This window comes from Lactuca virosa, chromosome 8 (genome assembly GCF_052849685.1).
Source record: "Lactuca virosa cultivar CGN04683 chromosome 8, Lactuca_virosa_CGN04683_v6, whole genome shotgun sequence".
NCBI classification, from domain to species: Eukaryota; Viridiplantae; Streptophyta; class Magnoliopsida; order Asterales; family Asteraceae; genus Lactuca; species Lactuca virosa.
The window spans coordinates 353,339,522-353,411,610 of NC_136433.1; positions in this window are offsets into that span (position 1 = coordinate 353,339,522).

Here is a 72,089-nt window from a genome sequence, read left to right on the forward strand (position 1 = left end):
AATTGACACCTTAGTTCATTTGTTTGGCTAAGGAGATGAATCATGAATTGTTGAAATGGTTAAATCAAAAGATAAATCATACTTCATTCCAAAAAATCAAGTCTTAGAATCATACTCTAAGATTGTAACTTGAGTGACATAATCTTTAGAAAGTTTATAACACTTGTCAAATGTAGAGTAAGATGTTTTCTATTCTTGTACATTTGAAGTTGGTTAGTTGTGATGTTTTGGATAAAACAAAGACCAACTTAGACTAATTGTATGAAGTTTTTAACTTTATAAGAATCTGCACTAACTCTTGAATATTTGTTTTGTCAAGGAATGGTTCTTGACAAGAGAATCTTATATGTCAAGAGGTTAGTGGGAGTCTTAAAAGATCTTAAGAAAGTTTTAAGAACTAATCAAGAGTATTGTTAATCACTAGCCTACAACTTGAGGTTTGTAACCCATTGTGTTGACATATTTCTGTTTCTGTGTCCATTCCAGTTTAAGTTGACTATGCTTGTGAGTTCTGTAAGTTCTCAATTGTTTGCATAACAACCTGGAAGCGATGGTAGGCCCTTGTGCTGCCGAATGGCAAGAAAAATGAGATTAGGTAAGTTCAGTCCATATGGGTTTGGATTTGTCACTAACCTTGTCTTGTGATTATGGCTATGACAAATTCACATAGATAGGAACACATACACCATAAAAATCTAAGTGTAATAAGGTTTCTCCCCGATTCATCAAAATGATGGTGAGGAAACGCTTTCACTAAGTAGATTTTAAGTAGATAGCAATTGTGATATTTGCATTCTCAAAGTCATTAGTGGAGCGCGTGTGGTTAACCGACACACTAACATGGACTTGTAAGAATGGAAAAAGGTCTAAACATTATGATTACGGCATCCCTCTTCATAATTGTTTAGACACACATGTGAGCTATTTAAGGAAAGGTGTATGATTTTGATAAAACCTTATCAAAGCATCTTGTATCAAGAATCTGAACTTTGGTAAAGAAAGTCAATAAAATATTGATTTCTAAAAGTCCAGCTGATTCCTGGATACATGTCAAAGCTAGTGGGAGCATAAGTGTTATGCTAGTAAGATAATAATAATTATGCTAGTAGGAGCATGATTATTATATTGCTAGTTAGCAATGTTAATTATAGAAAACAAAAGTTTCAATTCGTTTCGAAAAGTTGTTTGCTATAAGTAAGGGAGAGGATTTATACTTCATTCTAATTCTACAAGCTTAGATTGAGATTTTAATCAACTTTAGTCAAGGATATATATGAATGTTATGTTTGATTTGTTCAACATAAGTAAATTCTATGTATCTTGCGTTCTCAAAATTTGATTATGATTACGGCATACCTCTTCATAGTTCGAATTTTGAGAATATGGCAAATAAAAAATATTGTAGCAAAAGACTGGTCAAGTATCATGTCTTTATGTAAGTCGTGTCCCATATGCTTCGGGTATAGGATCGATTACATGTGCTATAATATTCATCCATTCTTTTCAAATGCCTGGGTCATTAAGAGGGAAAAGGATTAGAAGTGGATATGACTAAAATGATTAAGCAATTGTCGAGGATAATCTAAAGTTTACCAAAGATTGGTTGCTCAGGGTAGTTGGAAGTATAGTGTTAAACTTTGGAAATGACCATATTGACATACTCTGAAAAGAGGCAACTCTTGTTCACAGGTGATAGTCAAAATGGGCATATGGAAATGTTTCCATGGGTGGAAGTTATTCTTTAAATCTGTGTAAGATTAGAAAAATTAATGCAAGAAGGATATTCAAAGGAATGTACTTTGAATGTGAGACTTCGTTTCCATGGAATTGATCTCCATTAGAATACTTTTTATGTTTGTTGCCAAGTCTTTGTGACATGGGCATAGTCATTACAAGGGGCTCATTGCATATAAGTTTACAATCTAACAGATTACAGTAAATGGCAAGAATTTAGTATTCTTACATTTACAATAAGGATTGGGATTGTGAAATGAGCATCATTGAAATATTGTCAATCGATATGTTTCACAAAGTAAGGATCATTAGGCAAACATAGTGTGCACACTTGGAGTATGGCATAACTATTGTTTGGACAAACATAGTGTGCATGCTTGGAGCATGGCATGACTATTGTTTTAATTCAAGTATTAAGGTGATGATTCGAAACATTATACAATGAATAATGAGTAATCAATATGGTGCTTAGATAAAAAGTGTTTTATTTACACTTAAAGTGTTGGGGCCATATAGGATTAGTATTATTCTTGTGTTTCACTTTGCATGTTTTGACTTCCAGAATAACAAGGTAATTCTTCCCGAATGACTAAGTTATTCAAACCATCCACAGTCGGTCATATGTTGGAAGTAGATATGAATCAAGACTGTCATGAAACTGCTTTGTAGATGTCCAAGGTAATGGACATAGCAAGAGTTGCTGCAACATTCACGGGTGCTCATAAGTTCTTAGTATTGGATTAGACCCACGCTCATTTGACTCACTTCATGGATTTTTATCACGAGTGAATCATGAGACGATAATATCTTATATTCTTCAAACCTAGAGATATGAGTTGTTGACTATGAGTTGGTTATACATTGATTGCACGAAAACGCATTGGTAACTCGATGTTATAAAACGTGCCTTTTGTGTATTATTCAACAAGTAGTTAGTACAAGCATATGAGTCAAAGTTTATCCATTCCTTTTACTCTTAAAGGGATAAAAGCGATATTTGTGGGCCCCTCGATGATTTAGTGATGACACCCTAAGTGCTTGGCCAAGCCTGGACTGATTTGATTTGTTTAATTAGTCGGTTGTCATAAATCAAAAATCGGGAAAGAACAAATGGACAGAGAGAATGATTATAATCCATGTCTCAGTCCATATGATATCTAGAATGGAGAAATATATGATCACTTATCCAATGGACGCATCATTGATTTGTTCAGAGTTCGGCAGCAGCTTTTAAGAGCTACGATTGCTGGTCAGGTTGGAGTTGTACTTGCAATAATAGTTATTAGACTTATCCAAGTGGGAGACTGTTGGATTAGTGTCTAAGTCCATAACTATAACTGGTATATACTTGACCCGACCCGGCATGGTCCATTTGGGTTGCATGGCATCGGAACATTTGGATAGACCTTTTGTGAGAAGAGGATATTTTTGATATATTAATATATTATAAGTTCTAATATATTAATTTGAAATCATATTATTTAATTAGTATTGATCAAGAATTAATTTGGAATTAATTTAGTGATCAAAAAAGACTAATTACATATATGGGGATTGATTGTGTAAATCATTCATTCTTATATATATGGGCTTATGATCCATGATTCCTTATGTTGGGTTTAACCCATGTGGTGACCCATGGATACTCCATTGTGACAACCCGAAATTTCAATCTTGTACAAACCATTCAATCCAATCAAAGTTAGACATGTTCCTGCTAACTTCTAGCACTATTTTGAGTCTATTTGAGCATTCCGAGCCTAGTATATCCAAGGAATAAGTGAATGGAAGTGCCAATTGAAGTTGAAACCCATCAAACATGCCATAAACCCTCAAAATAGGAGTTTACGGCCAAGGGTCATGGGTTTACGGCCGTAAACACATGGTGGCCGTAAACTCCATGGTATATATATGGCCCTTAGTCATTTTTCAGCCACTTTTCACTTTTCCAAGCCTAGAACTCGAATTCTCTGCCAAGGATCTTGAGACTTTTGCTTCCAAACTTAAAAAATGTAAGTGATTCCTTCCCTCTATGTGTTCATACATCTCTTCTCCTTGATTCACTCTTGATTTCATCCATGAAATCTCTTCTTTTGGGTAGATTATCAAGTGTTCTTCATTTCACCAAGAACACCAAGAACACACACTAGTGTTTTTGGACTCTAACTACCCTTTCAAGCTTCCACTACGTAAGTACGCTATCCTTAGCTTTTTGGATACTAGAATCACTTGTTAAACATCTAGAAATCGTGACCAGAAGGGTATTTACGGCCAAGGCAATCACCCTTGGCCGTAAAATCTGTTTAAGTGGTGCAAAGTTGCCACAACACCCTCCTAAGCCTTGAAACTAAGTCTAGAACACCTCAAGGAAGAACATAGGACCTTAAAACACACAAAATGGAACATGATACCATGAGTTTACGGCCGTAAACCCATTGGGCCGTAAACCCATGGGCAGTAAAACCCTTGGGCCGTAAACCCATGGGTCGTAAACTCATGGGGGGTTTACTCTTGGGCCGTAAACTCCAATGTGAGGCCCTACAACCCTTAGGTGCAACCCTTTGTACTTCTAGCACTTGAATCAAAGTGTTTCCCACGTCCTAGGGTGTTTATACTTGCTTAACTAGTTGTTTAATCACTAATTACATACATATATGTGTCATTATATGTTAAATAGGATTCGTGTGTGCTCAAGTCCTCACTGGACACTTAGCATCCTATCCAACACTTCCATCCAAACTACTCACTACAAGTGAGTTCATACCCCTTAATCAACCTTTAAAATGATATTAAATGCTTTTATGTCGGGGGGATACAAGTTGAAACATTCTAGTTATTATATTAATCACATGTGATTAATAACTAGAACAAACATAAAGATTTTCTATTACTTTCAAATTGTTATCAAACTTATGGATTTCAAACACTTCAAAACATTTTAAACTCTTTTATATGCTAAATCCTTTATAAAACTCTTTTAACTTATATTATTGTCAAACTCATGTCTATACAGATATATTTATATAAGTAAGATTTGAAGGGCTTAGGACTGATAGCTCACTTTATTTCTTATTCCTTGTTTGGTTGTGGACTTAGGGTATCAGGTTATTTGTCCGAATGTCGTTGAAACCTTAGTTATATATCATGTATATGTGTTTAGATATAAAGGCTTTTATTTCAGTTCAGTACCCTTGGGTAACAAAGGCATACAAACAACATTACTAGTAAACTATAATAGGTATAGTTTAAGAGATTACTACTCACTTGTGACAGTCGTCAAAATTCGAGTCGGTTTTAGATTTGACTAAACTTAGTTGCACATATAGGCACTACACATACTAGACTTAGTAACTAGAAGCTAAGTTATAACCTACTAGAAACTTGGAAACAATTAGAATCAATGGATAGTGTGCATAGATTTCACATTGATATGTGAATTCTATAACTACTTAACTGTAGAGACTATCCATATTCGGGTCATTCTTTGACTCGAACACCTTTTCATGAATCATATACACGTATCATGCACTTGACCTAGTGGTAGAAATGAGGTCCTAGTCTTGTTGGAACTTAAGTTAGAGTTGAAAACTAGGACTAGTATACTTGATTCCTCAATTTCGCTTGAATCTCGGAATCACTACATAGAGTGCCAATAAACCGGTAAAAATAAATTAGAAGCATTATTTCTAACTTGAATAAAAGTTAGAAAATCCAAAAATAATTTGAAGTCTCAAAAATTTAATTAATTTTGATATCCAAAGATTTACAAACTCTCAAAAACCCTAAATGCCCTAAAAACTCACATTTATAAACTTTGACCTTAAAAATTCTATAAAAATAATCATGAACCTTATAATATGATCTTATAACAATTAAAATTATGAAAATGCATTCAAGGAAAATGAAATTTAACTCATTAACATTTACCCTTAATTTATAAACCAAAAATCAAGAGTTTTATGCATAAAAACTAGGTTAAGGTGCACATTTTATAAAAAGTTGGATATTTTTATAAAAGATTTGAATTTTTATAAAAGAAACAAGAGAGAGGGAGCCTCTCCTCCCCTAAAATCGGATCCCTCTCTCCCCATATCTCTCTCTCACACTCTCATTCTCCAACACACACATCTCTCTTCTTTCTCTCTCTAGAAAACTCTCTCTACCTTCTCTCTACTTTTTCTCTCCAAACACCACTCCATTCTCTCTTCCTCCCTCTAAAGAACCAAGAAATATTCCAGAAAACAAACCCAAGAACACTCCTCAAACTCGAAATCTTCATCATCTTGTGGTATTCTTGAAGGTAAAATTGATTTCTACTTCACTTTTCCTTCAAATTTTGCTCTTTTCTTACACTTTCTCCTTCTTCATCTTCTTCAAACTTGTTTTCTTTTTGTTAAAATGGTTTTTAGAACATGATGGATGTGTTTTAACACCATGCATGTATGATAAACAAGGTTGCATGTTCATGATCTTAGTGCAAAAATCGATTTTAAGGATTAAAACATCAAACTCAAGTTAAGAGTTTTTGAGAAACAAAATTTTCTTCATAAATGCATGTATATATTTTGATAAGTTTTAATCTTTTGATCTATGGAAACATGACCAAAATATGAGGTTATCATGATATATTTAAAATACTTCAAAAGGTTTACTCAAGGAAATGATGAAAACCCACTTTTCTAACCAATCATCATGCATGCAATCTGCCAGATTTCTTTACCTGACTTTAAACTGTCATATCTCACTCATTTCTTAGCCAAAATTCGTGATTCTTTTTCTGAAATATAATATTTTGAGTTAGCTTTCAAACCCATCTGACCTCACTGAAAAATTCCAAAAGTTCGATTTTTACCAATTTTTACAAAACTGTTGCTCAAACAGCACTTTCCTTATGAACATTTGTTTTGTGTTGCATGTTCAAAGGACTTATTCATCACTAAAAATCATTCAAAAATTATTTTGAACTCTTAATATCATGTATTAATAGGTACAAAAAGATCTTGATTCAAAAGTCTTTGTAACATGTTGCAAAAATTGTCAAAGTAACATCACTAATCTTTACATAAATCACAAGAACCAAGTTTTCTCTATAATTTATTGAGCCTTTAGGCATGGTGTTCAACATCAAAAATAAGAATACAAATTGTCATTGTTATCAAATTGTATGAAGATGCATTCTGGAAATTTTCAGCTCAATATATATTTTCTTTATTTTTATATGAAAATAATAAGAAAATAAAGTGGTAAATCATATAAAGTACTTAAGCTAGTAAATAAATTATGGAAAAATTCTTGGACGATCCTTTAAGTTAATAAACATCTCCCATTAAGTTTCATCCATTTTTGATACTGTTTAATATGGTTTTTAATTTTCTTTTTGTTTAGCTCTAATAAATCATAAAACCACATTAGGGAATATAAAAATGGTATCTAATAATTTTCGCAGCTTATACTCTCTGTGGAACACTTAGAAAAATATTTTCAGAATTTTTCAAAGTGTATTCCTATTTTTCTCCGATTTTTGTATTTATAATGGACTAAAAACAAGAAAAATAGTTTTACTCATCCAAACATTATGAAAATTTACCAGAACACCTTTTAGTACATTAGGATGCTACATAAAATTTTTGATGATATTTCTCTTCTGTATACTATTTTTCTTCTATTTTCCCAAGATTAAATACACTTAAACCCAATTTTTATTAGAATACATACACGAAAATCATAAAATTGGGATAAACAGTTTAGAAATTCATTTTTATATTTTTCCTAGCTTAATAATGACTAATAACAGCGTTACAAAAATTTTGGACAATTTTGGAAACTATTTTCTATTTATTTCAATTTTTATTAGAATAAATGCTCAAAAATCATAAAATTGGGTTAAATTGTCTGAAAATCTATTTTTATATTTTTCGCAGGTTAAGTACGTGTAATGACATTACTATAAAAAGTTTGGGGCATTTTCTTAACCGATTTCTATTTTTCATGAATTTTTATATATTTAGAGAATTAAATATATGAAAAATGGTTATGCATATCCATAATCCATGAAAATTTATCTAGAAGTCTTTTAACATATTTAGAACCAAAATCTGAAGTTTGGTAATTTTTATTAATTATTTAGTATTTTTCATGATTTTATGGTTATTCAAGAAACTAAAATGTGAAAAATAGTTAGACAAATCAAAAATTCAAGTAAATTTATCTTGAGGTCTTTGACTTCAATTAAAACTGAAATGCAAAGTTTGGGAACTTTTAGAACTAAATTGATTTAGTTTTGAATATTTAATCATTGGAACACCTCTAAAATGTTAAATATTAACATTTCAATAATGGAAATTTTCCACTTAAATTGTTATATAACAATTGATTCTTTGAAACTTAATTTCCACAGAAAAATGTTTGTAACTTATCAATATTAAATTTTGACACATTATTGGCATAATTCTATTGTAGTAGTAAGTATACTAGTGTTAGATTTCGATTAGAGACTCACTAGCGAATACCATTATTGTAGGAATCGGTAGTGGTACACGTGGAACGTAGTTCAAGGCACCATTTGCATCATCTAAATGTATTGTGAGTATTCACGCACTCCCCTATTTTCAGTTTTTATGTTTTGGGGTGGAAAAGCATGTCCCGAAAAACTATTATTTGAATGTTGTATTTAAATTGATTTGTATCAAACATGATTGCTATTTTATTGCTATGTCTCTCTATGTATGTCTATGCAACACGGAACATGAGAACTTATCGTACTAAGGCCCTTCCCTTATCTCTAACCATTAACTCTTTGAGCCAATGGTCATTATGGATAGCGCTATTAGGAATTGACAACTCCTCACTCGCCCTATTGCTGGAGTGCATGATACCATATTCATCTATGGAACGATAAGCATAGATCTTGATAGGGCTTCAGTCATAGGTTTGGTTGAGACTCATTGTTTGCTCATACATATACAAACTCGTTACTTATTATAGCACTAAACTTGTTTATTAATTATAGCAATGAACTTTGTTTCTCATTACAACAACGAACTGTTATTACTGAAAACTTATATACATGTTTTAGCAATGAAATTGTTTGCTCCTTGTAGCAACGAAATTGATTGCTCATTTTAGCAATGAAACTTGTTTACTCGTTTGAGTAACGAACTTTATCTTCCATGAGAATATGAATGTTGCATCTTATTTGGGCAACATACCTTATCTCTCATGATGACAAAGAACTTTGTTTTTACAAACTTATTTACTCATCTTAACAATATACTTTTATTATTGGAAACTTTTATCAAAACTTTGATTTCAATTCACGGAACCAGTATTATTTTGTTTATCTGTGAGTACTCACCAACTATTTTTATAGTTGACGCTCGTTTTACATGCTTTTTCAGGAATCATCGAGTAAGTGGCACTTAGGGACACTTCACTTTTAGGAGCATTCGCATGTGTTGTATTTCAATTTACATTGTAATTTCTTTTAAAAGTTGTTCAAACCCATTGTAAAATTGTAATGATTTTTAATACTATGGTTGGTGTTGTCTTTTAACTTTTGCTATGAAACCCTTTATACTGCCATGCCTCGTGTTTCCGCTTTAGCGGGGTGTGACATCACTATTACTAGTACAACGAAGCATACAAGAGTTAGTACGTTTACAAGTCATCACAAACATACTATACACTATATAAGAGAGCATACTATACACTAGTACATAGAGAACATTACTACACTATGATATACTATACAAACATACGAATACGATAACTAGAATGTGACATACTATTTTCGGATACAACAAGACCGTGTTGTATCATTTTTGTAAGCAGAGTCTCCTGGAGGGAGAGCGGGCATTATGTGTATAGATCTATACGTGACAGACACTCCCACACCCCGACTGCTAGCTACAGTCCCAGCCGATAAGGCCAATGGGTGACAAAATGTCACCTCACTACATATGACACCGGAGGGTCATCATTTATTCAGTCGTCGATACTTTGTGATCTTCTAACATATTCATAAATGTTTAAACTATATTTCGTTAATGATAGACATACTTGGGAAAATACACACTTTTACGCAGAACAAACATACAGAACATTGGTGCCTTGGTAGAAGGCCACTTGTAGTAGAAAATATAGGATTTTCTAGGAGATACTATTACTCACTACAAATATTTACATTGAGAGCTTGCAAACATTTTCTTCAAACTTACAAGCATCTCATACAAACAATGACACTAAATACTTATGAACTCACCAGCTTTAATGCTGATAAACTCTTTCAAAATAACTTGTATTCTCAGGTCATCAGTAGACATGTACCGATGAAGCTTTTGAGAAGATGGAGTACATTCAAGACTCATCTCTTATTTTGATTCATATTTTTGGTGTCTTATAAACTATACAGAACACGCTTGTATTAAAATTATTTTATTAATGCAATGGATGTTGTTGTTTGTTTACTATTATGCATTGTTATGATACTGTACATGACGTCCTCCACCCCAGAACGTTTCCGCCGTTCCGGTTTTGGGGTGTGACAGATTGGTATCAGAGCATTGTTTATAGTGAATCGAGTATATCAACCCATAAAAGATATACAAACTATAACCGCAATGGGATTAATATACTCTGACCAAGAGTTTATACTTTTAAATAATAAAATATTGAACTAAGTATACATACCTCATTCATCCTAAAATCAGCGTCATTAGGACAGAACAAAAGTGTTACGATTGTTGAACAACACGATTTGGCTTAGAGACATATAGTCAAACCTGGGACGATATAGCCTGATCAACTATATTTTCTGAGGAGTGACTAGCATGTGCCTAAGAATGGTTGTGGTGTTGCAACAAGTCTAAAAACTTACCAACACTACTACAACAAGGACATTAGAACAGAACATAAACCTAAAATACTATAGGAGTATTTTGTGTTACTATAATTACTTATTTGAGAACTAAAAAGGTCTTTACTAGTAGGTCAATAGTCGCTAAGTGGATATGCTAAAGTTATATGTGACTAAGGTGTTATAGACTTAGAATCTGGGACTTTTGCTTTACTTCCTGTTCCTTGTTTGGTTGTGGACTTAGAGTTAGGGTCACTTATTCGAAGGTCTATCCTGCCTTGGTTACATATAACTAGTATGCACTACGCAAATGTTGAAGTAACTAGTAAAGGCCATCTTATAATTATCTTAGATTAGTACGTCTATTATTATAAGATTCTTATACCCCCTTTTCTCGCGTAGATAGTATGGCTGGCTTCCATCTCCCCGGCGATCCGTATTTTCCCAACCAAGGCAATGGTGGGTGGCTCGATGATGAGCCAGAAGAGGATCATCCAATCCCTTTGGATGATCACCTCGCAGAAGGTTTTTCGGATGGTTCTGACTCCGAACCAGAAGTCAACAACCTGCCTCAAGAGGCTCAAATCCCAAACCTTACTCTTGTGTTTCGCTACTCTATGGTCATGTCTCTATCTGATGTTTGGACTATGGCGATTTAGTCCATGAATCACTCTCATTATGCTTACAATTGATTCTTACTACTATCATCATCTCTATCAACTTTCAGTAAAAGATGTCGCCTCGCAAGTGTCCGACCAGAGGTAGGCCTATAAATCAAACTCCACCACCACCACCCCCTCCGCAGTTCGATGCGGTGATGTTTCAGGCAGCTGTGACCGCAGCTGTGACTGCAGCCATGGCCCAAGTAAATTCTGGTGGTGCTAGTGGGACTAGAACAGGCACCAACTCTAGCCATGGTGAGATCCAACCACGTACACGGGAGTGTACCTATAAAGACTTCATTAGCTGCAAACCAACGTACTTCAACGGAACCAGAGGGATTACTGCGCTGTCCCAATAGATCGAGAGAACAGAAGCAATCTTTGATATGTGCTCTTGCCCCGAAGGAAGCAAGATAAAGTTCGCTGCTTGCACCTTCACAGAAAGGGACCTGACATGGTGGAATGGCCATGTCAAATCACTCTCACTGGTAGCAGCTAACGCCATGGGCTGGGAGACATTGAAGGACCTAATGGCGAAGGAGTACTGCCCGAGGGGCGAAGTTCAAAAACTTGAAGAGGAACTGTGGAACCTCAAGATGATGGGTTCACACATAGTGGCTTATACGGCCAGATTCAGCGACCTGGTGACTCTATGTCCCAAAATGGTTCCCACCGAAAGCAAGAAAATCGAAAGATACATCTGGGGTTTGGTGCCCCCGTATCGAGGGAACGTTCTAGCATCGAACCCTGCGACCTTTGATAGTGCCAAGGAATTGGCCCAAAGACTTATCGATCACGAGGTTCCTTCTCCTCCAACAACAACTACAACTGCTGTCTAAGCACCAAACAAAGCGGCCGACAACAAGAGAAAGCGTTGGGACCGAAAGAAGGGAAAATCAACTCAACCCTCTTCTAAGAACCAACAGGTTGTGGCTGTCCATGCTGCCACAACTCCTGTTGCCCCTGTACCAGCAAAGCCATATGCAGGGAACCTACCCAAGCTCACTAAGTGCGATTTCCATCACAACGGCCCCTGCCGGGAAATGCACTGCACCAATTGCGACCGGAAGGGCCATACCGTCCGGTTTTGCAGAGCACCACCCAAACCCATCATCCAAGTCCCTGGTACAGGAGTGAGCCAGGCCTGCTACGGTTGTGGCGAGATAGGGCCCTTCAAAAGAAACTGCCCTAAAGCTGGGAATGCGGGAGGAGCAGGGAGACTACTTGCTATCGGCCACAATGAAGCAGTGGCAGACCCCACAGTAGTCACGGGTACGTTCCTCCTCAATAACTCATATGCATGTGTCTTATTTGATAGTGGGGCAGAAAGGAGCTTCGTGAACCAAATATTTAAACACTTACTTAATCAAGCACCGCAAGCACTAAAAGAAACCTTCGTCGTAGAAATGGCTAACAGAAAGACAGAGAGTTCTAACGAGATTTACATAGGTTGTACCCTCACACTAGATAATCGTTCATTCCCAATCGACCTCGTACCCATGGCTATCAAGAGTTTCGACGTCATTGTAGGCATGAACTGGTTGAGTCTTTATCGCGCCGATATCCTGTGTTTCGAGAAAGCAGTCCGTCTAAACCTACCGAATAACGAAACCTTGTCTATCTACGATGACAAACCCAATACAAACCTTCGTATTGTCTCGTGCATGCAAAGCCCATAAATACCTTCGAAAGGAATATCGTGCGTTCCTTGCTCATATAGTCGATGTGAACCAGAAAACAAAAGACCTAAAAGACCTCCCCGTAGTACGCGACCTCCCTGACATCTTTCCAGAAGAACTACCGGGTTTACCTCCCCAACGTCAAGTCGAATTCAGGATCGACTTAGTTTCAGGGACTACCCCCGTAGCCAAATCGCCCTATCGTCTAGCACCTGCAGAGATGCAAGAACTGTCCAGTCAACTTAACGAACTGCTCAACAAGGGCTTTATAAGACCAAGTTTCTCACCCTGGGGAGCACCGGTATTATTCGTGAAGAAGAAAGACGGATCGTTCTGTATGTGCATTGACTACAGGGAACTCAACAAGCTTACGGTCAAAAATCGTTACCCTCTTCCGCGCATAGACGATTTATTTGACCAACTGTAAGGGGCGAGCTACTTTTCTAAGATTGATCTGAGATCAGGGTATCACCCATTACGAGTGCTTGAGGAGGATGTTCCGAAGACAGCCTTCCGAACTCGTTACGGACACTACGAGTTTGTAGTGAAGCCCTTCGGATTGACTAATGCGCCCGCAGTATTCATGGACTTAATGAATATGGTATGCCGTCCTTACTTGGATCAGTTCGTCATCGTTTTCATCGATGACATACTTATCTACTCTCGAAGTAAGGAGGAACATAGTGATCATCTACGACAAGTCCTAGGAACCTTACGATCGGAGAAGCTCTATGCAAAGTTCTCTAAATGTGAATTTTGGATCCGCAGAGTCGAATTCTTAGGTCACGTGGTTAGCGAAGAAGGAATCCACGTGGACCCCTCCAAAATTAAAGCCATCGAGAATTGGTCAGTACCGAAGACGCCTACATAAATTCGTCAATTTCTAGGCCTCACTGGCTATTATCGCAGATTCATACAAAACTTCTCGCGAATTGCAAAACCTCTTACGACACTGACCCAGAAAGGTGTGGCCTTTGACTGGAAAGAGAAACAAGAGAAGACATTTCAAACGCTGAAGCGAGCCTTATGCACCGCACCGATACTATCCCTCCCCGAAGGGATAGAAGACTTCATAGTATATTGTGATGCCTCCAACCAGGGGCTCAGTTGTGTTCTGATGCAACGAGGTAAGGTCATCGCCTATGCCTCAAGGCAGCTGAAGACACACGAGGTCAACTACACCACGCATGATCTCGAATTAGGAGTAGATGTGTTCGCCCTGAAGATCTGGAGACACTACCTGTATGGTACAAAAAGCACTATCTTTACAGACCACAAAAGCCTACAACACATATTCAACCAGAAGGAGCTCAATATGAGACAACGACGGTGGGTCGAACTACTCAAGGACTACGAATGCGAAATTCGTTATCACCCGGGCAAAGCCAACGTAGTAGCAGTCGCCCTAAGTCGGAAAGAATATTCTGGTCGAAGAGTCAATTCATTAACCATGACTATACATTCACATCTGTCCACACAAATTAAGGAGGCGCAGCTCGAAGCCTTGAAACCTGAAAATGTGGCGGGTGAATCCCTGAGAGGGATGGATAAGAACTTAGAAGTCAATGGTGGCGGAGCTTTATACCTCATGGACCAGATCTGGACACTGAAACACGGTGGCTTCAGAGACTTCGTCATGACCGAGGCACACAACACTCGATATTCCGTCCATCCAGGTTCGGATAAGATGTATCTGGATCTTAAAAAGTTGTACTGGTGGCCTAACATGAAAGCAGAGATTGCTACCTTCGTGAGTAAATGCCTTACTTGTGCCAAGGTCAAGGTCGAATACCAGAAACCCTCAGGTCTACTACAGCAACCAGAGATACCAGAGTGGAAGTGGGAGCGGATCACAATGGACTTCATAACCAAGCTACCTAAGACAACGGGTGGACTTGATACCATTTGGGTCATCATTGACAGATTGACCAAGTCCGTGCACTTCCTACCCATCAAAGAGACCGACAAGATGGAGAAGCTCACAAGAACATACATTCGGGAGATAGTACGACTGCATGGTGTCCCTATATCCATTATCTCCGATAGAGATAGTAGATTCACTTCGAGGTTCTGGCAGTCGCTACAAAGCTCCTTAGGAATGAGGTTGGACATGAGTACAACCTACCATCCATAGACCGACGGACAAAGTGAGAGAACTATCCAAACCTTGGAGGACATGTTGCGAGCCTGTTTGATTGACTTTGGGAAGGCATAGGATACTCATTTACCCCTTGTCGAGTTTTCCAACAACAACAGTTATCACACGAGCATAAAGGCTGCTCCATTTGAAGCCCTCTATGGACGGAAGTGTAGATCCCCTCTGTGTTGGGCTGAGGTGGGTGACACTCAGTTTCGTGAACGATTGAAAGCCTCTAGAGACCGACAGAAAAGCTACGCAGACAAACGAAGGAAACCTTTGGAATTCAAGGTGGGAGACCGAGTCATTTTTAAATTCTCACCCTGGAAGGGCTTGGTACGCTTCGGAAAGCGTGGAAAGCTAAATCCAAGATACATAGGGCCTTTCGAGATTCTCGCTAGACTCGGCCCTGTAGCTTACAAACTCAACCTACCCCACGAACTTAGTAGCGTACATCCTATTTTCCACGTCTCGAACCTGAAAAAGTGCCTATCCGACGAGACTCTTGTAATCCCACTCGACGAGATCGAGATCAACGAGAGCCTCAATTTCGTCGAAGAACCTGTAGAGATCATGGACCGAGAGGTCAAGAAAACGAAGCAAAGCCGTATCCCAATAGTGAAGGTTCGCTGGAACGCCAAGCGAGGATCGGAATTCACTTGGGAGCACGAGGATCAAATGAGATTGAAATACCCTCATCTTTTCGCTTAGTTATTTGTAATAACTTAGTTGCTTAAAATCTAATTTTGGGACAAAATTCCCTCTAACGGGGGGATGATGTGACAACCCGAAATTTCAATCTTGTACAAACTATTCAATCCAATCAAAGTTAGACTTGTTCCTGCTAACTTCTAGCACTATTTTGAGTCTATTTAAGCATTCCGAGCCTAGTGTATCCAAGGAATGAGTGAATGGAAGTGCCAATTGAAGTTGTAACCCATCAAACATGCCATAAACCCTCAAAAGAGGAGTTTACGGCCAAGGGTCACGGGTGTACGGTCGTAAACACATGGTGGCCGTAAACTCCATGGTATATATATGGCCCTTAGTCATTTTTCCGCCAATTTTCACTTTTCCAAGCTTAGAACTCGAATTCTCTCCCAAGGATTTTGAGACTTTTGCTTCCAAACATCAAAAATGTAAGTGATTCCTTCCCTCTATGTGTTCATACATCTCTTCTCCTTGATTAACTCTTGATTTCATCCATGAAATCTCTTCTTTTGGGTAGATCTTCAAGTGTTCTTCATTTCACCAAGAACACCAAGAACACACACTAGTGTTTTTGGACTCTAACTACCCTTTCAAGCTTCCACTACGTAAGTACACTATCCTTAGCTTATTGCATACTAGAATCTCTTGTGAAACATCTAGAAATCGTGACCAGAAGGGTGTTTACGGCCAAGGCAATCTCCTTTGGCCGTAAACTCTATTTAAGTGGTGCAAAGTTGCCACAACACCCTCCTAAGCCCTGAAACTAAGTCTAGAACACCTCAAGGAAGAACATAGGACCTTAAAACACACAAAATGGAACATGATACCATGAGTTTATGGCCGTAAACCCATTGGGCTGCAAACCCATGGGCAGTAAACCCATTGGGCCGTAAACCCATGGGCCGTAAACTCATGGGGGGTTTACTCTTGAGCCGTAAACTCCAATGTGAGGCCCTACAACCCTTAGGTGCAAACCTTTGTACTTCTCGCACTTGAATCAATGTGTTTCCCATGTCCTAGGGTGTTTATACTTGCTTAACTAGTTGTTTAATCACTAATTAGATACATATATGTGTCATTATATGTTAAATAGGACCCGTGTGTGCTCAAGTCCTCACTGGACACTTAGCGTCCTATCTGACACTTCCATCCAAACTACTCACTACAGGTGAGTTCACACCCCTTAATCAACCTTTAAAATGATTTTAAATGCTTTTATGGGGGGAATACAAGTTGAAACATTCTAGTTATTATCTTAATCACATGTGATTAATAACTAGAACAAACAGAAAGATTTTCTATTATTTTCAAATTGTTATCAAACTTGTGGATTTCAAACACTTCAAAACATTTTAAACTCTTTTATATGCTAAATCCTTTATAAAACTCTTTTAACTTATATTATTGTCAAACTCATGTCTATACAGATATATTTATATAAGTAAGATTTGAAAGGCTTAGGACTGATAGCTCACTTTATTTCCTATTCCTTGTTTGGTTGTGGACTTAGAGTATCAGGTTATTTGTCCGAATGTCGTTGAATCCTTTGTTATATATCATGTATATGTGTTTGGATATAAAGGCTTTTATTTCAGTTCAGTACCCTTGGGTAACAAAGGCATACAAACAACATTACTAGGAAACTATAATAGGTATAGTTTAAGAGATTACTACTCACTATTACTAGTACAACGAAGCATACAAGAGTCAGTACGTTTACAAGTCATCACAAACATACTATACATTACATAAGAGAGCATACTATACACTAGTACAGAGAGAACATTACTACACTATGATATACTATACAAACATACGAATACGATAACTAGAATGTGACATACTATTTTCGGATACAACAAGACCGTGTTGTATCATTTTTGTAACCAGAGTCTCCTGGAGGGAGAGCGGGCATTGTGTGTATAGATCTATACGGGACAGACACTCCCACACCCCGACTGCTAGCTACAGTCCCAACTGATAAGGCCAAGTGGTGACAAAATGTCACCTCACTACATATGACACCGGAGGGTCATCATTTATCCAGTCGTCGATCAGCATGGTTACATACGAGTTCATATCCAAACCTCTAATTAACCGACTAGGGATTAAAGACAAAAAGACTCCCCGAGGTGTATTGTACATTTAATACTACCTGGAGTCTGTATTTTATTACTTTATATCCAGCAGTGTTACTGCTGAGGTAAAACATTATTTTCCCTATTACATTTACTTTGTGATCTTCTCACATATTCATAAATGTTTAAACTATATTTCGTTAATGATTGACATACTTGGGAAAATACACACTTTTACGCAGAAGAAACATACATAACATTGGTGCCTTGGTAGAAGGCCACTTGTAGTAGAAAATATAGGATTTTCTAGGAGATACTATTACTCACTACAAACATTTACATTGAGAACTTGCAAACATTTTCTTCAAACTTACAAGCATTTCATACAAACAATGACACTAAATACTTATGAACTCACCAGCTTTAATGCTGATAAACTCTTTCAAAATAACTTGTATTCTCAGATCATCAGTAGACAGGTACCGATGAAGCTTTTGAGAAGATGGAGCACATTCAAGACTCATCTCTTATTTTGATTCATATTTTTGGTGTCTTATAAACTATACAGAACACGCTTGTATTAAAATTATTTTATTAATGGAATGGATGTTGTTGCTTGTTTACCATTATGCATTGTTATGATACTATACATGACGTCCTCCGCCCCAGAACGTTTCCGCCGTTCCGGTTTTGGGGTGTAACATCCATGGAGGTTAAAACCCATGGAGCATAAGGAATGGATAAAGTCATGGGTTACATGGTGTAACCCTAATGTGCACACTATATAAAGACCCCATTGGTTGGTGAAATCGGAACTAGTGCATACACAAGAGGGCAAGCTGATTTCTAGAGTGAAGTATCTCTTCTCATGGTTATTCCAAGTTGTTTTGATGTTGTGTGAACCATTTGAGGTGTCACACTTGGGGCACTAGGCTTTTGAGCTCCATGGAATTAAGCTAAAACAAAGAGGTAAGTAATTCTACTAGATTTTATATTACATGTACTTTATATTATGCTAGTTATAACAATACCTTGGAATAATTGATATTTGCATGTATAATAGAGAAAACATAGATCCAAGGTATTTAGGGTTACATGTACACCATAGGAGTGTTAGAATGATCATAACCCTACACTAGGAGGGTTCACGGCTGGGCTTGAGTGGTTCACGGCCCAATGGGGGTTCACGGCCCAATTTGATGAATGGTTCACGACCCAATTTGATGGTTCACAACCCAACTAGATGGTTCACGGCCCAACTTGATGTTCACGACCCAACATGATGAGTGGTTCATGGCCCATTTGATGTTCATGGTCCAAATGATGAAGAACACTTGAAGATCTTGGTGTTTTGGCAAGTGTTTGAAGATCGTTGTAAGCTTCTATGGAGTAGCAAAGGAAAGGGTGTTTAAGAGTGAAAGATTGAAGTTCTTGTGGATGATACTTGAGAGAGACTTGAGAGGTTCACGTCCAAGGGTTGAGAAATGAATCAAAAATGGCTAAAACTCATGTATATAGCATGAGTTCACGGCCCAAGATGGGTTCACGACCGTGAACTACTTGTAAGGGTGTTTCCGGCTCGATTGCAACTCAATGATCTCAAGCTAACACTTCCTAACACATAATCCTTGAGTGTACTAGGATTAGAACTCATTAAAATGACCCTTAATAAGGCTAAAAGGTAACGAGAAACAAGCCTGACTTTTGATTGATTGGATTGACTTTACAAGATAGAAGTTTACGGGTTGTCACATAGATTCTCGCAATGAACTATCAATGTTTAGTTGACTTTACGTTGACCATTTGTTGACTATTTGTTGTAGAATCAATTACTTGCAATGAACTACATTAATGTAGGAATGGAGGAAAAACTGTTTGAAGCTCACAGGTTCTTGTAACTCAAATTCTAACCCATTTCATGTCAAGGGCATTTTTGTAATTTTTGGTTATATGGTTGTAGGGACTAGGGACTGAGGTTCATGAGATTATATTCTCAATATACTACATGGGACAATCCAAAAGATCCAGAAAGACCACTTGCTATTGGATACATATCCCCTGATTATTTTACACACTCAATATCTTATATCATTGAAGCGCCTTTTATTTATCATGACTATGCTAATTATTAGGTGGTTGTCTACTCAACGGTTGTTAAGATATGTGTTCAATATGTGTTTATATATGAGAAATACGACATCCTTTATAAAATTTTATATTTATATTTATTGTACATGTGCAGGCTGATGCAAAAACTATGAAATTCTGAGACAGGGTTTTGAAAAGAGAGGGTGCATGGAGGGATATTTATGGAATTGATGAAAAGAAAGTTGCAAGTTTGGTTCGTGAAGATAAGTGGTGGTATGAAGCTATGTTGTATCCATAAGTGGTGGTATGGAGCTATGTTGTGATGGGATATAAAAATGAGTAAATGAAATTTTTTGTCCTTATGTAACTATGTTATAATAATTAAATAACATCAATATTTAGTAGTGTTTTTAGAATGTTTTTTCATGGTTGTATTGGCCATTATTTGTTATGTTTTTTTCCTGGATTTTTAACATATTTAATTGACATAAATGATCAAATTAAAGCAAAAAAGGATGAGAAAGTACTAACAAGCCAAAACTGTACGGGGACAAAAAAATTGTACAGGGGCAAAACTGATGCAGGGACCAAAATTGTGCAAAAACAAAACTGTATAGGGTATCAATTACTTTTTCAGCATACAAGTATATTTTTTTATTTATTTATTTAGTAAATTACTTTTTCAGCATGTTATTAGTATAAATCACTGTTTTCTTTTTATTTTAGTTCAGGATTGCATGTTGTTGATATTACTTTTTCAGCATGTTATTATAATACAGCATGACTTTGGAGTACCAAAATATGCAAACAAATTGAGTGGGTGTTGGGTTTAATTCTAACTTTTAGTCAAAGGAGGTGACTGGTTCAAAGCATACCATTTTATTAGGGGTAGTTTAGTCTTTTGTTTAGAGAAGCTAACCTGTGTGCAAGAAGAGAAGCTAACTTGTGTGGTGAAACTAGCTAACATGAACAGATAGGTCTATGTGATCAGAAAACAAAGAATGTTGTGCACATGCAAGTATGTGTAGGTAGGTTTGAAGAAAAGAAGAAAACTTTAAATAGCCCAGAACATCTGTGTGATCTGTGATGGTCTGGCAGGTGCAGCAGGTTTGTGAAGCAGGTGGTCTTTTAGATGGCATAGACTAAAGAAAGATGAGATATGCCATATAAAAACCTAATTATTTGATGTACTTTTAGGTGGCATAGAGAAGGTAATTATGATGGATTCATCACATGACATTGTCAAATTGTTTAAAGATTCAGAAAAGGATTTGTCTAGTGATAACATTGAAACTTCATTTTTGCTTGGCGATGAAGAATTTTTACCTATATATATACATATATACATATATATATATATATATATATATATATATATATATATATATATATATATATATATATATATATATCATAAGTTTTAGTTTTACAACTTTTACTTACTTGGATTGTTATTTGTGGTGTTAAAGTTCTGTTGATTTAGTGATAAGTTGCTTGGGACTCCACTGGACAAACGATCTTCCTGATGCAATGATACAGGTAATGATACTTATGTGAAAAGACGATTATGCCCTTCTTAATAGCAGCCTACGGGAACTAATGAACTGATAACGGGCTACTGGCTCTATATGTGTGACAGAGTAGGTTGGCATTGAAACATGATGGCTTGTTTTTAGCAGCTATTTTTGGTGGAGAAACACTAAAGTTAGTTTTATTTTTTTTATTTTTCTTGCAAAATGATAGTTTTCTTCTGCTTGTGATGAGTTCTTTTTTTTTTTAATGTAAAGAGCTAGGAATTGCATGCACTATAGCAGACATGGAGCGTGAAGGTGGTGCGAGTCCAAGAATATCACCATTAGCACAGGTATAATATTTTTCATATCTATTTACTGAATTGCCCTTATCTATTTCCATCCATTCATTTGATACATAGCTTCACCTTCACACACAAATAGGTACGAGATGCAGGCAATCTGTTGACTAGAGCAGCAAATGGCACTTTGTCGAGAAGCAGTAATTGTTATTTTTTCATGTAATTGAAGTGGCAAAAGCACTAAGAAATGGAGTATGTTTTTAGCAATTGAGAACAAATCCATAGGGGCAGATGGGGCATTTAAGTATATTTCAAAAGCATGGATCTCTTAACATATCTAGAGCTAATTGTAGATCTTTTTTCTTATAGCAGTAAAGAATTTGATACACCGGAAACGAGTTAAATATATATATATTAGATGTGTTTTAGGCCAGTTAATTAACATCTTCTTCAATTTGAATAGGTACCAAAACTAATATTTCTAATTTAAAAGGACAAGAAAGTAAAAAATGTTTCTCTCTTATAACACATGTCCACCCAAGACCCGCATCTTTATATGACACAATAGAAAATGAAAAATAAAAAACTTATGTACCCTTAAAAATAGATAGATAGATAGATACATTTTCTTATCCGAGTATGTGGAATATCGGTGTAATTTATAGCAGAAACTGTTGCTTTATCACCATTTGAGGCTGCAACAACTGGAACATCTTTCTTACTAGAAGCTACACAAACATGATAACCAAATCTTTAGTAAGTGAGAAGAGCTTAAATAAATTAGAGATTGCTGAAATGATTCTATGTTCCTATATCCTTTCTTTTTATTTCCTCTTGCATGGATAAAACTCGATTATCAATGAAAAGGTATAACATTTTGAAGTATTTGATTATTATTTCTACTGTCTTTTATTCTCATTTCTATTTTATTCTCATTTCTATTTTAGGCATGACTTCTAGAGAAACGGAGAAGGTTGTAGGTGATCCTTAACTTCCTGTTTTGCATCTAGGTGTTGTTGAAACTAGTGCAGAAGTACAAAGATATGAACAAGTAAGTCTTTGAGCTTATTAAAAATAATGAACATCCATTTTCCAAAATATCATAATAGTAACATTGTACTTTTTTTCAGGTTGTTGTGAAGAATAAAGAAACCCTAAAACAGCTAAAAGAACTCAATGCTGAACAAGAAAGAGATGTGGAGCGTGTTCGCCAAAGAGATGAACTTTATAGACACCGAGTTCATTAACCTCCCATGGAAGTTTACACAAGACGAAACCATGAAAAGAGCAGCTATAATCGACAATCGGAGGAGAAAACCCAACTAAGTGCAAGAATATACATGAGGATAAAACCCTACTAAGAGCATCAGTTTTCTTGAAATGTTACCTTGTGTTGAACTTGAGAAGCTTCAAAAGGTGAGAACCCCTTGAATGTGTTCAATTTATCATCAATTTCATAGATACCAGGCGCTTCTTCCCCTTGTGTCGACTTTCTTCTGCTCTTTCTCTTCTCTTACTTGGTTCTCTGGCCAACCGGGGAAGTTGACTTTGCCTGAATCGTTTCAGCAGTAACACCAAGCTCAAGTCACTTCTCCAATACCTTAATCGGACCTACGACATGTAAAATTGAACAGTCTCCAACGATGGAAGAAGAGCCCAAGCTCGTCGGCGAGGCGAAGTCAGTCAGAAGAGAAGTAACCTAACATCGTCGGAGGAGACGTTGTCTGCAAGGCGAGTTGACGATCGATTGTAGAGAATGTATTGAGTGATGATCAGTGAGTGTTTTGATTTTTGTTTGAAAAGCCCTAGATATTTTAGCAGATACCTCGATTTTTGAAACAAGCGCGCGTTTCATTAAAATTAAAAGGCGATGGTTATAGAGGACGCACGTTTAACATAAAGCGCCCTCCGTGTTTTTGATTTTTTTCTTTAAGACACTAATTTAAGGGCATGCAATAAAGCGTGACCTAAATGCTTAAATTTTTTGAAGAGAGGACACCATTTTAAGGTCACTCTCTTTTGCGTAACATAAATCACTGAGTGTCGTGATTTGCGCATCGTAAAAGGGTCTTTTTCTAGTAGTACAAACTGAAAGAGAAGCCTTTTCTCGTGTTCGAGGTAAACTCAAAACTGCCAACTCTGAAATGAATGTTTTTATTGTTTTGAAGATAGAGCAACTTCACACGGATCTTGCTGCAGAAAATGCTCTTACGGATAAATTGGCTGCAAAGACTGAAAAAACCAAGGTCTTGTCTGTAAAACGAACTACACTTCTGATCATTTAGACGAGTTGGAATACGAGAAGACAGTTATCAAGAGTTGTGTTTCAGATGTCAATCAGTATCTGCGAAGTCTTGTAGAGACGTGTGATTCACTGCTTACTGTCTTAGTACGAAAACACCTTGCTAACAAACTCAAATGTAACATCCTGATTTTCGTGAATAAAACTTTAAAGGAATTTATGCATTTTTTCCTTAGAACTCGACGAGTTGGGAGGCTCCAACTCGTCGTGTAGAGACCAATATGGCCGCGTGAACTTTAGAACCTACTCGACGAGTTGGAGGACCCAACTCGACGAGTTGAAGTTGGATTAGAAAACCCTAATTTTTAGGGTTTACACCCTATTTAAAGGACCTTGAGTCCTCTCTCCAGCCTCCCTTACCACCTTATCCTCTAGAAACAAACCCTAATCGAACTAACCTTCCATTTTTAGTGTGAGTAAGGCTGAAGAGTGTGTGTTTGGTGCATTGCGAAAAGAAACTCGAAGATTTATGAGCTTGGAACGAGAATAAGTCTATAGATCCGACATCTACTCAGTTGTAGCAACCATTTAAAGGTAAAAAGCCACTATCTTGATCACTTGTTCGTTGGATCTCTCCATTAGAGAGTTTATGGTCATTTCTAGCTCCTCCTTGAGTAATTCTTGGTTTTGAGCATGCTTTGAAGCTAAGACTTCGGATCTGGACACTACTAGGCCCCTTAGGCCTAAAGACTCAAGCTTTGGCCAACTTCCATGCCTTAAACCCCTTGTTAATCCTTGTTTTTGCAAGTTAGCCCTTAATGCCATGCATGGACGTAAAGCTTGCAGCTTTACGTAGTATCTCAGCCCTAGAAGACTAGATCTACAGTTTGGAGCCTTGGTTTCGCTTAAAAGCGTTTGAATGAGAAGAAGGTCTGAAGGAACTCGACGAGTTGGATAGGGTTTTCCCGCTTCTGGATTATGAGTGAACTCGGCGAGTTGGCGAGATAACTCGACGAGTGTTGACGGGTTTTCCCCAATCTTCTGGACACTATATGGGCTCGACGAGTTGTTTGGCAACTTGGCTAGTTGACTCGAGTTTTCACAGGTTTTCTGAATTCTGAAGGATCTCGACGAGTTCCTAGATGCACTCGACGAGTTCCTAGATGCACTCGACACATTGAGTCAACATGGACCGTTGACCTTGACTATTGACTTTGACTTTGACCAAAGGTTGACCAAGTTGACTTCTGAGGGTATTATGGTAATTGAGTCTTGATAGAATTGGTCATATGGTGGTTGTAGGTGTTGGAGTTTGGAGCGGTGTTTTGGGAGATTGACATTATCGTCCAGTGCTACTTGCGAGGTGAGTTCTTCTCACTATATCAACAGGGGTCTAAGGCACCAAGGTCGGCCCTTTGGATTGTTATCCTGTTTTATTATTGTTATGATATGTTAGATCGCTATCCTGGTAGATAGGATGTTTATATGTGGTTATGATCTATTAGATCGGTATCCAGGTAGATATGATGTTACTATGCTTAGTGATCTGTAGATCGGTTTGACTGTTTATAGATTGTAATGTGATTATCTGATATATGTGCATATGATTGATTGATGGCTGAAGCTTCACTACTTTGTGTGTAAGCCAATACGCTGGGGCATTCCAACCCAATGGTTGAGGGCTGAGAGTATTCCATCCCGATGGATGATTGTACTTATAGTATGTGGGCATTCCAACCCGATGGTTGAGGGCCGAGAGTATTCCATCCCAATAGATGATTGGACTCATACTATGTGGGCATTCCAACCCAATGGTTGAGAGCCGAGAGTATTCCATCCCGAGGATGACTGGACTCGCAGTATGTTGGCATTCCAACCCGATGGTTGAGGGTCGGGGTATTCCAACCCAATGGTTGATTGGACCCATAGTATGTTGGTATTCCAACCTGATGGTTGTGATGGAGTATTGAATCAAGTAATGGAATCAAAATCAGAGTATCGAGAATGGAGAACACAGAATGTAAATAAGATCTTGTTTCAGCTCGTATTATGCTTCACGGTTACAGAGAGAAAATAGACAAGAACAACTCCAAAACTCTTATCTAACTCTAAGTAACATTCCCTATTTATAGGAAAACAGTAAAGCATACAAAAAGATAGAAATTACTAAACTTCATAGTTTCGACATAAAATGGCTTTGCAAAATAACATTACATTTCGACACCTTACAATACTACTTCGACCCTTACAATCTCCCCCTTTGTAAGCAGTGTTGAAATCAGTTGATCAAAACTTGAGCAACCATGTGTAATGTTCTTTGAATTTCAGCATACGAATTCATCACCTTCTTTAGTTCAGCCTTATCTCCATCGTTATTCTTCTTACAACTATTCATACGCACAATTAAAGTTTGTATAATGAGCAGTTGTATATCTTTCAATTTCACTTGGTTGGAAAAAGAACTTCAATGATTTTCCCTTCTAACTCTTCCCAGCAAAAGCTATACCAAATGGCTTCAAACATATTTCACCATCCATATACTTCTTCAACTGAGCTTCACTCAATGTCTTGGTTTGAGGAACAGTAATTTCTTTTTCCATTGTTGCAGCCAGCTCAATGTCATTCATAGCTAGACAATCATAATAATTGTCTATGAAAAGCTTTATATGACCCAGACCCAAATGTAACACATCCTTTCTCGTGTTTTGGAGTATAGAAGCATCCAAATCCTTGATTATATATGCAACTTTCGTTATACTGAGCACTTTAACAATTTTCACCAATGACCAAACCTCTTCTTGTTCCTTCCCCAATATTGCATGGAACCTCAGCTTCATGTGAGAAAAATCATCCATGTTCTTCAATTTATTCACCACCTTATATTGTGCAGTTAGAAACATCATCTCATTGATGGGAAAATCAAGCTGATTCATATCAGAGTTCTCAATTGCATAACTCTGTCTTGGCTTCTTCTCAAATTCATACATTTCGTTGTATACAACTGTGGCTTCAATGTTTCATAACTGTGCAATCTCGTTTGACCACCTTTGTTTATTGTAGGTGGATCATTTTCACGAAGCATCAAAATACTCTGAATATGAAGCTGCTTCTCCATCTCTGCTTCAATCTCAGCCTTTCTTTCTTCTTTCGACTTTTCAACAAGAATTGTTTTCCCTTTGTCTAAAGTTGTTGTAGTTTCCTTAGGTTTTGAACTACTTCCTCCTTCACCAGTTGAACCAATTACAATGCCTTTTGTGATTGGCCTTGTAGTAACAATAGTTGATGTTATAGGATCAGCTTTTGAAATTATTGGTTTTGAAGTGGGAATATGAGTGGTAAACACTTTGCCAACTACTTTCACTTCTTCACTTGTGATACCAGATACACCTTCTCCTTTACCAACATTCACCTTTTCTCCCCCTTGTACCCCTGTAATAACAGGTGGGTCATTCGTTGGTAGGAGACTAACCAGCTGAGATAAAGAAGCTAACTCCTTTTGAATCATTTCTTCAAACACCTTTATTTTCTGAGTTAAAAACTCAGGAGTCAACAAAGATGATGAACCAGACTTCGTTATAAGTTCCTTCAATTCGACAAGCATGGTGTCTAGTTTACCAATGCTTGTTTTATCAGCTTGCACTTTATCTTCAAACTTAGGAACAAAGTCTTGATGTTGTTGTACAAACGTAGTGACTCCAACTGCAATTATATCAACCTTTTCAAGGATGGACCATGTTATCCAACGAACAGATCTCTTTGGATACATCAACTTTCAGTTATTCAAGCCTGTGATTTACATCTTCACGAACCGTTTTAACATCTTGCACAAAAAAGAACATGATGTTCATTTGCAATCCGTTTCAAATCCATGAGTGCATCATTAAAAGTCGAAGATGCAGATTTGCCACGTAATTCGTTATTTCTATCCATGGTATCAAGCTTTTCGAAAAGATGAGATTTAGAATCACTTATCAACTTCTCCACTTTCTTGAACAACCGAACCTCCTGAGCTTTAAGCATCGCATCAACTTCAAAACTTGCAACGGAGTTCTTAACTCCTGCATCTGCTTGGGATTGAAGTATTGAATTGAGCTTTTTGTTTAGAATCTTGAACTGCTTCCCGGACATCAGTATATGATCTGGAATATCTTCTTCTTCTGGATCAAATTCCAAATCAGCAAATGATCCTCCAAACCCTCCATCATCAGTATCGTCATCATTAAGAGGTTTGGGTGGGTCAGTAGATTGAGATGAAAAGAGAGAAGTAATGGGATGATCGATGACCATATCAAAAGTAGGAGAATGAGTGGTTGTGGAAATAGTGGTGATAATTGGTGGTAACGAAGTATTGGTTTCAGTAGTAGAAGGTGCAAGAATACCTTGAGTAGCAACTGGATTTTCATTGTTCGAAACTCCTTCACCCATGTTGACATTCACATCCGTATCAGATACGTGTGTGGAAATGTCTGAGGTTCGAACCTCCTCATAAAATGACTCAGTTAACGAAACATCGGGTGGTATGACCTAAGTCTGCATAGGAGTCAATACGTGTGTTGTTTCAACAAAAATAGTAGATGTGTCCACTATTGAAGTTTTCACAGAGCTGCTTAAAATGCCTATCATTTCGAAAGTTGACTTAGGAGGTGATTTTTGTTGAGGTGAAGGATTACCTATTGGAGAATTAGGAACAATTTCTTCGTCTTCATCATCCTGAAGGATAAACTTTCGCTTCTTTGGCTTCTTAGTCTTGTTAGAAATATACTTTGCAACATCCTCAGCCCTGCGCTTCTTCGATGATGGGGACACTGGCATAGGAACTTCACGAAGAACAATGCCTTTGCGAGTGACATGGGGCTTACGAACTATTGATGGAGAGAAACTAGATGACCTCTCAGGATATTTTCTGGATCTATGAGACATCTTTTTGAAACGCTTTAACACACCAGACTTGTTGGAATAATCTGCTTGGTAGAATCACGTTGTGCAGTCTCCTGAGATTTCATAGATTTCTTCGAAATTTTCGCTATCTCTACAGGCTGTTTCTTTGGTGACTTAGAAACAGTTGTTTCTTTATCATTTTTCTCAGGAGTTGTGACAATCTTTGACTTTCGAGATTTCTTCGAAGAGCCTTAATCATGTTTTGACAACAAAATATCAAGTCCATCATTTGTGTTGATTGTAAGTAAATAAGCCTCCAACACAGGATTCGAAGGATCAACCTTCTTGAGCATCCCATCAGGAATCCTTGCAACTGTTGGAAAAACATTCATATCATCTTCAATCATCTTGAGATAGTGATACTTCAAGTATTTAGCTTTAGGTTCATCAGCAGGCACCAAAATACTTTCCTTTTCATAGGCAAATTGCAGAATGAGACTCCAATACCTTGCACGTGAAATCCCATCAACCACATTCGTATTGTCAATGCTCTTCAAAAATTATTTCCACGGCGGAGTTGCATAGTCAACAGGTATATCATAATAAATACCTGCGACCATAACATACACCTCCATACGCCCTTTATCTAAACCAACACTTCGACCTGTAAGACATCGAAGGTAAATCCAAAAAAGAAATTTCCACAAACTCAGAAGACCTGACTTCTTGAATTCACTGATCTTTGAGAGTGTAGGTTGATAACCCATCTCATTGAACATGTGTAACACTTGTTCATTAATGACTTTGTAGAAAGGTGGAGGATTAGGGATTTGAAGAATTTTGACAAATAACTTCTTGGTAAGACAAAACTTCTTCTCGTTGATTAAATTGAAAGTCACAATATCCATCGTCTTGTTGTAGGATGCAGTACAACCCGCCATTGATAACCAGGACATTGGTACTGCAAATGCATTCAACATTGCAGTCGATAAAACAGAATGTTTTTAAGGCCACAATTAGCATCTTGAGTTCTTCAGGGTACACAATAACATCACCGTAAACTCGGTAATTTTTACTCTGGATCTTCATGATGGGTTGATGAGAAGATGCATCGCCAGCTGTGTTTGATTGAAGAGCGGCCATGATTAAGGTTTGTTGTGTGAATGATGAAGAATCAAGAGAGAAATACGACACAAATCGTTTGGAAATTTTGTAGTACGCGTAAACTTAGAATGATGATCTAGTTGCCCTTTATATATGTATCCCCTTTTGAATTTCAAATGGTTATCATAAAGGATCTTGACACGTGGCCCTTGAAAGTTGCACTAGTAACCATCATATACTCCCTGTCAGAAAAAGTATAGGACACGATCTTCAAGAAATAAGCACAGTAACCAAACCATCACATCAAAAGTCTATTCGTGAGTACGAGTGGATAAGAACAAAACCTTCGGAATAGAGGTTGGGCTCTTTCGTTTTTGGGTTTTAAAACGAAGTCATATGCCAGACTGTCGAAATCATCAGCCTGAGTGGGTAATACTCAGAACCTCAAGGATTTCGTGAATGTCGTGTGTCAAAGAAAAAGATAAGAATCAAGGAAATAAAATGTTGGTTCTGTGATGTCGAAAAAAATTTATTTTGACATAAAGGCAGATAAATCTCGGGCAAAGATTGCTTCGCTATTCATCAAGAGAGATGACTAGCAGCTTGTCTGTTTTCCCGTGAATTACAATCGAATACTTGTAGAGAATTATTGAAGGGACTCTTTTTAACAAGCTTCTTGGGTGGTTTGTGATTTCATTACATATCAACACTTAACATAAATGTGAGTAATTGTAACAGAAATTACTTGTATGACCAGTGTAGTCAGTGACAAGTAAGCTTTGGAAAAAATATATATGAAGTGACATAGAATTCAAATGAAACTCACACAGAAATCATATTCAAGAAAAAAATATGTTTGCAGGATCCTGTTGGGTAACAAACATCGTGGGATTCGAACATTTGATAAAGATCACTCAAAAGATTTGAATATGATTTGGAGTTTCGAAAGTTGGTACTGAAACAAATGTTTCGTTAAATCTGGAACAAAGTTCCCCGTTAATTCCTTAAATGAGTTCGACATTTTGGGTTTCACTTTCATCACGGTCTCATGATCTTAGATCATTAACACAGAAGTTTGATATGTCTAAATCCTGATTGGTTTGACCACAGATCTCTTGGATATATGTCATTGTGTGCGAAAGTGTAAGAACTTTGTGATGAAAAAGACTGGTTATAGAATTTCGAAAGTACCACTGCTTTTTGATGGACTCAGCAGATTACTCTAAACTCATCTGAGGAGAGCATGGGAACTCATGGACTAATGTGAATATAGCCTGATGGGGAAAAAATTTCGTGATGAAAATTTCATTAAGGCTTCAAAAACACACATTGGGTCAGAAGAGGCTTGGGTTGACATGATGCAGCATGCTTCTAGGGACAACCTAACTAGTACATAAGATGTCGAAAATGTACCTTCCCTTGAAACAACAAGCTTGTTTCCTCATAAAACTTGTTCACCCTCTTCTTCATGTTCCAAGTTTTTCTACAAGACAAATCAAACAAAAAGAAAATATTTTTGGATTTTTGATGTTAGGAACAATAACAAAAATAAGAAAATCTTTTGTGGAATTTTTGGAATTTTTCAAAAACAAAACAAAACAAAAATATTTTTGGTGTTTTTGATTTTTCGAAAAGAAAACAACTTAAAAATCTAACAAAAATTTTGTAACATACTATCGAAAAAAAAATTTGTGTGAAATTAACAAAATTTTGCCAAACTTACGAAAATTAGTATACAAAGTGAATTGCACTTGATGTCGAATTCGAAGTGTGTCGAAGCGCTGAATGTGAACAGTAACCACTGAACACTTAACGAGATTCTGTTAAAGATCATTCAGCACCTCTGATTCGACATTTCTGCAAATTGACTCTTTTCATTCTTTCGAAATTATTCCAGGAACTGAATTTCCTTCTATCATTCCAAGTCCCCCCAAAATTCTCACGAATGATTTTTCATCTAATGGTTTTGTGAAAATGTCTGCCAATTGATCAGTTGTTTTCACAAAGTGAACGTCAATGTTTCCATCTTCCACAAGATCTTTTATAAAATGATAACGAATGTTGCACAGGGTTGTGACAAATGCGTATTGCACTTTTTTGAATCACAATACAACGGAATCTTCTTCATGTTGATTGCATAATCACGCAGTTGACTTTGAATCCATATGATTTGTGAAGTGCATGCTGCAACAGCAACATACTCAGATTCTGCTGTGGAAATCGAAACACATGTTTGCTTTTTCGACTGCCAGCTTACTAACTTCCCATCCAGAAGTTGACATCCGCCACTTGTGCTTTTTTCTATCAAGATTGCAACCTCCTAAATCAACATCTGAAAAAGCTTGTATGAAGGATCCAGTTTTCGAAGGATACCACAATCCTAACGAAATTGAGCCTTTGAGATAACGAAAATTATTCTTGACTACAGTGAGATGTGGTTCTCGAGGATTTGACTGATACCTAGCAGAATTACAAACAAAAAAACATAATATCAGGTCGACTTGTTGTGAGGTAAAGTAACGAACCGATCATGCTTCTGTAAAGAGTAAAATCAACAGCAGGTTTATCTAACGAAGGTGTAAGCCTTGTTCTGGTCGCCATTGGTACTCGTAATTTTGTGCTATTCGTCAATCTAAATTTTTCAAGAAGATTCTTGGTATATTTTTATTGATTGATAAAAATTGCTTCTCTGTTTTGACGAATATTTAAACCAAGAAAATTGTTGATTTTTCCCATCATACTCATATCAAATTTGCTTTTCATCAGATTTTCGAATTCATTAGACAAAGCAGGGTCAGTAGAGCCAAATATAATATCATCAACATAAATTTGAACAAGCATTAGATGATCCCCAACTTTCTTTCGAAAGAGAGTGGGATCAACTGATCCTTGTTTAAATTTCGATTGTTTTAAGAAAGAAGTTAAAGTTCCATACCGTGCTCTCGGTGCTTGTTTTAACCCATAAACAACCTTATCTAAAATATAGCAATGATTAGGATATTCTTCATTTACAAAACCCAGAGGTTGTTCTACATACACTGTCTCTTCGAGTTCTCCCTTCAAAAATGCACATTTCACATCCATTTGATAAACATCAAAATCTTTATGAGCTGCATAGCCCAAAAATATTTGAACTACATCGAGTCTTGCGACAGGGGCGAAGGTTTCTTCATAGTCTATTCCTTCTTGTTACGAATAACCTTTTACTACAAGCCTAGCTTTATTTCGAACAATATTACCATCTTTGTCTGTTTTATTTACAAAAATCCATTTCAACCCAACTATCGAAACATCTTTTGGCTTTGGAATTAATCTCCATTTCAAATTCGGCCAATTCACATTGCATTGCAACAACCCAATCTGAGTGTTCCATTGCAACCTTAACTGTTTTTGGTTCAAGTTTTGAAATGAAAATGTTAAACAACAAAAGTCCTGATGAACATTAAGTACCTCATTCTTTGCACAAGGTTGAGCTCTCGTGAACACACCGTCTTGTGGATTTCCATGAACTTGTTCCTTTGGATGATTTCTTGTCCATTTATCTAATGGTGGATATGTTGGATCAAAATCTAATTTTTCATGTTCAGATCCTGCAACAGAAACATTGTCATTTGAATCATGAAAATTTTCATTATGATCAATATTCGACATTATTGAATCATTTTGCTCCCCCTCAATAGGATGCTCCCCCTCAATAGGATGTTCCCCCTCAACATCATTATCCAATCTCCTATACTCCCCCTCAAAAGAATGCTCCCCCTCAACCTGAGTTGTCGAATTCAAGTGCTCCCCCTCCACTTGATCATTTAGCATGCTTTCGCCAATTCTCGGTGAATTTGATTTTGAACTCGAGTCTAAAGCATCTTGGGTTAATGTCGAATTGTCAGAATTCTTTGAAGCTTTAGGTATGCAGTTATTAGTTGCATTAACTTCAGCATCAGCAGCCTTATCTGATGTACCAAAGATTAGATCATAATCAAAATCTGTCGAATTTGAAATTTCAAACTCAACATTTGATTCATTAATACTTGGTTTGTTATCAAAACATTTTTCGACTTGTTTAACATAATAATCATCAAAGGTTAGATTAAATGTTTCTTCCACTCTGTGTGTTCATTTATTCAAAACTTGATATGCAACCGAATTATGAGAATATCCCAAGAAAATTCCTTCGTCATCTTTTGACTGGAATTTCAAAAGATTATCCTTGAGATTCATGATAAAACACCTGCAACCAAAAACATGAAAGAAGTTGACATTAGGTTTTCGGTTATTGAGAATTTCATAAGGAGTAATGTTGAATCGACGATGAATAAACGATCTGTTTTGAGTAAAACATGTAGTGGAAACAGCTTCAGCCCAAAGATATTGAGGAAGATTCGCATATGTAAGCATTGTTCGTGCTGCTTCACAGAGAGAACGATTTCTTCTCTCAACCACACCATTCTCTTGAGGTGTATATGGTGAAGAGAAATTATGCGAAATCCCTTGATCAACTAAAAACGAATCAAGAAAGTTATTCTTAAATTCAGAACCATTGTCGCTTTTGATTTTTCGAACTTTCTTCCTTAAGCTGATCTTAATCTTCTGGATAAAGTCGATCATTACTTGAGCAACCTCAGATTTTAACCTGAGAAGATACACCCAAGTAAACCGTGAAAAATCATCAACAATAACTAAAATGTATCTTTTCTTGTTGAGTGTCTCAATAGTCGATGGTCCACATAAGTCAATGTGAAGTAATTCCAACGGTTCAACGATCTTTGAGTCAATAACTACAAGATGACCTTTGCGATTTTGTTTTCCTTGTTCGCAAGCTGCACATAAAGTATCATTATCGAATTTTAACACAGGGAAACCTCAGACAAGATCATCAACTACCAATTTGTTGATATTTCGAAAACTCAAGTGAGAAAGTCTTCGATGCCAAAGCCAGCTAACATCAGCTGAAGCTTTCGAGAGTAAACACACTGAGGGTTTTACAACGATTGGTTTGATATCGAGAGTATACATGTCTCCATGTCGTTTGGATTTGAGAAAAACTTATATATGTTAACATTTGAAATGATGCTTCCTGCTTCGTTAAACACGACTTGATTGTCAGTGCCCACAACAAGTTGTGTCACACCCCCAAACCAGAACGGCGGAAACGTTCGGGGGCGGAGGACGTCGTGTACAGTATCATAACAATTCATAATAGTAAAGCAAGTAACAACATCATCCATTGCATTAATAGTTTAATTTAATACAAATGTGTTCTGTATAGTTTGAAAGACACCAAAATATGAATCAAAATAAAAGACGAGTCTTGAACGTGCTCCGTTTTCTCAAAACCTGGTCATCGGTACTTGTCTACTGGTGAGCTGAGAATAAAAGTTATTTTGAAAGAGTAGATCAGCATTTAAGCTGGTGAGTTCATAAGTATTTTAGTGCCATATGTTTGTATAAGTTTGATGAAAGTGTTTGTAAATGTTTGATGTAAAAGTTTGTAAGTGTTTGTTGTAATTTTTTGTATACTTCCTAGAAAATCCTATATTTTCTATTAAAGTAGTGTTCTACCAAGACCCGACTGTTTTGTATGTTTGTTCTTTTGTAAAAGTGAATGTTTTTCCCAAGATTGACTATTATTACCAGAAAATAGTTTACATTACGGTTTATGTGAGAACATCACAATATAAATGTAATAGAAAAATGACGATGTACAGTAGTATTGTATATAAGTAAATGCATATGTACTAACAACCTTAAACCAGTTTGTTTAATTAAGGTAAAATATGATGAGATTATAACCATACTTGATTGACTAGTAAAACACGACGATCAAAGACGTCGAAATGGTATGACATTCGTCACCCGTAGACCTGCAGGTCCCACTGTAGCTAGCAACAAGGTGTAGGATGGTCAATCCCGTATAGATCTATACACAAATTCACGCTCTCCCTCCAAGAGACTCTGGTTACAAAATGTGACACAACAATATATTGTCGTGCCATGAAGTAGTGGCTCACATTAATGTTATAGTATTCTTGTATTTGTATAGTATATTCTCTATGTTCTAGTGTATAGTATGTTCTCTACTGTATAGTATGTTCTCTCTGTTCTATTGTATAGTATGTTCTCTTTGTTCTAGTGTCTAGTATGTTCTTTTTGTTTCTCATTATAGTATGCTTGAACTGACTCATGTATGAACTGACTCTTGTATGTTTCATTATTCTAGAAATAGTGACTAGTAATCCTCTAAATATACCTATAATAGTTTACTAGTAATGTTGTTTAAATGACTGATCATGTTTGTACACCTTTTCTACCCAAAGGTATTGAACTGTATGAAGAACTTTTATATCTATACACATATACATAATATATAACTAAGATTCAAACGACTCTCGCACAAACAACCGATACCCTAAGTCCATAAGCAAACAGGAAATAAAGCGAGTTATCAGTCCTAAGCCCTTTCAATCCTATTTAAATAACTATATCTATATAGACATGATTTTGACAATATATAAGTTTAAAAGAGTTTGATAAAGAATTTAGCATATAAAAGAGTTTTAACCATTTGAATGGTTATAGATGACTTGATGTCAGTTTATAAAAGGTTTTGAAATAGTTTGTTTGATAACACGGTTTTGAAAAATAAGAAATCTACTTGTTTGATAGTTATTAATCACATACGATTGATATAATAACTATAATGTTTTCTACTTGTATTCCCCCCCCCCCATAAAAGCATTTAAAATCATTTAAAAGATAAGTTAGGGGTATGAACTCACCTGTAGTGAGTGATTCGAATGTAAGATCGATATAGGAAGCTAAGTGTCAGGTGAAGTCCCGAGCACAAATAGATCCTATTAAGAATATAATGACACATATATAGATATAATTAGTGTATATAAAAACTAATCTTAATAGGGAACATCCTTAGGGACTAGGAAGCACTTGGAATGAAGTGTTACAATCACATATGATTGCACTAAAGGAGTTCACGGCCAAACAAAAGGATGTTCACGGCCTTAGGAGGGTTCACGGCCCATGAACACATGGTGTGTTCACGGCTCAAACTTGATTCTATGAGGTGTTCATGGCCATGGATGAAGTGATCATGGCCAAACCTTGCATCTAAGAAGGGTTCACGACCTTGTCAAGATCCTATGAAGGGTTCACGGCCCAATGAAGGGTTCACGGCCGTGAACTCTTGAAGATCTTGCAATTTGGTGCTTGTTTCATGGATGAAATCAAGTGATGTAATGGACAACAATCTTATGGAAGAGATACTTACTTTTTGGGAGCTTTGAGAAGTGTTCACGGTTGAAGATGTTGAGAGAGAATGAGGAGTGTTCATGGCTAGGGTTGAAGGATTTGAAAAAGTGTAGAAAATGATCCAAGTTTGTTTATATAGGGGACTTGTTCACGGCCAGGAGTCTAGATGTGGCCGTGAACGCCTTTTGATGGAGTTTTTGGCTCATTTGCAACTCAAAGAACCCGAGCTAACACATCCTAACACACAAACCTTAAGTGTACTAGGCTTAAAACTCTCAAACAAACTCTTAACAATGCTAAAATATAACAAAAACGAGTCTGACTTTTGATTGAATTGAATGACCTTACAAGATAGAAATTTTGGGTTGTCACAAGTTGTGAAACACTTATCAAGTTATGTTGAAGACCTTCGACATATGCGACTCTCTTGACAGTAAACTTCTCATTCGTGACTTTGCCATATCCTTTCACCTGACACAAATGATTATTTCCGAATTTAACTAGTCCTGCATTCTCCAAACCTCGATAATCTCGTAAATTCTCCTTCTTTCCAATCATGTGACGAGAACAACCACTATCAATGTACCATTTATCATCATATTGCTCGTCTCACAAAACCTGCAATTAATGAAAGAATTTAGGTACCCAAGGTTGTTTGGGTCCTTGGTTATTAGCTTTTAAAACAGAGTGAAATGAAGAACCTAAAACCCAATCACAAACTTTCGATTTGAAAGAATAAATTAAGTTGACATCATTAGGTAAAGGCGCAGAAACATAAGTTTTTGAAGGTTTAGGATTGTCATTGACATTCACCTTTTTGTTCTTAGCTTGTTTCTCAACATGTTTATCTTTCGAAACTGATGGCCAAGCTTTCACAGAAATATTTCATTCTTTTGAATATGAACTTCCGTTTGAAAAATCATTATTATATTTCTCATAAGCTTCTCGAATTTGTAGTTGGGAAAATTTTCGAGATTGAAACATCTTTCCTTTTCCTTCAAGCCAATGGTCGATATTCTTCACATTTGACGAACCCTTAGTGTATGAAACTTTCGAATTCTGCTTCCCAGAAGGATTTGGAAAATTTGGTTCTTGTGGAGTGAAATCAACCTTTGATTTAGGACGAATGTAAAGACGTGAATTTTTCAAAACAATTTTTCATTTTCCAAACATAACATATCTCATAAAGTAATCTCAAAACTCAAATGTATCAAATGTTATGTAAGTAAAACATATCCCAGAATCTCAAATACATAATACTCTATCAGTGTGTACAGATCATGTCGGCGTCTTCCCACGATCCTCGCTAGTACCTGAAACACATATCACATAACACGGTAAGCATAAATGCTTAGTGAGTTCCCCAAAATACCACATACAGCACACAAGCCACTCGAGGCTATAACGCGGTATGACCTTCCGATCAATGTGTCTCAGCGGGATCCTCCAGTCCCATAGCTCGTTGGACCCTCCGGTCCGATCTAGCTCGTTGGACCCTCTGGTCCGGTCTAAATCGTTGGACCCTCTGGTCCGGTCTAAATCGTTGGACCCTCTGGTCCGGTCTGATCGAGGACCCTCTGGCCTCATAAGTCGTTGGACCCTCTGGTCCGGTCTATATAACACATAGCATACATATAACACAATGCACATAAATCTCACACATACACATACACATAAGACCCTCCAGTCTGCACATAGATACCACTCTAGGTATTGTATAGTGAGAAGACTCACCTCGGGTAACTCGGATGATCTCAAACTCGAAACACTAATCTAGCCTCCGCCTAATCACATACAGAATATATCTCTACTCAATAAAGGCTCTCAAAGGCTAGACTAATCCCTTCATATGCTCTCTCAGAAGGGTAAAAGACCATTCTACCCCTCCAATGGTCCAAAAGTCCATTTGTTGACTAAACCCTAAAAGTCAACAAAAGTCAACCCTAAGGAGTACGCGGCGTGTACCAGATCCCTACGCTGGGTGTACTCGACCGCTACGCTGATATCGGGCTGCTTGAACCATATGCCTCACGTATTGGGATTTACGCTCAACGTACGTCCCAGTTTCACTATCATCTCACTTATGGTCTTAATCAGTTAAGACCTTGGCTCAAAATATAGATCTGGACCCCCAACAGCCTCCTAGTCCATAAAGTCGAAGACTTTATGCCCTTGCATGGCTGTAAAGGTCATCATCATCCAAAACACACCACTCCTTTCACTAAAGAGCTCATATCTCATGTATGGCTCACTCCTAACGTCCAAGGTTGGATTTTTATGGATTTATAGCACCTTATACATTGAATATGGACAGATCAAGGTCTATGGAGCTTCTTTACTCATAAAGTCTCCACCTTTGGGACAAAAACCCTAGAAATGGTCCATAATGCATAAATCAAAAAGATTGAGAAAGCTCCAAGCTTTTTACCTTCAAATGATGTTCCAACCTCAGAAAGTTCAGATCCAAAGCTTGCCCTCCAACTCTAGCTCCTTCAATGGCACCTCCTTCTCTTCATAAGCACACAAGAACACATTGAAGCTCAACCACACTCACACAAGCTCTAGAACGAGGGTTAATGCACACTTAGGGTTTTGCTCTCTAGAAATGGTGGCTAAAAGTGAGGCTATAATGTTCCTTATATAGTGCTCACCCCCACAATTAGGGTTTCAATCTGAGCCTAGTACGCCTAGTGTACACTATGCTACGCCCAGCGTACTGGGTAGTCTCCGCGTTAAGAATACGCTCATGAGTACGCGCAGCGTACTCTACCTTACACCCAGCGTACTCAAAAGGCAAACATTCTTTTCAAGGACCAACTTTGACAACTTGAGGAAAGAAAAGGATCAAAGAGATATTCCTGAATTCCGTGGTGTTCCAATTCTCCCCCACTTGAATTAGATTTCGCCCACGAAATCGCTCCTCAACCACATATATAGAAACCAAACACCCGAAAAGCACCACTGAAAGGATCTCATACCAAATCGATATCTTACTCCATGGGTACATGAACCCAAACAGGAACTCCTAAATTCGGGACAAAAATGACCCCTCTGTCGCTAAGATAACCCTTCTGAATTTCCAGAATCTGGAAACTCTAGTGGCCTGTACCACATCCAGACCGCCTTCTCAAGATATCACCATGCTATTCGCTCCTCGAATAACAACCCTGACAACTCACTTCCGCTCTGATTCCCTTGTTGCGACTAATAAAACAAGTCAATGCCCAAAAATTTACTACCGATCACTCAAACCAGGCATGATAAACAATTCAGATCATACTTCAAAGAATGAAAGGGTCACATCACACCATGGACCCATCCACTGTACTGCAATCAAACCCCAGCTCCCTTCTTCAATATCCCCTTCAAAACTGAGCACCAGGTCATCTCCCGACCTAGCAGCTGAACCTCCAAGGGTTACCCATTGCATACCTCAACATGTCTCACTGACTTCCTTCCCACACTAGCTATCTCGGCCCAGTGTGACACACAAGTCATGAAGTTCGCTTTACCTCAAGCGAATACGGAATTCGTTTCACCCTCGACCTCTGTCGTCTACTACTCATTAGTTCCATGCGTTTCGCGGTTTTCTCATACCAACGAATTGACCCACTCAGGTCTAAGACACCAGATGGAAACAATACCCCCTTCCAAAAGAAATTCATCTCTGAATCCGGAATCTCATTCTGCCTACTCAATACATCACTAGAATCGAACTCAACTCGAGAGTCTGGTCCGGTCCAGAATTGGAACCACTCGTCCTAATGAATCACTCAACTCATGACCCATGACCCGCAACCCATGCGTACCTCACTTACCCAATTCCTTCTGATTATGATACCCACACTGTACTAAGAATAGAACGATTCCCGATCATGGAGGAGACACCAGTCTCGTCCCTGGTCCGACCACCAGGCTCCCAAAAACTCCAATGTTAGGGCTACCCAAGTCTAAAATTCTTCTGTGTCATGCCCTGACTAGCGGGTACTACGGTTCCCCGCAGCATCACAACACCCTCTCGCTGACTAGTGAGTACTACGGCTCCCCGTAGCATCACAACACCCTCTCGCTGACTAGTGAGTACTACGGCTCCCCGTATCATCACAACACCCTCTTGCTGTCTAGTGAGTACTACGGCTCCCCGGAGCATCACAACACCCTCTCTGAAGAGTGACTACTACGTCTCCCCGTAGCATCACAACACCCTCTCACTATCTAGTGAGTACTACGGCTCCCCGTAGCATCACAACACCCTCTCTGACTAGTGAGTACTACGGCTCCCCGTAGCATCACAACACCCTCTCGCTGTCTTAGTGAGTACTACGGCTTCCCGTAGCATCACAACACCCTCTCTGACTAGTGAGTACTACGGCTCCCCGTAGCATCACAACACCCTCTCTAACTAGTGAGTACTACGACTCGCTGTAGCATCACAACACCCTCTCTGACTAGTGAGTACTACGGCTCCCCGTAGCATCACAACACCCTCTCGCTGTCTTAGTGAGTACTACGGCTCCCCGTAGCATCACAACACCCTCTTTGACTAGTGAGTACTACGGCTCCCCGTAGCATCACAACACCCTCTCTGACTAGAGAGTACTACGGCTCCCCATAGCATCACAACACCCTCTCTGACTAGTGAGTACTATGGCTCCCCGTAGCATCACAACACCCTCTCGCTGTCTTAGTGAGTACTACGGCTCCCCGTAGCATGACAACACCCTCTCTGACTAGTGAGTACTACAGATCCCCATAGCATCACAACACCCTCTCTGACTAGTGAGTACTACGGATCCCCGTGGCATCACAACACCCTCTCTGACTAGTGAGTACTACGGCTCCCCGTAGCATCACAACACCCTCTCGCTATCTTAGTGAGTACTGCGGCTTCCCGTAGCATCACAACACCCTCTCTGACTAGTGAGTACTACGGCTCCCCGTAGCATCACAACACCCTCTCTAACTAGTGAGTACTACGGCTCCCTGTAGCATCACAACACCCTCTCTGACTAGTGAGTACTACGGCTCCCCGTAGCATCACAACATCCTCTCGCTATCTTAGTGAGTACTACGGCTTCCCGTAGCATCACAACACCCTCTCTGACTAGTGAGTACTACGGCTCCCCGTAGCATCACAACACCCTCTCTGACTAGTGAGTACTATGGCTCCCCATAGCATCATAACACCCTCTCTGACTAGTGAGTACTATGGCTCCCCGTAGCATCACAACACCCTCTCGCTGTCTTAGTGAGTACTACGGCTCCCCGTAGCATCACAACACCCTCTCTGACTAGTGAGTACTACAGATCCCCGTAGCATCACAACACCCTCTCTGACTAGTGAGTACTATGGATCCCCGTAGCATCACAACACCCTCTCTGCATAAGTACTGCACCCAACCCCGATATAGACGCGTCACAGCACACCACAAAATCCTCCATTCCCTCTGGAAGGGCTAACACCGGTGCTTCGCATAATCTCTGGCGAAGAGTCTCAAACGAGGTCTGCTGCTCGGGACCCCAAATAAAAGCAACGTCCTTACTGGTCAATCTGGTGAGGGGAACGACAATCTTGGAGAAACCTCTGATAAATCTCCGATAGTAGCCAGCCAACACCAGAAAACTCCTGATCTCGGTAGGGGGTTCTCGGCACCTCCCAACTCATCACATCCTCAATCTTGGCCGGATCAACCAATATCCCATTCTGATTAACGAGACGCCCCAAGAACTGGACCTCTCGTAAGCAAAAATCATACTTAGAGAATTTGGCATAAAGCCTCTCCAATCTCAATACTCCAAGGATCTCCCTCAGGTGCTCCTCATGCTGCTCTCTGGATCTTGAATACACTGGAATATCGTCGATGAATACAATCATTGATCGATCCAACATCGGCCTGCATACTCGGTTCATGAGGTCCATGAACGTCGTTGGTGCATTGGTGAGCCCAAAAAGGCATCACCACGAACTCGTAATGCCCATAACGAGTCCTAAACGCCATCGTCTGAATATCCTCATCACGCACCCTCATCTGGTGATATCCAGACCTCAAGTATATCTTCGAAAACCAAGACGCACCCTCCAACTGATCGAACAGATCGTCGATCCTCGGTAATGGATAACGGTTCTTGACCGTTAACTTGTTCAATTCCCGGTAATCAATACACATCCGGTGTGAACGATCCTTTTTCGTGACAAAAAGGAGCGGCGCTCCCCATGGCGAGCTACTCGGTCGGATGAATCCCTTCCCCAACAGCTCTTGAAGCTGTGAGGATAACTCCTGCATCTCCGGTGGCGCAAGGCGATAGGGTGCCTTGGCAATAGATGCCGCCCCCGGAATCAAATCGATGCGAAACTCCACCTGCCTCTCGGGAGGCACACCTGGCAACTCCTCGGGGAAAACATCCGGAAACTCTCGCACTATCGCTACCTCACCGACAGAACTCGGCCTCTCTGCGGCAACTCGTGTATCCATTACATAGGCTACAAACCCTCTACATCCCTGCTGTAGACTCTGCCTCGCTCTGGCGGCCGAGCAAATTGCTTACCTAGATCGGGTACCCTCGCCATACACCGTAAGTACTCCCCCACTAGGGTCTCGTATGGTCACCAACTGACGCTCGCAGTCGATACCAGCTCTGAATCGGCTCAACCAGTCCATGCCCACGATGACACAGACATCCCCTATCGCAAACGGTAGTAGATCTATCGGGAACTCAACACCGAAAATCTCGAGTACACATCCTTGAATCACATCAGTAGCATAAACCGCTCACTCGTCGGCTATAGAAACTCGCAGAGGTCGACTCAACGCCTCTCGTCGGATACCGATGTGCTGACTAAATGCTAATCACCCGAAAGATCGAGTCGCACCCGAGTCAAACAACACCAAAGCAGGTACAGAATTCACAAGGAAAGTACCAGCCACGACATCGGGCGCTGCGCGGACCTCCTCCTCTGTCAACTGAAAGGCTCTCCTGAGAGCCTTCGGTGCCTTGGGCTTCGCTGGCTGGGCCTCGGTGGCTCTAGTAGCAGCAGGTGCAGATCCTTGTGCTGATCCCTGAAGTAGCTCTAGGCACTCGGCCTTCTTATGGCCACTCTGGGTGCTGTGAAAGCAAACCGCAAACCCCTTGGGGCAATCCCTCACAAAATGCCCCTCCTTGCCACACTTGTAGCACACCCCTGCTCTGCACACTCCCTCATGGCTCTTGCCGCACTTCCCGCAAGTGCGGCCCCTCGGACCTCCAGATCTCGAATCAACGGGCTTTTCCCGCTTGGCTGCCGGCTGAGACTGTGTCGGCCGCCTATCCCTTCTCTGAGACTCGGCCGCCTCCCTGGCCTGAGTCTCTAGCTCAATCTCCCTCTACCGGGCATTTTCCTTCAGCTCGGCAAATGTCTGGTATGCCGAGTTCGCCATGAACTCACGAATGTCTCTCCTCAGTATGCTCATATATCGGCTCATGCATGCCTGCTCAGTAGACACGTGCTTTGGGAAAAACAACGCCCTCTCGTGAAACATCCGTGTAATCACAGTCACGGGCTCCGTCCCTTGCTTGAGGGACAAGAACTCCTGCGCCAACCGTTCCCTCTCCACAGGGGAACATACTCATCTCGGAACATGGTGGTGAACCTCTCCCAGGTCACTACTGTAATCTCTGTTGTGGTGAAATCAGCCGTCACAAATTTCCACCAATCCTTCGCCCCCAAACGAAGCTGGTTTAGCGCGAACCGTACTCTTAGATGCTCCGTACAAGAACAAGTGTAGAAGAATCCCTCAATGTCAGAGATCAATCTCATCGCACCTATCGGATCCTGAGTTCCATCAAACTCTGGTGGCTTCGTGTTGCTGAACTCTCGGTACAGCAACGAGTCACCCCTCCCTGTGGCCTCGCGGCAGCGACAGCTGCAGTGGGTGCAGCAGTAGCCGCCTCAGTGACAGCAGAATATATCTCGTCAAACGTCTCAATCAGCGTGGTCTTGATAGACCCAAACATGTCCGGAATGGCCTCCCGGATCGCAGCGGCCACCTCGTCATAAATCGTCCAACGAATCTCCTCGTCGCTAACGTCGCTGCCCTCTGGTGTGTGGCGTGTCCCAACCATGATGTCTCTGAATCGCAACACAAAAGAAAACAGAGACTCACTCGAGTATACTCGCACTCGATACTCAAACCTACTTGTTCGTTAGTACCCTAAGGATTCTCACTTGGACTGCTCACTGATCCGGTGCTTCCAGTAGTACGGGCCCTATACTACCTTCCACAACGCATCAGTATTCACCCCAAGTCCTCCTCCTAGGATCCCAGATCGCAAGTACTCTATATCTCGCTAAACACAGGCTACCCTCCAGTAGACCACTCATAAGCTCCTCGCTGCTACCTACTCACTCTCGAAGTATCTGATAGCAGCAATAATCTCCTAGGCTAATGCATCACAAATCAGGCCACTCTAGTCCTAGATATGAATACCTAGCCTACTCTAGCATGCATAGCATATCACATAATATCTCATAACACATAATGTAAGGGTATTTTGGGAAATCACCGTTCGGGCGCTGGCTGATCGTACACACTGCTTCGCTCTACTTTTCTCAAAACCTCTTAGTCTTTTAGAAAAATTGTTTCTTTTATGAAAACTTTTCTCAAATTCTCAGTTTGAGTTCAGATACGCCCGAAGGTGCATCCAAATCCCTCAAACCAAGGCTTTGATACCAACTTGTAACGACGTGAATTTTTCAAAAAAAAAATTTCATTTTCTAAACATAACATATCTCATAAAGTAATCTCAAAACTCAAATGTATCAAATGTTATCTCAGTAAAACATCTCCCATAATCTCAAATACATAATACTCTATCAGTGTGTACAGATCACGTCGGCGCCTTCCCGCGATCCTCGCTAGTACCTGAAACACATATCACATAACACGGTAAGCATAAATGCTTAGTGAGTTCCCCAAAATACCACATACATAACATAAGCCACTTGAGGCTATAACTCGGTATGACCCTCCGGTCAATGTATCTCAGCGGGACCCTCTAGTCCCGTAGCTTGTTGGACTCTCCAGTCCGGTCTAGCTTGTTGGACCCTCTGGTCCGGTCTAAATCATGGGACCCTCTGGTCCGGTCTAAATCGTTGGACACTCTGGTCCGGTCTGATCGAGGACCCTCTGGCCTCATAAGTCGTTGGACCCTCTGGTCCGGTCTATATAACACATAGCATACATATAACACAATGCACATAAATCTCAAACATACACATACACATAAGACCCTCCGGTCTGCACATAGATACCACTCTAGGTATTGTATAGTGAGAAGACTCACCTCGGGTAACTCGGATGATCTCGAACTCGAAACACTAATCTAGCCTCCGCCTGATCACATACAGAAAATATCTCTACTCAATAAAGGCTCTCAAAGGCTAGACTAATCCCTTCATATGCTCTCTCAGAAAGGTAAAAGACCATTCTACCCCTCCAATGGTCCAAAAGTCCATTTGTTGACTAAACCCTAAAAGTCAACAAAAAGTCAACCGTAAGGAGTACGCGTCGCGTACCAGATCCCTACGCTGGGTGTACTCGACCGCTACGCTGATATCGGGTTGCTTGAACCCTACGCCTCACGTACTGGGATTTACGCTCAACGTACGTCCCAGTTTCACTATCATCTCACTTATGGTCTTAATCAGTTAAGACCTTGGCTCAAAATATAGATTTGGACCCCCTACAGCCTCCTAATCCATAAAGTCGAAGACTTTATGCCCTTGCATGGCTATAAAGGTCATCATCATCCAAAACACACCACTCCTTTCACTAAAGAGCTCATATCTCATGTATGGCTCACTCCTAACGTCCAAGGTTGGATTTTTATGGATTTATAGCACCTTATATACTGAATATGGACAGATCAAGGTCTATGGAGCTTCTTTACTCATAAAGTCTCCACCTTTGGGACAAAAACCCTAGAAATGGTGAGTACTACGGCTCCCCGTAGCATCACAACACCCTCTCGCTGTCTTAGTGAGTACTATGGCTCCCCGTAGCATCACAACACCCTCTCTGACTAGTGAGTACTACGGCTCCCCGTAGCATCACAACACCCTCTCTGACTAGTGAGTACTACGGCTCCCCATAGCATCACAACACCCTCTCTGACTAGTGAGTACTATGGCTCCCCGTAGCATCACAACACCCTCTCGCTGTCTTAGTGAGTACTACGGCTCCCCGTAGCATCACAACACCCTCTCTGACTAGTGAGTACTACAGATCCCCTTAGCATCACAACACCGTCTCTGACTAGTGAGTACTACGGATCACCGTAGCATCACAACACCCTCTCTGCATAAGCACTGCACCCAACCCCGATATAGACGCGTTACAGCACACCACAAAATCCTCCATTCCCTCTGGAAGGGCTAACACCGGTGCTTTGCATAATCTCTGGCGAAGAGTCTCAAACGAGGTCTGCTGCTCGGGACCCCAAATAAAAGCAACGTCCTTCCGGGTCAATCTGGTGAGGGGAACGACAATCTTGGAGAAACCTCTGATAAATCTCCGATAGTAGCCAGCCAACCCCAGAAAACTCCTGATCTCGGTGGGGGGTTCTCGGCACCTCCCAACTCATCACATCCTCAATCTTGGCCGGATCAACCAATATCCCATTCTGATTAACGAGACGCCCCAAGAACTGGACCTCTCGTAAGCAGAAATCATACTAGGAGAATTTGGCATAAAGCCTCTCCGATCTCAATACTCCAAGGATCTCCCTCAGGTGCTCCTCATGCTGCTCTCTGGATCTCGAATACACTAAAATATCGTCGATAAATACAATCATTGATCGATCCAACATCGGCCTGCATACTCGGTTCATGAGGTCCATGAACGTCGCTGGTGCATTGGTGAGCCCAAAAAGGCATCAACACGAACTCGTAATGCCCATAACGAGTCCTAAACGCCGTCTTCTGAATATCCTCATCACGCACCCTCATCTGGTGATATCCAGACCTCAAATCTATCTTCGAAAACCAAGACGCACCCTCCAAATGATCGAACAGATCGTCGATCCTCGGTAATGGATAACGGTTCTTGACCGTTAACTTGTTCAACTCCCGGTAATCAATACACATCCGGTGTGAACCATCCTTTTTCTTGACAAAAAGGAGCGGCGCTCCCCATATCGAGCTACTCGGTCGGATGAATCCCTTCCCCAACAGCCCCTGAAGTTGTGAGGCTAACTCCTGCATCTCCGGTGGCGCAAGGCGATAGGGTGCCTTGGCAATAGATGCCACCCCCGGAATCAAATCGATGCGAAACTCCACCTGCCTCTCGGGAGGCACACCTGGCAACTCCTCGGGGAAAACATCCGGAAACTCTCGCACTATCGCTACCTCACCGACAGAACTCGACCTCTCTGCGGCAACTCGTGTATCCATTACATAGGCTACAAACCCTCTACATCCCTGCTGTCGACTCTCTCTCGCTCTGGCAGCCGAACAAATTGCTGACCTAGATCGGGTACCCTCGCCATACACCGTAAGTGCTCCCCCACTAGGGTCTCGTATGGTCATCAACTGACACTCGCAGTCGATAACAGCTCCGAATCGGCGCAACCAGTCCATGCCCACGATGACACAGACATCCCCCATCGCAATCGGTACTAGATCTATCGGGAACTCAACACCGAAAATCTCGAGTACACATCCGTGAATCACATCAGTAGCATAAACTGCTCGCTCGTCGCCTATAGAAACTCACAGAGGTCGACTCAACGCCTCTCGTCGGATACTGATGTGCTGACTAAACGCTATTCGCCCGAAAGATCGAGTCGCACCCGTGTCAAACAACACCAACGCAGGTACAGAATTCACAAGGAAAGTACCAGCCACGACATCGGGCGTTGTGCGGACCTCCTCCGCTGTCAACTGAAAGGCTCTCCTGAGAGCCTTCGGTGCCTTGGCCTTCGCTGGCCGGGCCTCGGTGGCTCTAGTAGCAGCAGGTGCAGATCCCTGTGCTGATTCCTGAAGTAGCTGTAGGCACTCGGCCTTCTGATGGCCAGTCTGGGTGCTGTGAAAGCAAACCGCAAACCCCTTGGGGCAATCCCTCACAAAATGCCCCTCCTTGCCACACTTGTAGCACACCCCTGCTCTGCACACTCCCTCATGGCTTTTTCCGCACTTCCCGCAAGTGCGGCCCCTCGAACCTCCAGATCTCGAATCAGCGGGCTTTGCCCGCTTGGCTGCCGGCTGAGACTGTGTCGGCCGCCTATCCCTTCTCTGAGACTCGGCCTCCTCCCCGGCCTGAGTCTCTACCTCAATCTCCCTCTTCCGGGCATTTTCCTGGAGCTCGGCAAATGTCTGGTATGTCGAGTTCGCCACGAACTCACGAATGTCTCTCCTCAGTATGCTCATATATCGGCTCATGCATGCATGCTCGGTAGACACGTGCTCTGGGCAAAAAAACGCCCTCTCGTGAAACATCCGTGTAATCACAGTCACGGGCTCTGTCCCTTGCTTGAGGGACAAGAACTCCTGTGCCAACCGTTCCCTCTCTACAGGGGAACATACTCATCTCGGAACATGGTGGTGAACCTCTCCCAGGTCACCGCTGTAATCTCTGTTGTGGTGAAATCAGCTGTCACAAACTTCCACCAATCCTTCGCCCCCAAGCGAAGCTGGTTCAGCGCTAACCGTACTCTCAGATGCTCCGGACAAGAAGAAGTGTAGAAGAATCCCTCAATGTCAGAGATCAATCTCATCGCGGCTATTGGATCCTGAGTTCCATCAAACTCTGGTGGCTTCGTGTTGCTGAACTCTCGGTACAGCAACGAGTCACCCCCCCGGATCGCCGCGGCCACCTCGTCATGAATCGTCCAACGAATCTCCTCGTCGCTAACGCCGCTGCCCTCTGGTGTGTGGCGTGTCCCAACCATGATGTCTCTGAATCGCAACACAAAAGAAAACAGAGACTCGCACGAGTATGCTCGCACTCGATACTCAAACCTACTTGTTCGTTAGTACCCTAAGGATTCTTACTTGGACTGCTCACTGATCCGGTGCTTCCAGTAGTACGGGCCCTATACTACCTTCCACAATGCATCGGTGTTCACCCCAAGTCCTCCTCCTAGGATCCCAGATCACAAGTACTCTATATCTCGCTAAACACAGGCTACCCTCCAGTAGACCACTCATAAGCTCCTCGCTGCTACCTACTCACTCTCGAAGTATCTAATAGCAGCAGTAATCTCCTAGGCTAAGGCATCACAAATCAGGCCACTCTAGTCCTAGATATGAATACTAGCCTACTCTAGCATGCACAACATATCACATAATATCTCATAACACATAATGTAAGGGAATTTTGGGAAATCACCGTTCGGGCGCTGGCTAATCGTACACACTGCTCCGCTCTGCTTTTATCAAAACCTCCTACTCTTTTAGAAAAAATGTTTCTTTTATGAAAATTTTTCACAAATCCTCAGTTTGAGTTCAGATACGCCCGAAGGTGCATCCAAATCCCTCAAACCAAGGCTCTGATACCAACTTGTAACGACGTGAATTTTTCAAAACAATTTTTTATTTTCCAAACATAACATATCTCATAAAGTAATCTCAAAACTCAAATGTATCAAATGTTATCTCAGTAAAACATGTCCCAAAATCTCAAATACATAATACTCTATCAGTGTGTACAGATCATGTCGGCGCCTTCCCGCGATCCTCGCTAGTACCAAAATACCACATACATCACATAAGCCACTCGAGGCTATAACGCGGTATGACCCTCTGGTCAATGTATCTCAGCGGGACCCTCCAGTCCCGTAGCTCGTTGGACCCTCCGGTCCGGTCTAGCTCGTTGGACCCTCTGGTCCGGTCTAAATCGTTGGACCCTCTGGTCCGGTCTGATCGAGGACCCTCTGGCCTCATGAGTCGTTGGACCCTCTGGTCCGGTCTATATAACACATATCATACATATAACACAATGCACATAAATCTCAAACATACACATACACATAAGACCCTCCGATCTGCACATAGATACCACTCTAGGTATTGTATAGTGAGAAGACTCACCTCGGGTAACTCGGATGATCTCGAACTCGAAACACTGATCTAGCCTCCGCCTAATCACATACAGAAAATATCTCTACTCAATAAAGGCTCTCAAAGGCTAGACTAATCCTTTCATATGCTCTCTCATAAGGGTAAAAGACCATTCTACCCCTCCAATGGTCCAAAAGTCCATTTGTTGACTAAACCCTAAAAGTCAACAAAATTCAACCCTAAGGAGTACGCGGCGCGTACCAGATCCCTACGTTGGGCGTACTCGACCGCTACGCTGATATCGGGCTGCTTGAACCCTACGCCCCGCGTACTGGGATTTACGCTCAGCGTACATCCCAGTTTCACTATCATCTCACTTATGGTCTTAATCAGTTAAGACCTTGGCTCAAAATACATATATGGACCCCCTACAGCCTCCTAATCCATAAAGTTGAAGACTTTACACCATTTCATGGGTGTAAAGGTCATCATCATCCAAAACACACCACTCCTTTCACTAAAGAGCTCATATCTCATGTATGGCTCACTCCTAACATCCAAGGTTGGATTTTTATGAATTTATAGCACCTTATACACTGAATATGAACATATCAAGGTCTATGGAGCTTCTTTACTCATAAAGTCTCCACCTTTGGGACAAAAACCCTAGAAATGGTCCATAATGCACAAATCAAAAAGATTGAGAAAGCTCCAAGCTTTTTACCTTCAAATGATATTCCAACCTCAGAAATTTCATATCCAAAGCTTGCCCTCCAACTCAAGCTCAACCACACTCACACAAGCTCTAGAACGAGGGTTAAGGCACACTTAGGGTTTTGCTCTCTGGAAATGGTGGCTAAAAGTGAGGCTATAATGTTCCTTATATAGGGCTCACCCCAACAATTAGGGTTTCAATCTGAGCCTAGTACGCCCAGCGTACACTATGGTACGCCCAGCGTACTGGGTAGTCTCTGCGTCAAGAATACGCTCATGAGTACGTGCAACGTACTCTACCTTACGCCCAGCGTACTCAAAAGCCAAACATTCTTTTCAAGGACCAACCTTGACAACTTGAGGAAAGAAAAGGATCAAAGAGATATTCCTGAATTCCGGGGTGTTACAACGAAAATTTTCAAATTGTCAACTTTTAACACTGTTTTCGACATTTGTGTTTTGAGAAAATCGATTTTGAAAATTCTTTGATTGATTTGGTGGAGGAGTGTGTTTTAAATTTTGATTTTGAGAAAATGTTTGTTGTGAATGAGGAGAAAATCGATTTGTGAAATTTTGATTTTGAAATTTCTTTGATGAATGATTGGAATTTTTCGAAAATGATGTAGTGGCTTGAGTTTTAGCTTTCGAAAATGTAGTTTGTGAAATGGATTCAGACAATGATTTATTAAATTGAGCGGGATTTTTCTGATTACCTGAATGTGACGAAGACTTAGTCTTAACAGATTTAGACTCTGTCTTTTCAGATGTTTTCTTTGTCAATTCGTTTTGTTTCTTTCGAGACTCAACAGTTTGCCAGAAAATTTTATTTCGTGCTTGTCTTTTCGAAAATTCATTATCTTTCGAAAATTTGTCAATTTGATCTTTAAATTCTTTTGAGTTGATTTTGACAAATTGTTCAGTTTTCTCCTCAATTTGTTTTGGAATTTCGTTTCAAACTTTTTGTTTTTCAATCTATTTTCTTTGAGGTTTTTGTCTTTGAAAAGTGTATGTATTCTTTGTGAGATTATTTTCGATAATACTCTGATTTGCAAAAAATCCTTCATCAGATGTTTGTTTGTTATCTTCTTCAACCAATTTGTTAAATTATGGTTTAATGTTTTCGACATTTCCTTTTGTAACAAACACTTGATTTGGAAAAACAACATCATTTGTGCATTTAAAGTTCGGATACACCACTTGATTAGTTTCGAGATAATGAGCACCCTTTTTAGTCATTACCTTGTCGAATTTTTCAGTGTCACCATACACCTGATCAACAACAATTTGTGGAATTGTTGTTTCTTTCGAATCTTTACTTGTTGATGGTGGTTTCTTTGAAACTTCATCATCATTTTCATCATCACTGCTATCAGTTTGACTATCTCTGACACTCACATGATCGAAATCAAAAACTTTCGAAGTTGAGGGTTTGTTAGTGTCAAGCTTAACCAACGAATCATTACACTTTTCTTTTCCTTTAGACTTAGATGCAACATTAACGATAGACAACTGAGAACAATCAAAATCCTCAAAATCACTAATTTTACTAACATTATCAAAATTATCTACAATATCAGCAAAATTAGATTGAGAATTAGATATCGAATTCTCAATTCTTTTCAAAATTTTAATTTGTTCAGTTTTGGTCAAGGTATCATTTACAATATCATATAATTCATCTGCATCAAGATATTCGTCAATTTTCACAATTCCATAAGCATATCTATCATCAGGAATTTTATCAAATTCTGCAATTGTTTTCTCACAATCACAAGAAATGTTATCAACCTTCTCTCTCTCGTAAGCTATAAAAGGTAATTACTTCCTATGTTGTTCCTTGCTTATATCAGATGACTGATGCAAAGCAGTTAATTTCGCATAAAGTCTTTTCGCAGAATTACAATATATGTTTCTTTGTGCTAACAACAATTTGACTTCACTACTCAATGAATCCCTATCACACATTATATTTGTAATTTGTAACTCTAGACTTTCTACTTTTATTTTCTTTAAATCTAACTTCTTCTGAACCTCTAGCAACTGAGAAGTTGATTTCTTAGCCTCGTTACTAGCAGAGATAACCAAAGTATCAAAATAAGCAACAGTATCATCAAAAGCAATTAATTCAGAATCATATGCACTCAAAGGAATATGAAAATATTGAAGAATAGAACGTACCTTTGTTGTTATGGGTGATTTATCTCCTCCTTTGGTCATAAAACAACAACAACAAGTAACCACTTCGTCATTTTCTTCCTTAAATTTTGCATACATCGCCCCATGCGTAGGATTACACATTTCCTCCTCATTAGAACCCGATGACCAGATTTAGTATGTTCCTTCATCATCATCCTCACCTTTCGCCACAAGAGAGATTCCTTTCGCTTTCGCCCTCACTTCCTCTAAGCGTTCGACATAGTACGCCTCGTCTTTCACTTTATTTTTCTTTTCTTCCTTCTTTCGAAGCATACAATCACTAGACATATGGTTTGCACCATGACAGTAGTGAGAATCAATTCCAGAGTCTCCTTTCAGTTTTTTCTCAACTTTCTGCTCTTCCACTTTAACATCACTTTTCTCACTCATCTTTTTCTCTTCTCCTCCTGCTTTTGCCGCGAATTTTCCTTTTCCCTCACCAATTTTCGACTTTGAACTAAAAGGTTTCTTGAAAAACTTCTTTACCCTATTATTCGAGTAAAATGCAACAGCTTCATCGTCCGAATTAACCAAAAATCCATCATTATCATAATCTTCCTTTTCGACTGACTCTTTCTCATTAACTTTCGACATCAAAGCTAATGGTTCTCCAAGACTCATTTTCGATTCCTCAGCAATTTCATGTACTTCCCCTTCATGAGTTTTTAGAAAATTGTACAAGTCATTAAGCGTCGAAGTATCGAAACTCTGCTGAGTTTTCACCATCAATGTCACATTCCTCCATTCTTTGCGCAAACCCATGATGAATGTCAAATTGAACTCCATGGTTGTTTGAGTAATTCCATGGCGATTACATCTGTAGATTAATTCGTTTAACCGATCATAGTAATCTTCTATCGATTCACCATCCTTCTGTTTGAATTCTTTCAATTCAATCAAATAATGTTTCTCAGAATTGATCTTAGTATTTTCACTTCTTTGAAACTTTTCTTTGAGATTGTTCTAGACGTCTTTTGCAGTTGTACAGCTTCTCACATAGTTGTAAAAAACAGGAGGCAATGCACCACGCAATTCTCTCACACATCTTTTCTCAAGATTCTTCATTCTATCAGTTTGATCAGTAACACTTGAAGTCTCAGATGAAGATCCAATTGTTTTGAACATTTGGTGGAGGAGTACCATTTCCTGTAATACATGACCAAAGCTCCTCATCTAGCCCGTTCAAGTAGTCTTGCATACGATCAGCCCACTTATCATAGTATTATGGGATGAGTATAGGAATCTTAGTTGAAGATCCTAGCAGATGAGAATAGGATGTCATTGAGCTCAGGTTGAAATTAGCCATGAACGTACGGATGAATTTTTCAAAAAAACTTAAGAGATTTTGGAAACAAATAGCTTAAACGATCAGAGATTTCAAGAAGAATACTCGATTCAACAAATCAGTTGCAGAATCGAATCACAACTGTAGATCAACAACGATTTTCAAAACAAAAGGCGCGGAAACTTTTGAATCCAGAATTTGATTCAAAAACCTTTTGATTCAGAATGAAAATCAGATCACAGAGATATGATTCCTACTCTGATACCAATTGATGAAGTATTGAATCAAGTAATGAAATCAAAATCAGAGTATCGAGAATGGAGAACACAGAATGTAAATAAGATCTTGTTTCAGCTCGTATTATGCTTCATGGTTATAGAGAGAAAATAGACAAGAACAACTCCAAAACTCTTATCTAACTCTAAGTAACATTCCCTATTTATAGGAAAACAGTAAAGAATACAAAAAATTACAAAGGACTAAACTTCATAGTTTCGACATAAAATGTCTTTGCAAAATAACATTACATTTCGACACCTTACAATACTACTTCGACCCTTACAGGTTGAGGGGCCGGGGGATTCCATCCCAATGGATTATTGGTCCCATAGTATTTTGGCATTCTAACCCAATGGTTGAGGGCCTGGGGTATTCCATCCCGATGGATAAATGGACCGATAGTATGCTGTTTGTGATATATGTTATTTTGTGTGTGTTGGTATTTTAGGGGAACTCACTAAGCTTCATGCTTACGGTTTCAGTTTATTGTTTCAGGTGCTCCAGATGTTTGGCAAGGCGAAGGCATGACCGTACACATCCTCGTGTTTTTGGAAATATGGTTTCTGGGATACTTTGATAACGTAAACGTTTTGAAAACTATGTGTAAATGATTCCGGTTTTAAATAAATGTTTTGGGAACAACGGTTTTCTAAACACCTCTTTAGTAAATGGGGTCCTTTGAAAAGTTTAAGTTTGGAATGAATTTTATGGATGTTACAAGTTGGTATCAGAGCCTTGGTTTGAGTGAATTGGAGGAACACTCTTGTGAATCCAGTTGAAGACTAAGGAAAAAAGTGTTTTCAAAACAAATTTTCAAATGATTTACAAATTAATCAAGAGGATGCGATGTGTACGATCAGCCGGAGCCAGTAAGTAGACCCCAATTTACCACAGAGTTATTTGAGCTTATGTTATGTTATGATACGTTAGAACAACATGCTAGTAGAAGGCTAGGGATCTTCAAGAATTGCGTGGTAGGATTGCCTGATTGTATGATGCTTTAGTTCCTATAGAGTTCTCTTGTTGAGATGATATGTGACTCTTTCACGTGTGAACTAGCTATTGAGTAGATATCGTAAGTCACATGCCGCATGGTTTAAAGGGTCTTAGGCTGAGAGATTTGGTCCTGCTATGCAGCTCTCGTTTGAGTCCAACCGTTGTGGGATTGAATTTTTAGCCTAAGATTGTTTAAACATTGGGGTATGTGATTGTATTTATGTGATAGTCATCTGGCACCAATGGAGGGTCGTGTGACAAATGAGGTATTGATGAGTCGCGAGATGATTCTTGAGGAATGAATGGGTAGTTGTGGAAGGTAGTATTGGGACCGTACTTCTGAAAGCACAGGATCCATACTCGAATCAAGGAAGATCTCCAGGATTCTAAGGGCTGGTCAGGGAAGGTAGCATGTTTGGATACCCTGGTTCGCGATAATGGCTCTGTTCTTGTCGATCTTTTGGTTGAGGCTGCTCGGTCGTGGGGATGGGACTAGTATGTGAGCCTAGTGGCATCTTGGATTTTGGGTTGTGTGGTGCAGACCTAGTGAGCTTTGGTGAGAAACCTTAAGGGTTTTGCTCGAGGTTGGGAATGCAAGTCGTGGGACTCAGGAAGGGAGCCATGATTATGATCGGTTGAGTTTTGCAGTTGGAAGTAAGATGGTTGATTGATGAATTGGAATTTCATCATCTATGGAAAAGGTTGTACCATTTTAGTTTTCCGAGTTCGAGGGAGTGAGAAGGCTTGTGACCTCCAGGGTCAGATTGTATCTCCAGCTTGCGATCAGCTGATCGCAGGGGTTGGTGAAAGTATTTCAGCATTGGTGAGCGCAGGTGGATCGATGTGGCATGAGTACCTTGCGAGGCAAGTTAGGGACCGTATTCTCGGGTAGGTCGGGTGTCGGATTGTCACTGGGATGGCAAGTAAGGTTTAGTTCATGTCACCTGGGATCGAAGGGGAGTTTTCTTACGTGCCCTCAGGTTGGCCAGGGTAACTCAGAAGGAGGAAGTCAGGACTTGTCCGGATGCTTTTGGAAGTGTGTCACCTCCTGTATTCTTTGGAGGTGTATAGGGAATTAAATTGTGGTGGAATTTTGCTAGATTGGGTAAGTTATATCCCAGGTTGACTTCCTGCTATTTTCGGGTTATTGAGGGTTGTTATATGCCATGCTGCATGCCAGAAGTTTTCAGCTGGAATTCAGGTTTCTTAGGAAGTTCGTTCGTTCTGTATCTGGAGGATTATTTAGTGCAGGTTATTCTGTAACATCCCAAATTTCAAGCCCAAATTTTTCATTTTTAATTAAGTAATTCTCAACTTAGTTTACCAAAAAATTTCCCATGCCATATCATTTGCAAACAGAAATATAACAATGTGTCTGAAAATCATGCGGAAATCATGTGTGTGTGTGTGTGATGCGCTGCTACACCGCCGGCTCCTTCCCCTTAGACGAAGAGGTACCTGAAACCAAAACTAAAACTGTAAGCAAAAAGCTTAGTGAGTTCCCCCATCAGACCACATACCATACAATTACATAGCATATACATATATATATATATATATATATATATATATATATATATATATATATATATATATATATATATATATATATATATATATATATATTGCCGGGCTATTCTGGGGCGCCCGTCCTACCCATGTCAAGCTATTCTGGGGTGCTGACCTACCCATGTCAAGCCATTCTGGGGTGCTGACCTAACCATGTCAAGCCATTCTGGGGTACTGACCTACCCATGTCAGGCTATTCTGGGGTGCCGACCTACCCTTCGTTCTTTCAACCGGACTCGGGGACTATTTCACCCCCTACTGCTAACACATAAGGTCATATCTCTATCATACTGTCAGACGTATCTGGGGTGTCCGACCTACCCATTGGTCCTAGCGACCGATTCGAGGACTAGTCCCCTCCTACTCATACCATCTCACATAACATAGTAAACTAGCATAGTCACATATCAAGCAAACTAGCATATTCGCATATCAACAATAGCCGACCAGACAATTATCACAAAGACAATTATCTCAGCTAAACATCTACTAGTGGGCCGGCCTTGGTGCCGTAGACCCACTTCTACTGGAAGGTAACTCACCTCGATGTGGTGTAGTGTCTGAACTGTCCTTGGCGTGAAGGTGGGCTCTCCTCGACTCTTCAATCTCTACACGACAACCCTCAAGTCATCAAACAGAACAAACAACCCTAACCAAGGTCAATCCTTAAACCAAGCAAGTCAGCATTGGTCAAAGTCAACACCCAGTTGACCTGACTCGCCGAGTTGGTCTACCAACTCGTCGAGTCCATGCTCCACTAACCCAGTCCAACCCCGACATCACTCGTCGAGCCTTGTGAGAACTCGTCGAGTTCACCTTCATTCAAACCATCGGGACTACCTTCATCCGACTCGCCGAGTTGTATGAACAACTCGTCGAGTTCATCCCCATCCTATGAACAAGTCCTCCCGTGACTCGTCGAGTTGTATGAACAACTCGTCGAGTTCGTCTTCATAAGTTGGGAGATTGCCTTGGACTCGCCGAGTCTGTTCATACACTCGTCAAGTCCCATGATTCCCAGGTCCCTTTCATGACTAAACATCTACGGGACTTTTCCTTGCTAACAACTGCTTCCTTCACAGAAAGGATTTGGTGGTCAATACACTGCGACTCGCCGAGTCCCAAGAGAGACTCGTCGAGTCCCTCTATGACCATGACTATACAATCGATTTAAATGGGTCTTAACACCTTTATGCCATGAGACCCCTCCAATGACTCAGATCTGGAAGTAGAACTCCATGAAACACTTCACAATTCGAAAATGGCTTGGAAAGCCCTAAATGCACCCAAAAATCTAAGCCCTAGAGATGAACAACCAAATGGAAGACCAAAACAAGGGGCATTTACCTTGCTTAAGTTGAAGATGGAGTAAGATCTCTGGATCCACAAGCCCCAAATCGAATTCCCAAGCTTCTTCCTTCCTTCCAAACTTCACAAACTATTCAAAAGCACCAAAATGGCCTTAGATCACTCAAAGCGGCTAGGGTTTCTATATGAGTTTTTCTGGGTGTGATAGGGGCGATGGAGGCTGAGTTAAGGCGTTTAAATAGGGTGCAAACCCTAAAAATTAGGGTTTCACTCAAACAGCACCTACTCGCTGAGTTTGTCTTCCGACTCGTCGAGTAGGTTACTTAAACTTCTCGCGGATCCCGTCTCTACTCGACTAGTTAGGCCACCAACTCGTCGAGTCCCAGAAAATATACATAAAACTTGAATTAAAGACATACCAGGAATCGGGCGCTACAAATCTCCCCCACTTATCTTAGACTTCGTCCTCGAAGTCTGCTGCTCGGTCCTGAAAAAGCTCGGGGTAATGCTCCCTCATCTCGTCCTCCAGCTCCCAGGTCCACTCCGAGCCCTTGCGGTGCTGCCACTACACCTTCACCAGCTCCACTCTCTTGTTCCTTAGATCCTTTGACTTCCTGTCAAGGATCGCCACTGGCAGCTCAATATAGTTCAAGCTGTGATCAACCTGAATATCCTCCAAAGGCACCACTGCCGAATCGTCCACCAGACACTTCCGCAGCTGGGATACATGAAAAGTGTTATGAATCTGACTGAGTTCGGCCGGCAGATCCAGCCTATACGCCACCTTGCCCACCCGGGCTATAACCCTGAAGGGTCCAATATACCTGGGGCCCAGCTTGCCCCGCTTCCTTAATCGAATGACGCCCTTCCAAGGTGACACTTTTAGGAGCACCATATCTCCGACCTGGAATTCCAGGTCCGATAGACGCTTGTCGGCATAACTCTTCTGCCGACTCTGAGCAGTCTGAAGCCTGCTCCAAACCTGCTGGATCCTCTCCGTAGTCTTGAGTACCACCTCGGTACTCCCCATGACCCTCTGACCAACCTCACCCTAGCATATCGGGGTCCTGCACTTTCTCCCATACAACATCTCAAAAGGAGGACGGTCGATGCTCGCATGATAGCTATTATTATACGAGAACTCCGCCAACGGAAGGTAGGTATCCCAGCTACATCCGAAATCTAAAACACATGCCCGCAGCATGTCCTGTAGCATCTGGATGGTCCGCTCGCTCTGACCATCCGTCTGCGGGTGAAAGGCGGTGCTAAAATACAGACGAGTACCCAGCTCGTCATGAAACTTCTTCCAAAACATGGAAGTGAACCGCACATCCCTGTCGCAAATCACTGAAACTAGCACTCCATGCCGAGCTACTACGTCTCGGATATAGATGTCGGCCAACTTCTCGGCCGAGATGCTCTCCTGGATCGGTATGAAATGGGCACTCTTGATCAACCGATCCACGATCACCCAAATCGAATCCACTCCCCGTGCAGTCCTAGGAAGCATGGTGATGAAATCCATGGTAATATCTTCCCATTTCCACATGGGAATATCTAACGGCTGCATCTTGCCGTGTGGCCTCTGGTGCTCGGCCTTGACCTTCCTGCAGGTCAAGCACCGCTCCACATACCATGCTACGTCCCGCTTCATACAGGGCCACCAATAGTCAAGACGAAGATCTCTATACATCTTCGTCGCTCCGGGATGGATAGAAAATCTGGATTTGTGTGCCTCCTCCATCAGTATCTAGCACACGCCTCCATGATAACGGACCACACCCTATGGTGAAGAGTCAATAACCCTCGGCTATCATAGTCGAAGGAGGAAATCTGACCCACAATTCTCTCTCTCTTCCGATGTTCCTCCTTCATGGCCTCCTGCTGGGCCTCTCGAATCCGCTCCAACAGCGGAGTCACAACTGTCATCCTCAGACAAATGTCCCTGATTGGCGCTGCCTTGCGGCTAAGCGTATCGGCCACGACATTGGCCTTCCTCAGGTGGTAGAGGATCTCGCAATCATAATCCTTCACCACATCAAGCCACCGACGCTGCTTCATATTGAGATATGGCTCTTGTGGTCCGTGTAAATGGAACAACGAACACCATAGAGGTAATGACGCCAAATCTTGCGGGCAAAAACAACAGCCCCCAGCTCCAAATCATGTGTCGGGCAATTCGCCTCGTGAGGCTTCAGCTGCTTCGAAGCTTAAGCTATAACATGCCCTCTCTGCATCAATACCGCGCCCAAACCTGAGATGGACGCATCACAATATACCACAAAATCCTCCATGCCCTCTGGCAGGGCTAAGATTGGCGCCTCGCACAATCTCTGCCTCAAGGTCTCAAACGCAGCCTGCTGATCAGGCCCCCAGCGAAAGACCACGGCCTTCCTCGTCAGCCGGGTCAGGGGCACGGCTATCTTGGAGAAGTCCTGAATGAATCTCCGATAGTAGCCTGCCAATCCCAGAAAGCTCCGAATCTCAGATAGAGACCTCAGAACCTCCCATGTCATCACGGCCTCAACCTTGGCCGGATCAACCGATATCCCGTCCTGGTGGACAAGGTGCCCAAAAAACTACACCTCGCGCAACCAGAACTCACACTTGGAGAACTTAGTATAAAATTTCTACCTTCTCAAAGTACCCCAAAACCTCTCGTAAGTGCTCCTCATGCTGCTCTCGCATCTTGGAGTAAACCAAGATGTCATCGATGAAAACTATCACGGACCAATCCAACATCGGTCTGGACACGCGGTTCATGAGGTCCATGAATGCGGCAGGAGCATTGGTGAGCCCGAAAGGCATCACCACGAACTCATAGTGGCCATAACGCGTTCGAAACGCAGTCTTCTGCACATCCTCCTCTCTGACCCTCATCTGATGATACCCTGAACGCAAATCAATCTTGGAGAACCAAGATGCTCCCTGTAGCTGGTCAAAGAGGTCATCAATCCTCGGGAGTGGGTAACGGTTCTTCACTGTTACCTTATTCAGCTCCCTATAATCTATACACATCCGATGCGACCCGTCCTTCTTCTTCACAAACAAAATCGGGGCTCCCCAGGGTGAACTGCTCGGTCTAATGAATCCCTTATCTAACAGCTCCTGCAGATGTGTAGACAACTCTTGCATCTCAGGAGGAGCCAACCGATATGGTACCTTGGCTATCGGAGCCGCATCAAGGAATAGGTCGATCCTGAACTCTACCTGCCTCTCCGGAGGTATCCCAGGCAACTCCTCGAGGAATACAGCCGCAAACTCTCGTACCACGGGCACAACGCCCACCGCTGCCTTACCCATGTCCCGGATATCCATAACATAGGCAACAAATCTTGCGCAACCCTGCTGAACGTAACGCCTAGCTCTCGCTGTTGAACATAAAGTTGGTCCTCATTGTGGCCTCTCGCCCTGAATCACCAGCTCTCCCCCACTTAGGGTCCTGATCCGCACCAACTGATGCGCACAGTCAATCACTGCCCCATTGGGGCTTAGCCAATCCATACCGATAATAACCTTGTTCCTCCGCAAAGGTATGGGAACCAGATCTACCAGATAACGCTCCTCAAACAGCCGCAGGACGCAATCCTCGGTAGACCTCTGATGCTCGCACTGACCGGTCATCCACAATCTCGACCTCTAGAGGGCAATCCAACGTGCCCGACGACTCAGGAAACTTCTTGCTAAGTGCAAGAGAGACAAACGATCGGGTAGCGCCCGACTCAAACATTACCTGAACTGGGATACCGTTCACATGGAACGATCCTATACAGAGCACATACATAGCATATCAAAATCACAGCGACATAAACAAAAGCATAAGAAAGCGATCATACCCGTCACCACATCGGGTGCAGCGCGTGCCTCCTCGGCTGTCAACTGAAATGCTCGGCTCCGCATCACTGGAGCCTCTGACTTAGCCTTCCGGCCATCTTCAAACCACGTTGTCGCTGAAACCGGTGCCACTGCTGGCGCTGCTGCTGACGCTACTGTCAATCTTGGGCAATTGGCCTTCTTATGGCCCCTGTGATTGCAATGGAAGCAAATCAGGTCTGTCATCTGCACTGTGGGGGCGGGGGTAGTACAATCCCTGCCAAAGTGCCCCGTCCTGCCGCACTTGTAGTAGCCGGTCGATCTCGCTCTACAAGCTCCCTCATGCGGCCTGCCGTGTTTCCTGCAGCGGCTCTGGCCTGGCTGGCCCTTCGACCTAACGTCGGATCCCTTGGGTTTCTTCCCCGAAACCCATGTCACCTGCTCTGTCTCTGCTTTCCTCTTCCTGACGTGCTCTAAATCGAGCTCCCTCTCCCGCGCCCTGGCAATCATAAACTCCAGGGTTGGGCACGCTGAGTAGCAGACATGCTCCCACATATCAGCCCTCAACATATCATGGTAGCGGGTCTTCCACATCTCCTCATCCCCCGCATACTGGGCTACCAACAATGCTCTCTCCTGGAACTTGGCATTGATCTCCGCCACAGTCTCCATAGTCTGCCTCATATCCAAAAACTCTTTGGCCAGCTGCTGAAGCTCTACAGCCGGCACAAACTCAGCCCTGAATCTGGTCACGAAATCTGACCACGTCATAGCCTCGGCTGTTGAGGCTCCCAACGAGTCACCAACCGACTCCCACCAGTCTCTAGCTCTATCCCTCAAACATCCTGCAGCAATGCGGACCTTCGACCCTTCCGGGCAGAAGCTCGTCAACTGCGCAGACTCAATGTCTGCGATCCATCTCCTGGCAGCAATGGGGTTCTTCACCCCGTGATAATCCGGCGCACCGCTCCCTCGGAAGTCCTCGAAGGACAGTGTGCGCGTACCCGTCTGGCTAGACGCCATGTCACTTCTGAATGCCCGGAGGCGGTCCTCCATCAGCTCAACAATCCCTTCCTTGATCGACCCGAAAATGACCGGGGTCGACTCAAGGATGCCTCTCGTGATCTCAGACGCGATGAACTCGCGCAGCCCGTCATCAACCTGCTCGGATCCTGCACCCGAGCCTGATCCTGATCCTGATCCGGAACCTCCTGCTCCATGTCGCGTGGTCACCATACCGAAAATAAACGCATAAATGTCAGGATCATACATACTCTCGAGAGGTCTAATACACTCTCCAAGTTTCCCGGTTCTGTCTCAACCTTCCTTGATTCAGGTACGGATCCTCTGCTTCCAGTAGTACGGGCCCACACTACCTTCCACATCTATCCGTACTTCCTCAAGGACTGTCTCGACTTCACAAAGTCCCTTAACCAATATCCTTTTTTCCAACTATTCTCATCCTAGGCTTTCCTAGGGCACTCTCCGACCTACTCTCCGCCATCAGCAGCACTAGGAGTCTCTGCTATCCTTCTCTAGCTAGCTTGCGAATACTATCACATATTCGTTCACTAGATAGTTAAAGTTAGCCAGAACCCTTATAGCACGAAGCAAGCAGCATTCGGGCATTGAGTAACCAATTCAGGTATAACCTATACAGGCCATCCTACTGCTGACTAAACAGTCCTAGCATACACCTCATACCACAGGCACATAAGGAATCCTTCCTAGATCCTTAGCCCTACTCTAGCATGCAGTTCTCATAATCATATATATCAGGCATACAAGGAATCCTCCTAGATCCTTAGCCCTAATCTAGCATGCAGTTCTCAGTATCATACATCATATAACTTATCATAACAAGTATGGGTATCTTGGCGAAAACTTACTTGAGCTCGGCTGGTCGCACGCATCACACACCTTGTTCTTTCTCAAAACCCTTTGACTCAGATTTTAGAAAACCATTTTCTTTGTAAAAATCTTTTAAATCCCTCGGTTTGAGTCCAGACAATCCCGAGGGTGTGTCCGAATCCCTCAAACCAGGGCTCTGATACCAACTTGTAACATCCCAAATTTTAGTCCCAAATTTTTCATTTTTAATTAAGTAATTCTCAACATAGTTTACCAAAACATTTCCCATGCCATATCATTTGCAAATAGAAATGTTACAATGTGTCTGAAAATCATAATGTCAAGGTAAAATAAATCAAAGTACAATCCCATAAAACTCCATGCGGAAATCATGTGTGTGTGTGATGCGCTGCTACACCGCCGGCTCCTTCCCCTTAGAAGAAGAGGTACCTGAAACCAAAACTAAAACTGTAATCACAAAGCTTAGTGAGTTCCCCCATCATACCACATACCATACAATCACATAGCATATATATATATATATATATATATATATATATATATATATATATATATATATATATATATATATATATATATATATTGCCGGGCCATTCTGGGGCGCCCGTCCTACCCATGTCAAGTTATTCTGGGGTGCTGACCTACCCATGTCAAGGCATTCTGGGGTGCTGACCTACCCATGTCAAGGCATTCTGGGGTGCTGACCTACCCATGTCAGGCTATTCTGGCGTGCCGACCTACCCTTCGGTCTTTCAACTGGACTCGGGGACTATTTCACCCCCTACTGCTAACACATAAGGTCATATCTCTATCATACTATCAGACGTATCTGGGGTGTCCGACCTACCCATTGGTCCTAGCGACCGATTCGGGGACTAGTACCCTCCTACTCATACCATCTCACATAACATAGTAAACTAGCATAGTCACATATCAAGCAAACTAGCATATTCGCATATCAACAATAGTCGACCAGACAATTATCACAAAGACATTTATCTCAGCTAAACATCTACTAGTGGGCCGGCTTTGGTGCCGTAGACCCACTTCTACTGGAAGGTAACTCACCTCGATGTCGTGTAGTGTCTGAACTGCCCTTGGCGTGAAGGTCGGGTCTCCTCGACTCTTCAATCCCTACACGACAACCCTCAAGTCATCAAACAGAACAAACAACCCTAACCAGGGTCAATCCTTAAACCAAGCAAGTCAACATTGGTCAAAGTCAACACCCAGTTGACCTGACTCGCCGAGTTGGTCTACCAACTCGTCGAGTCCACGCTCCACTAATCCGGTCCAACCCCGACATGACTCATCGAGCCTTGCGAGAACTCGACGAGTTCACCTTCATTCAAACGATCGGGACTATCTTCATCCGACTCGCCGAGTTGTATGAACAACTCGTCGAATTCATCCCCATCCTATGAACAAGTCCACACTTGACTCGCCGAGTTGTATGAACAACTCGTCGAGTTCGTCTTCATAAGTTCGGAGATTGCCTTGGACTCGCCGAGTCTGTTCATACACTCGTCGAGTCCCATGATTCCCAGGTCCCTTTCATGACTAAACATCTACGGGACTTTTCCTTGCTAACAACTGCTTCCTTCACAGAAAGGATTTGGTGGTCAATACACTGCGACTCGCCGAGTCCCAAGAGAGACTCGTCGAGTCCCTCTATGACCATGACTATACAATCGATTTAAATGGGTCTTAACACCTCAAAACCATAGATCTGGCCTCCTAATGTCCATTTTACACGTAAAGTTCCAAACTTGGTGCACATGCATGGGGTCTTTCGCTCAAAAATTCATAAAAGGAGTTTTACAATGTGCATGGGGCTCTCATGTCCATAGATTTGGCACCTTTATGCCATGAGACCCCTCCAATGACTCAGATCTGGAAGTAGAACTCCATGAAACACTTCACAATTCGAAAAATGGATTCGAAAGCCCTAAATTCACCCAAAAATCTAAGCCCTAGAGATGAACAACCAAATGGAAGACCAAAATAGGGGCATTTACCTTGCTTAAGCTGAAGATGGAGTAAGATCTCTGGATCCACAAGCCCCAACTCGAATTCCCAAGCTTCTTCTTTCCTTCCAAGCTTCACAAACTATTCAAAAGCACCAAAAATGGCCTTAGATCACTCAAAGCGGCTAGGGTTTCTATATGAGGTATTCTGGGAGTGATAGGGGTGATGGAGGCTGAGTTAAGGCGTTTAAATAGGGTGCAAACCCTCAAAATTAAGGTTTCACTCAAACAGCACCTACTCACCGAGTCAGTCTTCCGACTCGTCGAGTAGGTCACTTAAACTTCCCGCGGTTCCCGTCTCTACTCAACGAGTTAGGCCACCAACTGGTCGAGTCCCAGAAAATATACATAAAACTTGAATTAAACACATACCAGGAATCGGGTGCTACATATTCATTCCATGGTTGAGTATGGAAATACCTGGTTAGGACGGTTAAGTTATGTTTTGGCTTCACCACCAATGGGTGGTGGTTAGTGTTCTAAGTGGGGGAGAATTGGGGATTTTCAGGTTGAGCGTCAGCCATTGAAGGTTATGTTTGTTGTTGTTCGAATTATGGATCCAGAGTGGTTGGGTAGGCGTTAATCAATGAACCTCTTCAGAAGCGAATATGATCAACACTAGGTGGACTCGTGGTTCCCTGGTTGAGGTGTCGGACTGTTTGAGGCCATTGGTTGTTGAGTTCGTCTTCAGTATGAATTCTCTGAAGGGTTCCAAAGACGGCCGTTAAGGAGCGAGAAAGGTGACACCAATTCCCCTATGCAGTGTATCTATGTTCCTCAGTCCTTGGGGTTATGTTACCCTCAAAGATGAAGTGGAATTCTGATTCCTATCAAACTCGGGTCTTTGGCGACCTTCGGGTTAACCTTGGAAGTCTTCTCGAGCTAGTTTCGTGTTGGTAGGATCTGTGCGGCCTCAATCAAGTATGGGATCTTGTTTCGATCGGTGATTGGGATGACTCTTGTTATTGCGGAAGGAGGTGTTTGATTTACCTCGGGAAATTTTTCCTTTTGTATGAGGTTTGGGTTTCCCTAAGTATGTGCATGGTGGTGGTTCTTCGTGTGTAGCTGTGGATGTTCGAGGTGGCTCTGGGGTTTGGTTCGACTTACACGCATGGTTGGGTCGGGTTTATGGCATGTAAATCGGATCTAGAGTTCGACTATCATCCTGTTCACGGGTCACGTGCGACCATGGTTTCCTAAGATTTTGCTTGGGTAGCAGCTGGTTCTATAAGTGAATCGTACGTGGTAGGTTTCATCATTTTGGTGCTTGTTTGGTGTAGTTGGGACGTTGAATTGGCCTTTTTGGTAAAAATGGAAGAAGTTGAGTACTATCATGCCTGAAGTGTGGGGCGACTGATGTGAAGGCGATAGTGTCGATAAGCTATTGGGAACATTCTAGTCATGAGCCGACGTCCAGGGAGGTCATACCAGACTCATGTTGTGGGCTCAGAGGTAATCCATACCTATGTTGAGGACTACGTAAGGGTATTCCAGTCAGAGGATGATGTAAGTCCCAAAAATTTACTTTGATGTATCAATTAAATTCACTTGATGGTGCGGAATCCCAATCAAGTGAATGATGCAAGATAGAATAATGAAGAAGAACAAGAACACAAGATGATTAGTCTTCAATGCACACTATATTCAATATAGTCTGGTACATAAGATGTTGATAACACACGTTCTCTCTTGTTTTCTCTCATAAATCACGTCTCTTGCAATATGGCAGCCCCTAGAACGTCCCACCCTCACTTCTCACTCTATTTCATGCCCTTTTTGACACTATATATATATGCCCGGACCTAAATACAAAGTCCAAGCCCAAAAACCAAGGGCCTGACCGAAATCACATGTTATTCCGGTCCAAACAACAAGGAAACTCATGGGGATTTCGGCCCTAGACCGAAAACCATAAAAGCCTAGAAAAGCAAAGTATAAACCATAAATTTACACCTAACAATCTCCCCCTTGGTTTATAGCTTTCTTTTCTTTTGACCTAACAAACTCCCCCTAGGTTTGAAGCTTTCTTTTCTTTTCAATCTTCGCTTTGTGCTTGGCTTCAGCGTTTATCGTCGATTTCTTCCCAACTTCAAGATTGACATATGAATGTCTGCATGAATGAATTCATCTTGAGCAATTGGACTTTTCTTCAAAAATTTGACTTTGAACGCACATTGGGTGTGGAGGCTTCTTTTAAGGATTCATGAAAATCAGCACTTTTAGCTTTGAAAATCTTTAGAGAAAATAACAGAGAGATCGATTCTTCTGGATCACTTCAGCAGGTTCATAGATAGCAGCAAATTGATTGAGGAGGTTTCAATGCAATATGTCACATAACCTCAAGTACAGCTTCACCTTGCTTCTGGTGTTGAAAGATTGTGTGTTGAAAAATAATCTACACTTCTTGTTCCTTCGAATGAACGTTCTTCAATGATCACCGTTACTCCTTGAAAAGTAACAAATGACTAAAAAGTCCCTGTGGATCACAAAGTTATAAAAAACCCTTCTCACCACAGTTGTTAAAGGATTTAACCTTGGCTCAAAAAGTTCCGATACAGTCTCCTTGAGTCTCTTCTTCCTTTGAATTCTCCTTGAGTCTCTCCTTCCTTTGAGTTCTCGTTTTAAGACAAATGAAATTTTGAGATAATAAAAAACTAAAAATAAACTTAGCACACAATAGAAATAACTAAGAAATAAAAAAAAATACACTCAAAAGTAAAACAAAAATATTTTTGGATTTTTTATTTTTCTGTAAAAGAAATAAAAACATAAATAAACATATTTTTGGATTTTTTTTAACTTTCTGATTTTTGTTTTATTTTTTTTAATTCTCCCCCTAAATTTGTGTATAGAGTGAAAATATGAACAAATTTAATAAAAACAAAAATAATAACTAAATTTAAAACTTTTGGGATCAAGGTTGTCAGGCAATTCAATATCGTTTATCAGCACACACCTGAATGTTTAGCTCTGGTCAATCACCAATATTGTGGTCCACTTAAACACAAAGGATATTTGAAAGTTGGACATATTGTAAGTGACAATACATTGCACCTATGTTCCTAAACAGACCATTTAGCTTATGGCTACCAAGGATATTGTTGTCCACTTAAATTTTGCAGTGAGATCTACAGACAACCTTTAGTTAATTCAATTTTAAGTGCACTAGAACGTGTTCCATAGTTGCCGACATACCCTAGCAATCAAGGAATTCCAAAGTGCTCTTTACTTTAGTTGAGTGCTTGATTATTTGAGAGAGAAGATAGATATAGAGATGCATATGTTATATCCCAGGCCGGATGTCTTCCAATCACACAGAAGGAACAACATATGACTAACGTAGATAAGAGATAGAGAGATAGAAAATTGCATATGCTGTGTCCCAGGTCGGATCTTCCGATCATGCAGAGGGGACAGCATATGACTGACATAGATAGATAGAGAGAAGCATAGATAGAAATGCATAGAAATAGAGTGTATATGTTGCGTCCCAGGTCGGATCTTCCGATCACACAAAGGGGGCAACATATGACTGACAGAGAGGATAGAAAAAAAACAATTTCACACCTACCTACTTTATCAGAACCCCCCAGTCACCCTATCAGCACCAGAATTAAGGACATTAGTCCGTACATCGAAGAAATGTTGAGCCACAGTTCTAGATAATAAGTAAGTTTAATGTATCTTGTAATCTCCCTTGTTTATCTCACTGCTCAATCTATCCAAGCGTCGTATGGTCATTCCAAATGAAACTATCTAAGTCCAGATAAGTTGTCACTGTCAAGTCTTTTCATTGTCAACATTTTCTAGTCCTTTTGAATCCTCCGTACCTACCAGCACATTGAGCACATAGTCTAGACAATTTAGCTTCAGTACCTTACACTTGTTTAAACTGCTCGTTATCACTTATCTTAATATCACTTCCCAAAAATACTTACGAAAGAAAACATATTTTTTTTTGTATTTTTGATTTCTCCCCCTTAATTTGTGCACGGGGAAGAAAGAAAACAAAATGAATGCGAAAATTAAAAAATTTGTCTTCAAAACGAATCATTTTATGAAAAACTTAGAAGTATCGAGAAGAAAACTCAAATCGTAATTCAGCAATTTAAGTTGCATCCAGATGATTTGAGAATAGCGCACAGATGCAGCAACATGTTCAACCTTAGCTATGTTTCAATTTTGGAACAGATTCAAAAATTCTTCACACCGTTAAGTACAATCCTCATTTGTAATCCTCTTCTTTTGTCCTTTCCCGAAAAGGATACATACTCTCAATTAAATTTCTGAGTGTAATGTAGTTGAGAGATGTCTCATATCATGTGCTTGGAACAACCACTATCAACAAACCGAAGTCTGATGATATTCCTCTATAGCTACTCCATCACATAGTGCGGGATTAGTTCGTCTTTGGAACCCGATCCCTTTTGAAACTAGGTTGACCTTTATCATCTATGCAAGGTACTCTCTCCCATGACATATCCTGTTTATCAGACATAAGATGAAGAAATGTTAGAATCATTAGATGATTTGGGAGTATGAACCTTCGATACCCATCTTTAGTCGGGTTTAACCCAATTCATGTTTGATCGGATGGATGCCTTACCACTTGCTTTAGAACTTTAAATCGATCGCCGAGATGACTTTGAACTAACTGATCTTCGTTTAACTGAACCATCTCATGAATTTGGCATCTTGTCAGACATTCCCTTCTTGTCCTTAGGAGATTGATTCTTGCCCTTCTTAGCATTC